We start from the raw sequence: 72,089 nt of genomic DNA, 5'->3' as shown, positions 1-72,089 counted from the left end.
ATCTCCGGAGCGGAGGAAAAGCTAACCATAAGGAAAGGGTCATTATCCTTCGTGGGTGTGGTTCGGAGAATAGGGTGAGCCTTCGTGGCGCGGGGAATCCTTCGTGGGACCTCCACTCCTCCAAACGTGACGTACCTTCTTGCAAAGGAAGGGAACACGGGAATACATCCTCGTCTCCGCGTGCCTCGGTTATTTCTATACCCGAGCTCTCTTTCCTTGTGATAGCCATCGTGCTTGAAGTACATATATCTTGCTATCACTTGTGCTACATATATCTTGTGCCTATCTTGCTTAGCTCTAGTTGCTATTGTTACACTTAGTTGAGCTTAGAATATTTAGGGTTTGTGCTTGTAAACTAAACGATAGTTTAATTCCGCATTATTACAAGACAAATCCATAAGAGTTTTTAATTGCCTATTCACCCCCACTCTAGGCGACATTGATGTCTACGGGTGCTTCTATTCTTGTAGACAGTGTTGGGCCTCCAAGAGCAGAGGTTTGTAGAACAGCAGCAAGTTTCCCTTAAGTGGATCACCCAAGGTTTATCGAACTCAGGGAGGAAGAGGTCAAAGATATCCCTCTCATGCAACCCTGCAACCACAAAGCAAGAAGTCTCTTGTGTCCCCAACACACCTAATACACTTGTCAGATGTATAGGTGCACTAGTTCGGCGAAGAGATAGTGAAATACAGGTGGTATGAATATATATGAGCAGTAGTAACGGCACCAGAAAATAGCTTGATGATACAACTGGCGTGTGATTGATGGTGGTAATATTGCAGGCAGTACAAATGCAGTAGAACAGTAAACAAGCAGCGATTTCAGTATTTGGGAACAAGGCCTAGGGATTATACTTTTGCTAGTGGACACTCTCAACATTGATCACATAATAAAACTACTCTACACTCTGTTGTTGGATGATGAACACCACTAATTGTGTAGGATTACACGAACCCTCAATGCCGGAGTTAACAAGCTCCACAATATTCGATATTCATGTTTAAATAACCTTAGAGTGCACGCTAGATCATTGCAATTACACCAAGTACTAACATAGCATGCACACTGTCACCATCACACTATGAAGGAGGCATAGATCACATCAATATTATCATAGCAATAATTAACTTCATAATCTACAAGAGATTACAATCATAACCTACGCCAAGTACTACACGATGCACACACTGTCACCATTACACCGTGCAGGAGGAATAGAGTACTTTAATAACATCACTAGAGTAGCACATAGAATAGTAGTGATACAAAGCACATTGCAATCATAAAGGGATATAAATAAGCACTTCACTATGCTATCCATAACAGTGAATAAGTATTCTGTGAAATATAGCCTAAGAGACCCACACGGTGCACACACTGTCACCTTTACACACGTGGGACAAGGAGTCTCCGGAGATCACATAAGTAAAATCCACTTGACTAGCATAATGACATCTAGATTACAAGCATCATCATATGAATCTCAATCATGTAAGGCAGCTCATGAGATTATTGTATTGAAGTACATAGGGAGAGAGATTAACCACATAGCTACCGGTACATCCCTTAGCCTCGATGGAGAACTACTCCCTCCTCATGGGAGACAGCAGCGTTGATGAAGATGGCGGTGGAGATGGCAGCGGTGTCGATGGAGAAGCCTTCCGGGGGCACTTCCCCGTCCCGGCGGCGTGCCGGAACAGAGAGTTCTGTCCCCCAGATCTTGGCTTCGCGATGGCGGCGGCTCTGGAAGGTTTCTCGTACCGTGGCTTTTCCGTATCGAAGATTTAGGTCAGGGACCTTTATATAGGCGAAGAGGCGGAGTCGGAGGGCTGACGAGGCGATGACACAATAGGGGGGCGCGGCCCACCCCCTGGCCGCGCCGGCCTGTCATCTGGGGCCCACAGGGCCCTCCTCTGGTGGCTCTCGGGTGTTCTGGAAGCTTCATGCAATTCTAAGATGTTGGGCGTTGATTTCGTCCAATTCCGAGAATATTTCCTTACTTGGATTTCTGAAACCAAAAACAGCAGAAAACAGGAACTGGCACTTTGGCATCTCGTCAATAGGTTAGTTCCGGAAAACGCATAAAATTATCATAAAGTGTGTATAAAACATGTAGGTATTGTCATAAAACAAGCATGGAACATAAGAAATTATCGATACGTTGGAGACGTATCAGCATCCCCAAGCTTAGTTCCTACTCATCCCCGAGTAGGTAAACGATAACAAAGATAATTTCTGAAGTGACATGCTACCAACATGATCTTAATCTTACTATTGTAAAGCATATGAGATGAATGCAGCGATTCAAGACAATGGTAAAGACAATGGTTAAACAATTGAATCATATAGCAAAGACTTTTCATGAATAGTACTTTCAAGACAAGCATCAATAAGTCTTGCATAAGAGTTAACTCATAAAGCAATAGATTCTAAATAAAGGTATTGAAGCAACACAAGGGAAGATTAAGTTTCAGCGGTTGCTTTCAACTTGTAACATGTATATCTCATGGATATTGTCAACATAAAGTAATATAATAAGTGCAATAAGAAATTATGTAGGAATCAATGCACAGTTCACACAAGTGTTTGCTTCTTGAGATGGAGAGAAATAGGTGAACTGACTCAACATAAAAGTAAAAGAAAGGCCCTTCGCAGAGGGAAGCATTGATTGCTATATTTGTGCTAGAGCTTTGATTTTGAAAACATAAAGAGAGTATAAAAGTAAAGTTTTGAGAGGTGTTTGTTGTTGTCAACGAATGGTAGTGGGCACTCTAACCCCCTTGCCAGGAAAACCTTCAAAGAGCGGCTCCCATGAAACATTTTTATTTTTGGGTGGCACTCCTTCCAACCTTTACTTTCACAAACCATGGCTAACTGAATCCTCGGGTGCCTGCCAGCAATCTCATACCATGAAGGAGTGCCTTTTTATTTTAATTTTATTTAGATGACACTCCTCCCCACCTTTGCTTTTTCAAGCCATGGCTAACCGAATCCTCGGGTGCCGTCCAACAATCACATACCATGGAGGAGTGTCTATTTTTGTAACATTATGAAGGTTAATTAATTTGGGACTGGGAATCCCATTGCCAGCTCTTTTTGCAAAATTATTGGATAAGCGGATGAAGCCACTAGTCCATTGGTGAAAGTTGCCCAACAAGATTGAAAGATAAACACCACATACTTCCTCATGAGCTATAAAACATTGACACAAATAAGAGGTAATAACTTTTGAAGTGTTTAAAGATAGCACTCAAGCAATTTACTTTGGAATGGCGGAGAAATACCATGTAGTAGGTAGGTATGGTGGACACAAATGGCATAGTTTTTGGCTCAAGGATTTTGGATGCATGAGAAGTATTCCCTCTCAATACAAGGCTTAGGCTAGCAAGGTTGTTTGAAGCAAACACAAGTATGAACTAGTACAGCAAAACTCACATAAAAACATATTGCAAGCATTATAATACTCTACATTGTCTTCCTTGTTGTTCAAACCCTTAGTAGAAAATATCTAGACCTTAGAGAGACCAATCATGCAAACCAAATGTCAACAAGCTCTACAGTATTTCTTCACTAATAGGTGCAAAGTATATGATGCAAGAGCTTAAACATGACCTATTTGAGCACAACAATTGCCAATTATCAAGTTATTCAAGACATCATACCAATTACTACATGTAGCATTTCCCGTTTCCAACCATATAACAATTAACGAAGCAGTTTTAACCTTCGCCATGAAAATTAAAAGCTAAGAACACATGTGTTCATATGAACCAGCGGAGCGTGTCTCTCTCCCACACAAGCATGAATTTATTCAAACAAAACAAAACAAAAACAAACAGACGCTCCAAGCAAAGTACATAAGATGTGATGGAATAAAAATATAGTTTCACTAGAGGAACCTGATATTTTGTCGATGAAGAAGGGGATGCCTTGGGCATCCCCAAGCTTAGACGCTTGAGTCTTCTTGAAATATGCAGGGGTGAACCACCGGGGCATTCCCAAGCTTAGAGCTTTCACTCTTCTTGATCATATTGTATCATCCTCCTCTATTGACCCTTGAAAACTTCCTCCACACCAAACTCGAAACAAACTCATTAGAGGGTTAGTGCATAATCAAAAATTCACATGTTCAGAGGTGACACAATCATTCTTAACACTTCTGGACATTGCTCAAAGCTACTGAAAGTTAATGGAACAAAGAAATCCATCCAACACAGCAAAAGAGGCAATGCGAAATAAAAGGCAGAATCTGTCAAAAACAGAACAGTCTGTAAAGACGAATTTCTAAGAGGCACCAGACTTGCTCAAATGAAAATTCTCAGATTGAATGAAAGTTGCGTACATATCTGAGGATCACTCACGTAAATTGGCATAATTTTCTGAGTTACCTACAGAGAATTAGGCCCAAATTCGTGACAGCAAGAAATCTGTTTCTGCGCAGTAATCCAAATCTAGTATGAACCTTACTATCAAAGACTTTACTTGGCACAACAACGCAATAAAGTAAGATAAGGAGAGGTTGCTACAGTAGTAACAACTTCCAAAACACAAATATAAAACAAAATTACTGTACCAAAATAAACACATGGGTTATCTCCCAAGAAGTTTTTTTCTTTATAGCCATTAAGATGGGCTCAGCAGTTTTGATGATGCACTCGCAAGAAATAGTATTTGAAGCAAAAGAGAGCATCAAGAGGCAAATTCAAAACAAATTTAAGCCTAACATGCTTCCTATGAAAAAGAATCTTGTAAATAAATAAGTTATGTAGGCATAATGCAATAAGCATAGGAAAACTAGACAAGCTCAACTTCAAAATTTTAAGCATATAGAGAGGTGTTTTAGTAACAAGAAAATTTCTACAACCATATTTTCCTTTCTCATAATAATGTCCAGTAGCATCATGTGCAAACTCAACAATATAACTATCACATAAAGCATTCTTATCATGAGTCTAATGCATAAAATTATTACTCTCCACATAAGCATAGTCAATTTTATTAGTAATAGTGGGAGCGAATTCAACAAAGTAGCTATCATTATTATTCTCATTATCAAATATAGGAGGCATATTTTAATCATAATCAAATTTATCCTCCATAACAGGCGGCACCAAAAGACCACTATCATTATAATCATCATAAATAGGAGGCAAAGTATCATCAAAGTAAACTTTCTCCTCAATGCTTGGGGGACTAAAAAGATCATGCTCATCAAAACCAGCTTCCCCAAGCTTAGAATTTTCCATATCATTAGCAACAATGGTGTTCAAAGTGTTCATACTAATATGTTCCATGGGTTTTTTAATTTTCGCATCAAACCATCCATGTCTTAACTCAGGAAAAAGAATAAAAAGCTCCATGTTGCTTTCCATTATGCCAAACTAGTGTAAAACAAGAAACAAAAAGATGCAATTGCGGGATCTAAAGGAAATAGCTTCGAGCACTTACAACGGCGCCGGAAAATAGCTTAGTTGCCGAGATCCGGAGTGTGAGTGCCTTTTACCTTTCCTCCCCGGCAACGGCGCCAGAAAAGTGCTTGATGTCTACGGGTGCTTCTATTCTTGTAGACAGTGTTGGGCCTCCAAGAGCAGAGGTTTGTAGAACAGCAGCAAGTTTCCCTTAAGTGGATCACCCAAGGTTTATCGAACTCGGGGAGGAAGAGGTCAAAGATATCCCTCTCATGCAACCCTGCAACCACAAAGCAAGAAGTCTCTTGTGTCCCCAACACACCTAATACACTTGTCAGATGTATAGGTGCACTAGTTCGGCGAAGATATAGTGAAATACAGGTGGTATGAATATATATGAGCAGTAGTAACGGCACCAGAAAATAGCTTGATGCTACAACTGGCGTGTGATTGATGGTGGTAATATTGCAGGCAGTACAAATGCAGTAGAACAGTAAACAAGCAGTGATTTCAGTATTTGGGAACAAGGCCTAGGGATTATACTTTCGCTAGTGGACACTCTCAACATTGATCACATAATAAAACCACTCTACACTCTGTTGTTGGATGATGAACACCACTAATTGTGTAGGATTACACGAACCCTCAATGCCGGAGTTAACAAGCTCCACAATATTCGATATTCATGTTTAAATAACCTTAGAGTGCACGATAGATCATTGCAATTACACCAAGTACTAACATAGCATGCACACTGTCACCATCACACTATGAAGGAGGCATAGATCACATCAATACTATCATAGCAATAATTAACTTCATAATCTACAAGAGATTACAATCATAACCTACGCCAAGTACTACACGATGCACACACTGTCACCATTACACCGTGCAGGAGGAATAGAGTACTTTAATAACATCACTAGAGTAGCACATAGAATAGTAGTCATACAAAGCACATTGCAATCATAAAGGGATATAAATAAGCACTTCACTATGCTATCCATAATAGTGAATAAGTATTCTGTGAAATATAGCCTAAGAGACCCACACAGTGCACACACTGTCAACTTTACACACGTGGGACAAGGAGTCTCCGGAGATCACATAAGTAAAATCCACTTGACTAGCATTAATGACATCTAGATTACAAGCATCATCATATGAATCTCAATCATGTAAGGCAGCTCATGAGATTATTGTATTGAAGTACATAGGGAGAGAGATTAACCACATAGCTACCGGTACAACCCTTAGCCTCGATGGAGAACTACTCCCTCCTCATGGGAGACAGCAGCGTTGATGAAGATGGCGGTGGAGATGGCAGCGGTGTCGATGGAGAAGCCTTCCGGGGGCACTTCCCCGTCCCGGCGGCGTGCCGGAACAGAGAGTTCTGTCCCCCAGATCTTGACTTCGCGATGGCGGCAGCTCTGGAAGGTTTCTCGTACCGTGGCTTTTCCGTATCGAAGATTTAGGTCAGGGACCTTTATATAGGCGAAGAGGCGGAGTCGGAGGGCTGACGAGGCGACGACACAATAGGGGGGCGCGGCCCACCCCCTGGCCGCGCCGGCCTGTCATCTGGGGCCCACAGGGCCCTCCTCTGGTGGCTCTCGGGTGTTCTGAAAGCTTCATGCAATTCTAAGATGCTGAGCGTTGATTTCGTCCAATTCCGAGAATATTTCCTTACTAGGATTTCTGAAACCAAAAACAGCAGAAAACAGGAACTGGCACTTCGGCATCTCGTCAATAGGTTAGTTCCGGAAAATGCATAAAATTATCATAAAGTGTGTATAAAACATGTAGGTATTGTCATAAAACAAGCATGGAACATAAGAAATTATCGATACGTTGGAGACGTATCAGACATCTCGATCTTTCACCTACGCTAGGCACCACGTGCCTGGAATGCGTAGCTGAACGCACAGCTCGGCTTCACCAACTCTCCTTCAGAGCACGCCATGTACGCGCGTGGACAAGGGCGTGCACGACTCCTGGTTGGCGTGTATGTAGACGATCTGATCGTCACCAGCGCCGATGCGAAGGAGATCGGGAGATTCAAGAAGGAGATGATGGAGCAGTTCTGGATAAGCGACCTCGGACTCCTGCACTTCTACCTCGGCATTGAGGTGCGTCAGGACGAGAACGGCATCATGCTCTCTCAATCCGCGTATGCTACCAAGCTGTTGGAGCGCGCAGGCATGGCGCACTCGAGCCCATGGAGCCACGCCTCAAATTGAGCAAGGACAGCAAGACGCGCCGCCCACCGACGCAACGTTCTACCGCAGCATCGTCGGGTGCTTGCGCTATCTAGTGCACACCCGCCCCGACATCTCCTTCGCCGTCGGCTATGTGAGCCGGTTCATGGAGTCCCCAACGACGGAGCATCTGGCTGCCGTCAAGCACCTACTGCGCTACATCGCAGGCACGCGCAACCTCGGCTACAGGTACGAGCGTGGTGGGGATCGTCACCTGACTGGGTTCAGCGACTCCGACTGGGCGGGTGATGTCGACGACCGCAAAAGCACCTCAGGTGTCTTCTTCAGGCTGGGGGGCAGCCCGATCACCTGGAAATCGTCAAAGCATAGAGTCGTCGCTCTCTCGACGTGCGAGGCGGAGTACATTGCCGCTGCCATGGCGGCCTGCCAAGCTATCTGGCTTCACCGTCTCCTTGCAGACATGACTGGCAAGGAAGGGGGGCCAACGACAATCTTCATCGATAACAAATCGGCCATCCAACTGTGCAAGAATCCGGTGTTTCACAATCGGAGTAAGCACATTGAGGTGCGATACCATTTCATCCGTGAGTGTGTTGAAGCTGGGAAGATCTGTGCAGAGCACATCAGCACCGGCAACCAACTCGCTGACATCTTCACCAAGCCCCTCGCGCGTGTTCGTTTCCAGGAGCTTCGCAGTCGCCTGGGCATGGTGAACATCGAGTAAGATCACATCTAGCTTAGGGGGAGTGTTGGAAAATAAACTAGATGTGTTTAGGTTTTACATTCTTCAGTTTAACACTTGACAGTTTCGTCAGAGTTTCAGACTTAGCCGTTTCGTTTGGCTCGGTCTTTAGGTGGACAGAGTCATGCCTTTACGCTCTGATCCGAAGAAGTAGGATCGCCGTGCGTGGGTTCCAGGTCGTGGGATGGCACGATCTAGTCGGGGACTTAGCGATCTCCACGGAATGCTTTGTAATCGTTGAATAAATGGCAATGAGAAACAGAAAAGCGGCAGGCAGTACACCGCACAAAAACTCTCGTGTGTTCATCTCTGCTCTCTCTCTAGTGTTCTTCCAGATTCGCGTGTGTGTGATCGATCCAGGGTTTAGGGGCAACAGACAACACACCGACTGACAAAGATCAGCCAACAAAGATGGCGCCAAATCCGGCGTACAGAACCTTGCTTTCTCGGGACCAAATTTTCATGTCCTACCTCCTTCAATCGCTCTCTCGAGAAACTCTCCCTCATGTTCATCGCATTGAGCACATAGTTGGAGTTTGGCATGCGATTGAAGAGATGTTTGCTGCCCAAACCTAGGCAAAAGTTACAAACATGTTGATTGCCCTCGCCAACACCAAAAAGCTTCAGGTGTCTACCTCCGAGTTGCTCGCCAAGATACAGGGGTTTGCTGACGAGCTCATCACTGATGGACACCCTCTGCAAGACCGAAAACTTGCGTCCTACATCCTTGCTGGCCTCGACGATGGCCATAATTCTTTGGTTGCAGCGGTCGGTGTGTCCACCACGCCCATTTCCCTGAGGATGCTCTATTAACATCTGCACATGTATGATCAACGCCAAGAGATGCTGCTCGGGAGCTCCAATGTTGAGTTTGATTCCTATGCCAATGCTGCCTCACGCTAGTTTCATTCCCGGCCCTCCACTTATTGGAACTACAACACCATCCAGCCACACGGTGACCGTGGTGATCGCTAGGAAGACCGTCGAGAAGATCGACGAGATGACCTGGTCCTATCAAGGTCGTGGTCGTGGGCCTCTAGGAGCGGCCGTGGCCGTGGTTGTCATTTTACTACCCTTGGGTCAACGTCACGTGATAAATTTGTTAAAGGGAGGGACACTATGCTAAGGACTGTTGGTTTCGATACGCCGAGGATGATGACTATGGTAGTGAAAAGGAGGTTCTCGTGGCCTACGGTTTGGACACAAATTGGTACCAGGATTCTGGCGGATTCTGGCGCTACGCACCACATTACTAGCAAGCTCAATAATCTGACATTCGGGGACACATATAAGGGCTACGACAAGGTTAACACTTCCAAAGGACATGGTATGTGTATTTCTCATGTTGGCCATTCAATAGTTTGCAACCCTACTCAAAACTTTTATCTTTGCAATGTCTTGCATGTCCCGAAGGCTTCCAAATATTTACTCTATGTTCATCATTTCACATATGATAATCACATATTCATCGAGTTTCATCCTTTCTTTTTTCTCATAAAGGATTAGGTCACCAGGAGAATAATTCATAGAGGGTGGTATGTTGGTCTTATTTACCCTCTTATTGCGACCTTGGAGTCACCGAGATACCCTAAGCATGCTTTTGTTGCCCCCAAGCCGTCCTAGTCCTAGTAACATAGTCACCTTGGCCATCCCTCTTTTGTCATTGTTAGCAAGAATAAACTTCTATATCCACCATTGTATCTACAGTTTCCCTTCAAAAAAAAATCTCTGGTGTATGGGATCCTTCACCTACATCTATGAGTCCTCGAAATTACTATGTAAGCTTTATCGACGATTATAGTAAATTTACATGGATATATTTGCTTAATCGCAAGTCTAACGTCTTAGCAGCTTTTCAAATTTAAAAAAAGCTTGTTGAACATAAGTTTGATAGTAAAATCCTTACAGTACAATCTCATTAGGGGGTGAGTATATGTACTAAACTCCCTTTCCCAAACACGGGGGGATCACCCATCATATCTCATGTCCTCATGCTCATCGGCAGAATGGCTCTGCCGAGAGAAAGCATCACCACATTATTGAGGTTGGCCTTGCACTTCTTGCTCATACCGATACTTCTTCCTCACTGCCACATATCTCATAAATATGCTTCCTAGTAACAATGGCACACCAGTCCATCACCTTCTTGGTACACTCCCAAATTATTCCTCTCTTCGTGTCGATGGTTTTGCATGTTGGTCCAATCTTGACGCATACAATAAACGCAAGCTTGATCTTCACTCTAAACAATGTGTGTTTCTAGCCTATGGTCTCCAGCACAAAGGGGTTAAGTCTCTCAAAGTGCCTACCGGTCAAGTACACAACTCTTATGACGTTGGATTTGATGAGATTATCTTTCCTTTCAAGAATTTACATCCTAATGTTGGTGTGTTTCGTATGAAAAAATCCTACTTCTTGATCCTTCACTTCAGAAGTTTGAGAACGGGACAAAACTATTGATGACTTGCATATGAAACATACTCATACTACTAATCCTACTACTAGTCATGTTTTTACTGTTCCATCGGATACGGCTCGCAGAATAGAGCATCAGGAGAAAATTTCAGCCAAAATGGTGCTTCCAGCAGTTCAAATGGTTAATTTTAGTTTTTCACGAGAAAACAACAGCAACTCGAGATTGTAGGGTGATTATCTGGGCAGATCTCCTTTGAGATGGATTGCGATCTCCTTGGATTAGGCGCCAACAACGTCATCTGGTGTGTCATCAGCGCATAGGGACCCGAGTTCTACCGTATCAGGAGCACGCACGGTCAGCCCCACTGCATCTCCCCCGCGTCGCCCCCCTCCCGCATGGATCTTCTATGCCTACTTCACCTGTCACATAGTCGCTCTCCACTTCTTCGGCCACACCGATGGCTGCAAGATCGACATCGGATCAGGATGTGTCCCCGAGCGCATCCATGGGAAAATCTTTGCGATGCCATGCCCGGATTTTCTGCATCACGATCAGCTGTTCTCCAACCCGTGGCTTCTCCTATGTCCTTCTACACGTGGTTCTTAAGGGGTTATAAAACCTCGTCTCTACACCGATGGCACCATTAGATGGTGCATGTCCTCTACATCGGAGGAACCAGCTGATCTCCAGTATGCCTTGAGTGATCAAATATGGAGGGGGGATATGAATGAGGAGTTTGATGGCGTCATGAAGAATAATACATGGACATTGGTTTCACCATGAGAAGGGAAAAATGTTATTGATTGTCGATGGATATATAAAGTCAAGTGTAACTCTGATATCTTTGTTGATTGATACAAGGCTAGATTGTTACCCAAAGGTTACAAACAACAGTATGCGATTGATTATAAGGATACTTTTAGTCATTTTGTCAAAATTGGAATTGTTCATCTTGTCTTGGCATTGTGTTCAGGGGATGGAGTTTGCGACAGTTAGATGTCAAAAATGTGTTTCTTCATGGTGTTCTGAACGAGGGTGTCTATATGATACAACCACCCGAGTATAAAGAGAAGACAAAAGCAACTTATATTTGCAAACTTAACAAGTCATTATATGGACTAAAATAAGCACCTGGAGCATGGTATTATCATTTGATCTCCAAACTAGTTGATGTTGGCTTCATTGCTTCGAAGTCTGATACATCACTATTCATCTATCATAAGTCCAATATCACAATTTTTATGCTCATTTATGTGGATGATATAATTGTTGCTAGCTCCTCTCAAGATGTAATAGATGCCTTGTTGAAGGATTTGAGTCATCAGTTTGCATTGAAGGATCTTGGTAATCTTAGTTTCTTCTTGGGCATTGCAGTAAAGTAGGTTAATAATGAAATAGTTCTGACTTAGGAAAAGTATGCTCATGATATTTTGGCACGAGTTGGTATGTTAAACTGCAATATCGTGCCTACACCATTATCTTCTTCATAGAAAATTATTGCACAACAGGGAGATTTGTTGGATCCTCAAGATAGCACCAAATACGGAAGCATGGTAGGTGTGCTTTATGTTTTCTTACTCTTACCATGCCTAATATTTCCTATGCAGTTAATAAAGTGTGTGTCAATACCTGCATGCTTCCACTACTATTCACTAGACTGCTGCTAAGTGTATTAGGTGGTATGTTAAGCATACTATGACAGTTGGATTGATATTTATGAAGTCCACTTCTACACTTGTTAGTGCCTTTTCGGATGCAAATTAGCTAGGTTGTGTAGATGATCGTTGGTCCATAGGATCCTTTGATGTGTTCTTTGGACCTAACCTAATTTTTTGGAGAGCTAAAAAGCAAGCTAGAGTTTCCAAGTCTATCAGTGAAGCAAATCTGTAGCAAACGCATGTACATAAATGATATGGATACAGTTTTTACTTGATGAACTAGGAGTAAAGTTGACACAAACTCCTTATCTATGGTGTGATAATTTGGAGCAACATACTTATGTACAAATCTCTTCTTTCATGTAAGAGCCAAATACATTCATATTGACTTTCACTTATTAGAGAACTAGTGTTGAATAAGCAACTGGAGTTCAGATTATTCCTTCGAAAGATCAAGTTTTTGATGGCTTTACGAAGCAACTTCTACATCGATCCTTCGATTCAAACATAATCTCAATTTCTCCAAGTTATAATTAAGGGAGGATGTTAGAAAGGTAGGATGATTCACTGAATAATACATGTCGGTATAGAGTTGTAGTCCTATACGTTATGTAACATTGCTAGCACCACAAAGTGCATCCTATAAATACACTCGAACCAAGGCTCGGTGATTATCCGAGTAGTGAAAATCTATCTGATTGCTAGTTTTACAGCGCAGATGGCCACCAACCTGGTGGTCGCCTACCTCACGATGGTGCCGGCCATTAGCGACAGCGAGGCAGCCTCAACAAAGGTGATGGCTGAGGTGGCCGCAACAATAGCGTAGCCACCGTGGCGCCGCCAACCGTCGGTGTTCTGCACGGAAGTGGAAGAGCTGTACTCCCCTGCAGCGATGGTGCACACGCCAGCTAACAGAGCGGCGAGGCCGCTGGGGAGCATCATAGAAGGCGTGGAGGCTAGCGTGAGCATGAACCTGGCCGCGGTCATGGACCGTGGATGCCGCCGCTTAGTGCTGCCCGCACGCGACTCCCGCGGACAACAATGTTGATAACCAGAGCCATGATCACACAGTGGAAATTAAGGCTCTGGTGTGGTATATTCTTCCCCCACTTTCACTCACTGCAAGTTACTTACTCTCATTTCAAGTGAAAAGTTGGGCCCCCCCCCCCCCCCCCGTCATACACATAGCTCCGCCCTTCGTAACGTGTCTCCTTCATTTCGATGTAGTATATATAGACAATTAAAAGCAGTCGTATATGATCCTGAGATCACAATCTTTACGATTCTTCTGAGTTTCATAAATGGAGATCACAATCTTTATGATTCTTCTGACTTTCATAAATGAGAACATCATTTATAAATGTCAGCCTAACAACACCTAAACCTCTCAAAGTTAAATACTTAAATATACATGGAGTGGAGTATCTATCCGCGTGTGCAGCTAACTGTGTTGGTTTTCGTGGTGAGGGCTATCTCTACCATTATGCCAACCATCAGGTTTCAGATATATCCACCTCGAACTTTCACGATCAACTAAGGGTGTGATTAGTTGATCGTAGCTCTTTTATGGCTCCCAAGGAACAAGCGCTGGGAGCCATGATCACAGCATGCGATCCGAAAAATATGTGGTGCATTTTATTCGGTTGCCCACATGAAGTTGGTTGTATTTTTCGGAGTAACGTTGGCCTTTTTTTAATTGGTTGCCTCTCTATTTAAGTTGAATCTCACTATTTGGTCAAGTGGTGAGTTTGCTTCACACCACCAAACTTGGACTGAGTAACGGCACTGGGAGTAGCTTCAGATGCATGAGCTCCACCAGCTAGCTCACCGTGAGCACGCGAAACTCGATGGAGTGGAACTTACCGTGAGCTGTGTCAGCATGCTCGCTGCCTTTAGTTGCGCCCGCCACACCTCGTTGGCAGGGTCCGAGCTCTACAAGCTATACCTGATGCATGTAAATACTTTTTTAGTGGTACATGTGAGCTTTATAAGGCCAATATTAATGCATCATGTTAGACTAAGCCAATTGCATCAGGCAGAGGCATAATTTCAACTATAAAGGCTGCACACTTAAACACGCATCAGGGAAAGTTGTCTTCTAGCTCCGCCCCTACTCGTCGGTGACGGCGAATTGGTATTGAAAAGGTGCTTAAGGTTTGTGCAGGTTGGCGGTGAGCACGCGGTGCGGGTCGGAAGGAAGCATGGTGACCACTTGCCACGACGGGAGGCCCAGCGAGCGCCGCTGGCGCAGCGAGTGGACAACCATGAAGATGGACACATCCATGAGCACCTCCACCACCTTCTGTAACTCTGGGAGCATGGTACTCTGACTACGTGCAAGACAACACACTACCATAACCAACACTACCCCAGCGCGCGGAAAGACCACCATGCCGTTGTCGCTGATGGTGGCCAAGGCAGTTATGCTGCCTACATGTAAGACACCTCTCACAACCACAACCAGCATCACGCCGCTGTCTACGAAGCCGAGCACAAGACCTACCACGACGGTGCGCAGAAAGACCACCATTCCACCGCTGCCCACATACGCACAAGTTACATTACAGTTGCAAGTTGTAGACATATTCATCTACGTCCGTCGAAACAAAAAATTTACGACACGAGAAGTGTGTGAAACGGTGATATGAAGCTACTCGTTAAAGGAATTTGAAACATCGAACCGCGTGTGATAAACTTGATGAAATTTGGTAAAAAAAATGCTTCAAACAAGAATACAAAATTGGAGATTTACAGCAAACAAAACTCAAAACGTATAGTTGGAATGGAATCACCTCTTGTATAGCTTATTTTAATTTGACGTATATTTTTGTTGATTAGAAGTGAGTAAAAGTGAGAAAGATTAAGGATGGTTAAAGGAAGCAAGAGCACGTGAAAGGTTGTATCTGGAAAGCGACTCGATTGCAACAACCTGCATCCAAAGAAACGGTCGATTTGAGCGTACCTACCGGATCTAGCAAAACGCTGCTTTGACGTATGTGCCAGCCACTACGCACGAGGAGTTCAGTCATCCAATCAGCCTATTTCTACTCCTCATAACCTATTCTAAGATAGTGCAACCTACCACTCGCGTTCTAAGATTTCACACTTTCTGGCGATCGGCGCCCAACTCCACGCTGCGGCACCTGGCATGGCTTGTCGATAAGTGGCCAGCAACGTAGATGCCACGAGACGTAATACACGACATGCAAAAACCGTCCATGCGGGCCTGGCATGGTAGACGAAACGACGCAATATTGCAGTACTTTCATCACCGACACTAGTACAGATCGGGCGGTCACACACGGCTGAAATGGCATGCCGCACACAATAAACCTACCCATCACTATACAAGGGCAGATGACATGCCAAAAGAGCGCATATGGCTTATTTAACCGCGTGCGATAACCGTCCTTTTGCCTTGTTTTTATCCAACCGCGTGTGAATATGACGGCCTTCGCAAATGACTTTTCTTTTGTAAGCGTGTGTTTCTTCTGGTCGCAAATGTCTCGTGTTTCTAGTCGTATGTGTTCATCTTATTTCGCGCACGAACTAGTAGTACACGCAATGGATGTGTGTTCAGCTTAACACTCATGAAAGTATGGTACCAAATCTCAATTATATTCCAGTACAAGCCTGATACATCATGTATACAGATAACATTACAAATAGTAGAGATAGATACAAAAAAACAAAAGAATATGTGGCTTTTCTTGGTTACGTCTTCGTCTCCGTGATGACGATGTACCTTGCAAGGATATCTGATGTAACTTGTAAGGATATCGGTAGCATCACCATCGACTTGGGGCACATTGAAGGGTCCAATCCATTCATGACACTGCTTCTCCCAAAGGTAGAAGCTGCAAGCTGTAAATATTGCTCAAAGGATTTGAAAATACAATTTAAAATGTTCTTCATTGGAGAATGTTATACAGAAATAGAAATGATTATCACATGTGCCAATTAAAACTACTAGTCACTTACATGCAACTGCAGATGGCATAGTACGAGGCAGCAGAAAGGTTGTGAGCTTCACCCTCTCTATTTTCTTACAGCCAAGGTGTTTGCCAAGACGGCATGACCAAGCTGTGCATGTTTCTATACATAATTATCATGAATGCAAGAAAGCTATTCTATAAATTTTTGTCTTGTAATGTGCAGTCATATGGTTAGGGAACATATCGGCATAACACGGAGCTGTAAAAAGAACAGGGAGAAACAATACGACGTAGCGTGCATCCCCTTACCTTGTTCTTATGCAGTGTTACCGAAACTAGATTTAAATGTGCGCCTTGGCGCACGATCCCGTAGAGTACGCGCCGGTTTATTTTTTATATAACAACGATAAAAAAAATGAAGTGCTTAATACGTTTTTTAGGTTCTACAAAAGTGAAGGTTTCTCAAAAGGAATAAAGCATAAGAAATCACTATCAGAATAGCAAACACCTATTACAATCAGTAAAATGGGGAAATATATTAAAGTAACTAAGATTCTTGGTGTATCAAGAGCAACCGAAGGAAGGTCATCAGCGGAGTTTCAGGTGGGATGGGCATGGGACGTCCGCCTCCCACTGTCCCCACGTCCCTCCTATCCCGTTGTCCCACGTCCCTCTTATCCCATCAAGATATAAACTAATCGGACTTGTTTGGGATGTCCCACTGGTCCCGATAAAGAAAGCGTGCAGACTGCAGAGGCATAAGAACTTGCCGCCATGAGCGCAGGAGAGGCGAGCGCTGCGGAGGCGAGGCAGAAGGCGCGCGCGGCCCGGTCGAGGGATGGGTTTGTGGCCGAGGCCGCCCACCACCTGCGCTGTGCCGCTGATGCCGCGGGCTCCCGGGCACGGCGCCGGCACTCTGCGCGACGCGGCCCGAGCCGCTCCGGCTCGTTCTCACCATCTCCCTGCCCCCGCCAGATCTCCCATCCCCTCGGTCCGCCAAATCGGCCCGCTTCGCCGGAGCGGAATCGCGCGGAGGAGGCCGCGCCGGGTCTCGCGCGGAGGCGAGGCGGAATCACGCGGGCGTGGCGAGGGGGAGATACTGTGGCACTCTCGTCGCGCGCATAGTATCTGGGGTTTGACTCTGGTGAGCTGTATAAAGCGTGCTCACGGCGGCACGGCGCCGGGCGCGGCGAGGGGGAGGCGGTTGCTGGCGCGCGTGCGGTGTCAGGAGAGCACCAGGTGCTCCAGGTGCAGGACGCCATGGCGCAGACCATGTTCACCTTCAAGTTCTCTTGCTGCAGCAACAGCGACGTGGGGATCTGACTCTGATAAGGATCGCTGACGGTAGGGACACGTGGGCTGCCCATGGCCTGGTTGGGCTTGTCCCACTTGGCCCGTACGGGATTAGTGAATTACCTTAGAGGGATGAGCGGGATTAGGGGGATGGGATGGGAGGCGGGACTGATGGGAAATCCCATCCCACATGAAATTCTAGTCATCAGAGGCCACAACACACAAGTCGACACCACTACAAACGAAAGGTAAATGAACTACCAATCAAATGTGAGCCAAATCAAATACACAGTAAGAAGCAGCCCTGGCCTTTGGCATTAATCAATGTTTTGTATGACATATATACTAAGCTAAGAAAGAAAGAGAGCACCATAAACATAATTAGTACAAACATATCATTGTAACCTAATCACATAAGGGGTGATAACACATTGCGTGTCAAAAGCTATTCAAAAGGAACAAAATAGCTGAACTGAAAAGGCTATAAACAACCTTACACAATAACACAACATGAGTACAAATCAATTTTATAGATGCAACCTTAGTTCTAATTTTAGGAACAGTAGCTCGTCCTCATTTTCTCCAGACGTTTCTCCAAACGGTCGCATGCAGGAGATTAAATTTGATCAATTCAGCGAGGAATTTCCTCTATCGCTTACCGGTGACGCAGTGCATATTGATAGCCAACAAAGATTCTACGATGGGCTCAATTTAGTAGACCACTGAAAGAAGATAAAAAAAATCTGTCAACATCACTCAATATTAGAGCATCGACAAACCAGGACAAAATGTTATACCTAGCAGTAAAGGCAATTATATCTGCATGTTTATATTGATGTACCATCTACATGCTTTCCCGCTGGCTAGACCCCTTTTACCTTAACACAGAAATGATACCATGTCAGCATGTCTAATGAAATAAAGAACAGGTACAGGAATAATCTCGGACAGTGGTGCCAACAACGATGGCAACTGACTCGATTTGTCCAAGGAACCTCAACGTGTTTCCACAAAAGCACTATCACAGATCAAATTTTAGCACCTGGCCGTTGCGGTCAGTGCAATAGTCAGACCATAAATAGAATGAACATGGAGTATGGACATAGAAAGGAAGCACATGAGAAACAAAGACAACACTATCTTCTTTTCTTTAGCTAACCTATGAACGTGACCTCTTCTGCCACCTTTTTATCCATGCTAAATCATATTTAATATAGTGCGATACAACCACAGGTGTTTTCACATAGGATGCAACCAGAGCTGACCTGTTTGTTGGTTTAGTGCTCCGTCTTAATGACACAAGACGATGTAAATGGGTACTAATAAGCTAGTGTTTGACTAATGTTCGCACGAACGCTGAAACCTCACTTACATGTCCATTATTATTTACTGACAGAATGCTGGAAGAATCTCCCTAGCAAAAATGATTCTCAAGGAATCTCACATACATGTGTGTTCATTTTATAGGTAGAAGCAATTTACTCCAAGAAAACCAAACATTAGCTGTGACTCGGAAACATATATGCAAGAATATACAGTAAGATACCAAGAATACAGATACTTGCAAGTATATATGCAAGAATTTACTTAAATAACCCATGTATCCTTATTTCCCTAGAATTACTTGTAGGACATGTGACATTTTGAGAATCTGAAAATGGTCACACAATTTTATCTCTTAATCCCAGTGAGCATGGATATATTCTAGGACAAATAAAACAATCGATGGAAGATAATTGGCTGAGACAAGTCAAAGATCTGTACATACAATGCAAAATCACACCCATTAGCAGGAAAGGTCAGCATAGCTAGCTGATTTATTTAAATAGAACCAGTCAACAATACCGCAAAGTCCCTAAATGAAACATGGACCTAAATGGTGAACTTTTTTTGGCTAGGTCGCTTGTTCATTTAGCCATCTATGATAAAATCCATTTAACTAATAGATGCATACAAATAGGTGGCTACAGACAAGTGAAAGTCGTAGGAAACAGAGCTCTTATATTTGTCTCAAAGCTGTCAAACAATACAATGAGTTATATAAATTTTTTTCTTCCAACCGAAGGAAAGTAAGAGCACATTGACAACAAGAACCAACTGTCAGCTAAGGCTAATTTCTTTTTTTTGAGCGTTTGTACCAATTGTAAATATTTTGTGAAAGGTCAACAATAGGCAAATAGTGTACTGTGCAAATATATATTAATAAAATAAGCTATGTAAAGATGCAGAAAAATAAAGAGAAAGATCTACCTGACGGAAAGACAAACGTAGATACATCCTTCGGCCGCAACACCCCCTGAAATAAACAAAAGCGAATTCGCTAAGCTGACTTTATAACACAAATATACATGAGGACATGGCAAGAGAAACTACCGCCTAGGGGAATAGAGCACATGCTAACCATAGGAAATAAAAAATATTCCAAGTTATATTATTCAAAACAAGTATCATCCAGGCCAAGGAAAATGTATGTAGAAGAAATAGATTTAAATGTGCGCCTTGGCGCATGATCCCGTGGAGCTCATGCCAATGTTTATTTCGTATAACGGTGATAAAATAGTGAGACTTGTAAGTTTCATGATGCACACGGAACATATACTATTCCAACTTATCAGTTAGTAGATAAAAGAATTATAGCTCTTGTGAGTTTTCAGGACCCACACATATCATATATAGCCTACCAATTAGATAGCACTAAGCTAGAAAACTAAGCCACAACAATGGACCGATGGTCCATAAGAATGATAAAATTCTGGAAAGAGCGAAGAAAAGGCAAAGGCCATTTGTATTGCGTACACTTGAACCCAGAATAACATGATGTTAGAAAAAGACTCTATAACAAAATCATATGCAAATCTGAAGGGAACAGGTTAGATCACATTAAGCCACAACTGCTAAGGTCTGCAATCGAATCTCCCATGTCTCCCTTTCACACCAATGTCCATCTCATTCGGAATGTTCACCTCAAGGTCGAAATGGTTGCTTGATCCCTCGCTATTTATAGAACTGCAAACAAACAAGACATGGCGTATCAACACTTTCACATTTCAAGAAGGGCAGTACCATTTTATTCTAAGGATAAAACCGACTTCACAAAATGCCAGTAGTCCAAACCTTGGTTAAAATCAAGATGGTTCTTGGACTGGATGTAGAAATCAAAATTTGTAACAGTTCACCTGGCTCACATGACCAAAGGGCAAGAGAAAAAATGTATACTGCCAAAACAGACTTCCATGAGATGGTGTTCGGACAAGATAGCATGCTAGCAGGTGTACCTAGCAGAGAAGCTCCTAAAGCTTGACGAAGCTTGCAGGTTCCAGCGCCATTGTGGTGCGTGCTGCAGTGAGCCTCAATTATATTGCAGGTTGTCATCCTTCACAGCTGGTGAGCAGGCCCTGCTGGTGAGTGATGCAGAGGTAGCTCCGCCCAAAAATCTAGAGGCCGCGCGCATAGGGGTGTAAAGCCAGCCTGCTGGAGAGGGCAACAACATCGTTTAGAAACCAAGGAGAGCGGAGGGCTGTGGCCGAGCAGAAGAAAAAAAATCGATTTCAGTACGTTCCTCTTTCCTCTGCCGAATTAAGCACGGTAATTTTTTTCTACAGCCGGCAACTTTTTCTGAACTGAACCGAACACTTGTAGAGCCAACAGTTTTACGTTCGCCTAGATTATCATGCCCATCCTTGGTCTCTATACAACTTTAATAGGCTGAAATTAAAATAGCAATCTCAGAACTGGATACACGGAAGGCCTAGGTTGTACTAAATTAGCTGATTACAACAGATATCAGAGAAAACAGGCGAAGCAAAAGATAGCTTTTAGCAACTGTACTATAGGCTTGTTAATAAACAAAAAACACGCGAATTTTTTTTAAATAATACGAATTTTTTATATAATTCCAGGAATAGCGCGCGATTTCAAAAAATTCCAAAAGTGTGACCCAGTCGGTTAGCTACTGACCGATCGGTCAGTAGCCGGCCGATTACAAGTCGGCTGCTCAGCCCCTGGCAGGCCCAAAAGTAATTGGTCGATAGCTGACCAATTGGTCAGCTACTGACCAATTGGTCAGCTACAGACCAATTGGCCAGCCACCCCTACATGGATTTATTATAAACGAGGGATATCTGCTGGCACTTCTCCCCATTATTTTCCCGCCATATCTTCTCCCGCTCCCGTTCACACCGCTGTATTTCCCTCCCGCCAAATTTATCCCGCCACCCTTCCCGCCACTTCTTCCCGCCACCATCTCCCGCCAAATTTATCCCGCCACCCTTCCCGCCACTTCTTCCCGCCACCATCTCCCGCCAAATTTATCCCGCCACCATCTCCCGCCAAATTTATCCCGCCACCATCTCTCGCTATATTTTCCCGCCACGCTCTCGGATTTTTCCCTATAAAAGCAGGCATCGACACTCATCGCTGCACAAGTGCTTCTATCTCTCTATTTTTTCTGTTGGCTCACCCTTAGCCATCATGAGTGTGCCGTGCTCTGACCAGGAGTTAAGGCCGGTGAAGGCGAAGGCTGCAAGTTTGCCCCCGGGTGTGACTGCGGAGCGGTGTTGGTGCGGCCGTCTTGCTAAGGTTAAGCAGGTGGAGGATTTCTCCGATTCGTTCGGCATGAAATTTTTCATGTGTGCGAGCTATGAGCATGATCCACCCTGTAGTTCAGCTTCGTCGTCCACCAGGCCGCCGGGAAGATGTGAGCGGGAAAAATTAGGCGGGAAAAAGTGGCGGCAGATTTGGGCGGGAATAAATGGCGGGAAGATTGAGCGGGAAAAATTGGGCGGGAAAAATTGGCGGGAAACAAACGAGCCAAAATTTCTGACACAACATTTTTGCGGCAAATTCATTTCACATTAGTACTAAAACTGAAATTAAGATACATTGCAGCTGAATTTAAAATACGGCTTATCACTACAACAGAATTTAAGATACAACGACAAACTATAACTGAAATTAAGATACATAGCCAGTAGGTCACATCACTCTACTTTCCCTGCGTCCACCGTGGCCATTTTCCAGACTTGTCGCCGCGTTCTTCTGCCACTTGCGCCTCAGCAGCTCTTTCCCTTAGTCTCTTTCTCTCCGCTTCACGAGCCTCCTTACGCACATCTTCCTCTGCAAACCTACGTGCAGCCTCATCATCCATCCTCTTCTGATTCACCTCGCGATTACGAGCTTGTTCCGCCCTTAGTTTCTGTATCTGCCTCTCTCGCTCTGCCTTTTCATTTGCACGAACCTTTTCTCTACGCTCCTCCTCAAAGAACGTTGCCCACGCACGCCGGTGTTTCTCCTCAACCTCCTGGCGCGCCCAATCTGGCTGCTCCGTGTCTATCCAGTGAAACCATTTGCATAGGGGCGGGGGAGACTGCAACACAAATAGTAACATTAAATCACATTCATAAATAAATTTATGCCTACATAAAATTATGTCGAAACATACCGGCGGCCTGGTGGACGACGAAGCTGAACTACGGGGTGGATCATGCTCATAGCTCGCACACATAAAAAATTTCATGCCGAACTGGTCGGAGAAATCCTCCACCTGCTTAACCTTAGCAAGACGGCCGCACCAACACCGCTCCGCAGTCACATCCGGGGGCAAACTTGCAGCCTTCGCCTTCACCGGCCTAAACTCCTGGTCAGAGCACGGCACACTCATGACGGCCAAGGGTGAGCCAACAGAAAAAAAAGAGAGATAGTAGCACTTCTGCTGCTATGAGTGTCGATGCCTGCTTTTATAGGAAAAAATCCGAGAGCGTGGCGAGAAAATATAGCGGGAGATGGTGGCGGGAGATGGTGGCGGGAAGGAATGGCGGGAAGAAGTGGCGGGAAGGGTGGCGACAAGGGCAGGAGGGAAACACGGCGGTGTGAACGGGAGAGGGAGAAGATATGGCCAGAAAATAATGGGGGAGAAGTGCCAATAATAAACCTAAAAATCCATGCAGTGGTCGGTCGGTAGCTGACCAATTGGTCGGTAGCTGACCAATTGGTCAGCTATCGACCAACTACTTCTGCCCTCTGACAAGCAGCAGCAGCCGACTGCCAGTCGGACTACTAGTGACCGATCGGTCAGCTGCTGACCGACCGGGTCACACTTTTGGAATTTTTTGAAATCGCGCGCTATTTCTGGAATTATATAAAAAATTCGTATTATTTAAAAAAAATTCGCCAAAAAACACAACACGCTAACTGCTGCACTGCCGTCCTCAAACACTTGGTTTCAGACGTGTTCTCTTCTTTTATCCAGTCCTAAGTCCTGACAGGTACTTAAACATTGAACACAACAGTTATTTTCTGCAGATAGCCTAAACACCGATCAAAGTAGCTATATTTTGCAAATGTACAAAGCTACCTATTTTAATGCCATCTTAGCCCTGCATTCACAGCAGTGATTAAGTGAAACACCAAGTGATGACCAAACTCAACTTCCACACGCCATTACTGATAAAATGTAGTGCATCAAACAGTTCGCATAAATTTACCGTAGCATAAACTAAACAGGTAGCTTTCCATCCAAAATGGTCCTGGTATGTATAGATATGTTGAGTGGTGAACATTTGCAGCCAATGTCCAGGGAAAGCTGTGTTACAGATAAATTCAGAAGGTACAATTTTCAGTTGGCCAAGTATCTATACACATGCACGACATATACACATTGGGCTAAGCCAGCGGATATCATTTCCAAATATTATGTCGTTTTGAAGTGATATGAGTAGATAATATTATAGGATATAAACAGGCAGTATTGCACATACTTTTGCAGTAGAGATCTCATCTGGTTTTGTTCCTTGAGCCAATCCAACCGGAATTTGCTAGAGGATATGGCTGTCTGAAACACTGAAAGGGGCGGAGAAGGACCAACCGGTCACTGTCAGCATGCAGTTTCAGAGGGCAGAAACCACTTTTGCTGGCATGCTGCAAGTAAGTTTATGGTCTGTACTGCATAGAAAATAGTTCAGCGTCAGTATCCTTGACCATATTGATACATAGCTCATTTGTGTGGAGATTATTTAAAAAATTGACCTGGCAAAAGGATAGCTCTGTACTTCGAAGGGAACAACAATATGAACAATGTTAAAACTAAACCATTTCTTTATCTTACCCTCTAAATTTGAGGTCAGCTTGCCAAACCTTTATCAAGACACTTTAATGTTGCTCTCGAAGTTGTGAGGCCCATTTTTTAACTGATTCCAACTAAATCGTCCTTGTCTCCTGTTTTCTGAAAAAATGTGAAATATTATGCACTTATTCAGACTAACTGCAAGATCAACCCTTCATCCAGGATGCTAATTTGCAAACAAGGGGATTAGTATCCTAAAAACATGTATTCTATGCATCATTTAACTAAAGAGATCTTCCTACTACTAATTATTGCTTGCTTTTTATGTTGACATGTCCAACATGATTACAGTAGTATACAGCTGCAACCATCACCTCTAAGCAGTAAGATATTGCTAAGAATTCAAAAAAAAAAGCTTTTCATGACTTAGTGGCTTAAATACAACAAAACCAGATTTGTACTTTCTGCTATTATCTTATTTTATCTTTATATGAAAGTATCTTTAATTCCACTTTCTTCTATTATATATTTCTATCCAGCAAGTAATCGGAAGAAATAAAATAAGAACAAACTACTGGAATCATAGCAAGTCTATTTTGTTTACACCTGAAATTATCTTATAAGAATATGTGCTCTAGTGGATTTTAAATTGGTAAAGTGGCAACCACTGTTTTGTACATGACTAATAATAACTAAGTGATTATTCACTTCAGTGTGTGTGCATGTTATGCTACCTCTGAACCTTGATGTCATTGATCGAAAAGAAGGCCAGCATACCCTGAGGTAAAACATTATTATCAAGAAGCCGCCTTCACACATAACTGGCACAGTGTAAAATTGGTTAGCCAGAACATTCGAGATTGTGGGGCAAACTAACAAATCTAATACTCAATCGATTGTCTAGTATTCACCTTCTCTTCTGGCAGCGGTCCTTGAAGATTGTGAGACAAACAACAACAGCTCGGACGAAGGAGCAAAATGGAGAAACAAAACTGAATCATAGAAAGGTCACTTGAAGATGGAGAAACAAAAAAGATGCTCTCCTGAATATTGGGACTACCTCACCAAGAGACATGCCATCTCATTTGCAGGGCCATACCTCCTCCACTATGTTGCCAGCCCTTCCCTAGAACCATAACATCCTGCTGCACGGGTGCACCTTTAATAGCCTAGTGAAAGCACATAGATCAAAATCAGTGTCTTTAATTTTCTCCAACACGAAAACAAACTCTAACTGCAACCATAAGGCGGAAAGCAATCACACAAAGTCATAACAAAGCTGATCATGTACAACTTTTGAATCAATCTTGTCATCTTTTATAGTCAAGCAACCAATCTCTGCTTTAATTACCTGAGGACCATATGTAGATTGAATTTAGACCATGTCACTGATTTGGTGCATACTGTAAACATGTAATGCTCACCTGACAGCAATCGATTTGCATGATAACCACAAATCTTTGTGTCAATTTGACTCAATAAATACGAGCATAAAATGGAAAATAGTAGTAAGCAACCTGCATAACCGAGCGAAGATATACATATAAAATTCGTAAGAAAAATAATAGTTTCCACATACACAGTGATATTTTAAGCCATTACCTGCTACAGCTAGTTTTTAGCCACTACCCGCTTCTTGAAATATGAAAAGCATAAAACTAAACATGGGTCTAAACATGGTTTCGATGGGGTTTGATGTAAACCAACAAATAAATATGCACCTGCGGGGGCTCTCCCAAAGAATGCATTTTTTGTACTCAAGCCACACTTTTGTAGTAGCACCTTCAGGCTACAAAATAAAACTTCAAAGTTGCATATAAGCACACAGATTACCGAGTCAAATATGCATCATATCTGAGCTCAATATTGCAAGGTAGAAGTGACTCTTCTTGTCGGTTGTCATCTTTAAAACTACCTATTTAAAAGATTGCCATGTGGGACAGATCTAGAATTCCAAAATACACGTCTAGAAATATTCAGCTTCATCTTCTCACAATACCACATAAATTTATTTGAAAAATTATATACAGTATCATAATTAGAAATTTGATGGACAGAAAATCAACAAATTGTAGTTCCAATAACAAATAAACAGTTTATGAACCAAGATCTCTATGATTAATGGAGGCAAGAAAAAATGTTCATGGAATTGTGACAGGAAATCTCAACCAACTTCCATATAGCAACAACCTAAAGTGCGAAAGGATAAAATTCACGGTAGCTCATGTAGAATGAGATCTGAGTTATAACTTGATTTCAGAGATGAACCTAGATAAATGTCACAATCTGCACAATCCCGCACAAGAATAAATTTCTCACCCAATGTAAAGTACATGTTCTCTACAGTGCCTGCTTCTCTCAAAGATGCTTCTCAATGGCACCAGCTTCTCTCAAAGATATTGATGGCCCTCCTCTATCTGAGGAAGAATCAGAGCAACCAACATGCATTATAAAATGTGCGATCAATTAAACAGAAAAGACGACAGTACAACACTAAAAAGGTAGATATCTTGTACCTGCAGCCTGCTTATACATTTCCTCAAACAGTACATATGCAGCCTGCTTAGACATTTCCTCAAACAGTTCATATGCATAGATACAAAACATATCTGCACAAAACCAAAACAAAAACATAAATTATGGGACTGGAAGAGAGAGGGGATGAGGCAAATCAAGAGGAAGAGAGGAGTGAGTACCTCGAATCAGCAAAGGGGAGGTGGAGAGATGGGCCACAGGAAGATGAACCTGGCTGGCCGCAGCTCCATGTAGAGGGGCCAGGGATGGAGGTTGCAGAGCATGTCCTTCTCTCCCCTCAGCAGGCTCTGGATGAGACAGGGCTGGCCAGCCAAGAGAAGAAGGAAGCGGGGGACCTTGTCTGGTCGTGGTTGGGGAGGATGAGGACGACCTTGGTGGCCTCAGACAAGAGGATGATGGAGAGGAGCTCAACCACGGACTCCACACCAAGCAGCTCAGAAGAGGCACGAAGTCCCCCGCTGCTCCAAACCTCGCCGTTGTCTCCAATGCCGACGGAGGGCGGGGAGGAGGAGCAGCGGCGGCCTTGGCGGCGGCAAGCTCGACGGGGAGGACCAGGGATGGGCGAGCTGGCGTTGAGCACGGGAGGAGGCAGAGCGGGGGCGGCGGCGCAGAGGAGGAGGCAGGGGCGCCGGCGCCGGCGCAGAAGAGGAGCCAGGGCACGGGCGGCGGCGGGATGCGGAGGGTGGTGCGTGAGGAGAGAGGAGGACGAATGGGTAGGGTTTGTTGTGGGATTCTCTGGTTTTGTCTCAGACTGGGAGGAGGAAAACCCAAAATTGCCCCTGGTGGAGATCTTTTCCACTGGCTAATGCCACGCCTGACCAAACCAACTCCCAGCCGCAGCGACCGACGAGTGGACCCGGCCAAAGGTGGGACCCACGAGTAGTCTCAGGCGGGTAACACATGGCTGTTGCATGGCTTTATCTAGCAGGAGGACCAACCAGCACCTTTGCTCACAGCTTAGAACGAACGGACGGGATGTGCCTGATGGAAAGATCCGACGGTCCACATGCTTAAATCGCTGTGAGAGCCCATGAGGGTGCAACAATTATACCTTTAGATAAGATCCCTAGTATAATACAAATATATATAAAAAAATATCATAGATGGTAATACACAGTCGACCTAATTCATATGTAGATCTAACACAACCATACAAGATTATACAAGTTCATTATTATGCAAGTTCAGTTAACAAAAAATCTATAGATGTGAAGTAATTAGAAATACAATATTTAGTAAATATAGTGGATAGCCAGATCCAAAATATAAAACTATCATAATAGTAAACTAAATAACAAATCAACCGTGCATATAGATAGATCTAACAAGTCAACTAAATAACAAATAAACTGTGCATACATAGATCTAACAAGTTAATTCAATAACAAATTAACCATGCATAGATAGATCTAACAAGCTAACTAAATAACAAGTTATCAAATATTCTTTGCGATGGAACAGCGGAGGCGCCGGTACCTACTGGGTCGGGAGGCCGTGCATTTCCACTCGCATCGATTAACAAGACGTGATGATGCAGATGCAGCGCATCGCCGACGTGGATGTGCGATGCAACACCTCGCCGGCATTAGCTCTAACCATATGCACCTTTTGGCATAGCTAGCTGAAGGAGATATGCCCTAGAGACAATAATAAAGTGGTTATTATTTATATCTTTATGTTTATGATAAATGTTTATATATCATGCTATAATTGTATTAACCGAAACATTAGTACATGTGTGATATGTAGACAAACAAGAAGTCCCTAGTATGCCTCTTAAACTAGCTTGTTGATTAATGGATGATTAGTTTCATAATCATGAACATTGGATGTTATTAATAACAAGGTTATATCATTATATGAATGATGTAATGGACACACCCAATTAAGCGTAGCATAAGATCTCGTCATTAAGTTATTTGCTATAAGCTTTCGATACATAGTTACCTAGTCCTTATGACCATGAGATCATGTAAATCACTTATACCGGAAAGGTACTTTGATTACACCAAACACCACTGCGTAAATGGGTGGTTATAAAGGTGGGATTAAGTATCCGGAAAGTATGAGTTGAAGCATATGGATCAACAGTGGGATTTGTCCATCCCGATGACGGATAGATATACTCTGGGCCCTCTCGGTGGAATGTCGTCTAATGTCTTGCAAGCATATGAATAAGTTCATAAGAGACCACATACCACGGTACGAGTAAAGAGTACTTGTCAGGAGACGAGGTTGAACAAGGTATAGAGTGATACCAAAGATCAAACCTCGGACAAGTAAAATATCGCGAGACAAAGGGAATTGGTAATGTATGTGAATGGTTCATTCGATCACTAAAGTCATCGTTGAATATGTGGGAGCCATTATGGATCTCCAGATCCCGCTATTGGTTATTGGTCGGAGTGAGTACTCAACCATGTCCGCATAGTTCACGAACCGTAGGGTGACACACTTAAAGTTGGATGTTGAAATGGTAGTACTTGAATATGGAATGAAGTTCGAATATTTGTTCGGAGTCCCGGATGAGATCCCGGACATCACGAGGAGTTCCGGAATGGTCCGGAGAATAAGATTCATATATAGGATGTCATTTTATGTGAATTAAAATGTCGCGGAAGGTTCTATGGAAGGTTCTAGAAGGTTCTAGAAAAGTCCAGAAGAAACCACCAAGGAAGGTGGAGTCCACATGGGACTCCACCTCCATGGCCGGCCAGCCCTAGGTGGGGAGGAGTCCCCAGTGGACTCCCTCTTAGGGGGCCGGCCACCCCCCCACATGGGAGGTGGAAATCCCACTTTTGGTGGGAGTCCTAGTTGGGCAAGGTTTCCCTCTCTTATGGAAGGTTTTGGGTTCGGGTCTTATTCGAAGACTTGGACACCAACACTTGGGGATCCACCTATATAATGAGGGGCCAAGGGAGGGGGCCGGCCAACCCCAAGACGACAAGCTGGCCGCCCCCCTTGAGTGGCCGGCCACCCCCTCCCAAACCCTAGCCGCCCCCTTCTCCTCCATATCTCCCGCGTAGCTTAGCGAAGCTCCGCCGGACTTCTTCACCGCCACCGACACCACGCCGTCGTGCTGTCGGATTCAAGAGGAGCTACTACTTCCGCTGCCCGCTGGAACGGGGAGGTGGACGTCGTCTTCATCAACAACCGAACGTGTGACCGAGTACGGAGGTGCTGCCCGTTCGTGGCGCCGGAACCGATCGTGATCAAGATCTTCTACGCGCTTTTGCAAGCGGCAAGTGATCGTCTACCGCAGCAACAAGAGCCTCATCTTGTAGGCTTTGGAATCTCTTCAAGGGTGAGACTCGATACCCCCTCGTTGCTACCGTCTTCTAGATTGCATCTTGGCTTGGATTGCGTGTTCGCCGTAGGAAATTTTTTTTGTTTTCTATGCAACGTTATCCTACAGTGGTATCAGAGCCGTGTCTATGCATAGATGGTTGCACGAGTAGAACACAATGGTTTTGTGGGCGTTGATGCTCTTGTTATCTTTAGTTTGAGTACTTTGCATCTTTGTGGCATAGTGGGATGAAGCGGCTCGGACTAACTTTACATGACCGCGTTCATGAGACTTGTTCCTCGTTCGACATGCAACTTGTATTGCATAAGAGGCTTTGCGGGTGTCTGTCTCTCCTACTATAGTGAAGATTCAACTTACTCTTCTATTGAAAACATTAGTATCACCGTTGTGGTTCATATTCGTAGGTAGATTAGATCTCTCTCGAAAACCCTAAACCACGTAAAATATGCAAACCAAATTAGAGACGTCTAACTTGTTTTTGCAGGGTTTGGTGATGTGATATGGCCATAATATGATGATGAATATGTATGAGATGATCATTATTGTATTATGGCAACCGGCAGGAGCCTTATGGTTGTCTTTAATTTTCATGTTGAGTAGTATTTCAAAGTAGTTGTAATAGTTGCTACATGAGGTGAACAACCATGAAGACGGCGCCATGAACCTTGACGCTATGCCGACAATGATGGAGATCATGCTCGTTGATGATGGAGAACATGTCCGTGCTTTGGAGATGAAGATCGAAGGCGCAAAGACAAAAGGGCCATATCATATCACATATGAACTGCATGTGATGTTAATCCTTTTATGCATCTTATTTTGCTTAGATCGCGACGGTAGCATTATAAGATGATCCCTCACATTAATATCAAGATAATAAAGTGTTCTTCCCTCGTATGCACCGTTGTAACAGTTCGTCGTTTCGAAGCATCTCGTGATGATCGGATGTGATAGATTCAACGATTCACATACAACGGGTGTAAGCCATGTTGCACACGCGGAATACTTGGGTTTGCTTGACGAGCCTAGCATGTACAGACATGGCCTCGGGACAACGGAAACCGAAAGGTTGAACACGAGTCATATGGATGATATGATCAACACGTTGATGTTCACCATTGAAGCTACATCATCTCACGTGATGATCGGTTTTTGGTGTAGTGAATTTGGATCGTGTACCACTTAACAACTATGAGGGATGTTGTATTAAGTGGGAGTTCATTAGTAATTAGATTAAAACATGAACTAATTATCATAAACATAGTCTGAGTAGTATTTTGAATTAATTTTGTAGTATTGGCATCCGTTTTCTACCATGCGCTAGTCTTGTAATTGAGATAGAAATACTGTTAAAATCTGACAAGAAACTTTACGGATTGGTACCGTATTGTTAAAGAATCAAGAATTGATTAAGTCCTATTGCAAACTTTTAGTAAACCTCACATTGTTGATTCAAAGAGCTATGGTTTCAATTAGTACCTAAAGTTATCTTGTCTCCGTGAAACTTGAAGTTCAAATCTGTTTGAAAAGTAAGGAGCTGAAAATTTAGTTTTCAGAAATAATCAAGGTATGAGATATATGTGATATCTAAGACCTTATTGCAAGATGATAGAATAAAGTTTGGTGAGACTACATAAACTCATAAGTTTTATGGGAATGTACGAAGGTTGAAGACGCAAGGCGTCACAATCCTCCAACTATTGGGGCACTAACGATATTCGCATATCCATGAAGTGACCATCCTTAAATATGCACCGTTACTAAGACTCGTCGTTTTGAAGCATCACGTGATGATCGGGTGTGATAGATTCTACGTGTGCATAAAACGGGTGCAAGCTAGATTTGCATATGCAAATACCAAGGTTAAAACTTTACGAGCCTAGCATGTACAGACATGGTCTCGGAAAGTCGTCATGATATGATGGATAAAATTATGAGTGAAACTGTTCATCATATTACAAAGTTACTAATAGTGAAATCTGGAACACTTGTCATATGATGATCAACTTCAAAGTAAGAACCTCAAGGTTATTGGTATTTGACCAACAAACCTAGAAGTTAATGATGTTGATATGTTTTTCTGAATAATGAGGAAAGCTAAAAGAGAAACTACAAAAGATTATTGGCAGAAAGAAAGAAAAGACTAGAATGTCTAGCTCAGGTGTATATAAATGATATACATGTTATGGTTGTATTCCTAGTTAGGTCTCACAATGAAATTCTTGGGTATTTGTACCATATTGGTTGGTATGAAGTGTCATACAAAACAACGCAATACAAGAATACAATGGCCTAAGTGATCGACAAGGAATATGAATAGGAATGCACGTCAGAACAAAAATAAAGTGTTATTATGTTCGTCATTGGCATTCTATCTAGCCCTTAGAATTTATAATAAAGAGCTTAATAAATTGTTATTTTGCTCTGGTCAAATAAAAACAATGAGTTGTTTAAATTATGACATTACTCCATGTACGATGGATAAGTTATTATAAATCTTAATGGTGAGACACACATACATAACACTGACGCTAAAATGCCATAAGGCAAATGATTTGAATTCCACTTATTTGTGGAACCGCCATTTAGGTCATGTTAGAAAGGAACACATGAAGAAACTCCATGCAAATGGATTTCTGGAGTCATTTGATTTTTTGAATCATTTGGTGCTTGCAAATCTTTTCTAAAGAGAATGATTAAAATACCGTTCATAGGCCAAGAGTTGAATGGGCAACTAACTTAGTGAAAAATACATGATGATGTATATGGTTCATCGGGCATAGTTGTGTGTGCGGAAGATTCTTCTACTTCATGAAAACTTTCAAACAATGAATTGAGTATATATGTGCATATATTCAATACGGAAAAGTTTGAAACATTTGAATAGGATTCAAATAAATTTCAGCATGAAGTGGAAATCATCGTAATAGAAAAATCAAATATCTATGATTGGATCATGGTGGAAATATTTGAATTACGAGTTTTAGCGAACATCTAAGAAAGTTATGAAATTGTTCTACAACTCACATTTCTTGGAGTATCATAATGATGATATAGTATCCGAGATATGTATCCAAACCTTGTTGGATTAATGATGAGATAAAATATTATGACGCCATTATATTTTTGTGAATTATGCTTTAGTGACTACCGCTTTTACACTGAATAGAGCATCATCATGATCCGTTGAAATGACACCATACGAGTTATGGCATGGGTATAAACCTTAATAGTCCTTTCTTTAAATTTTGGTCTAAGAGTTTTCAACCAAAATCGGATGAATGTCTTTGTTGGTTATCCCAGAGATTTAATTGGGAATTCTTCCCACGAGACAAAGACAAAAGTGTTTGACAATGTTTCTTATTTCCAAGAAATTGTTTCTAGTGAAGTTTTTGAGTGGGAGGACAATATAATTTGATAAGGTTTATGAACCTGAGCATAATGATCAGAGTAGCGCAGCATCGGAATTGGTTTCGGAAGCGGCTACGACGATCATGGCTCCCATGACTACAAAGTGTTTTAGCCATGGAGATCAAAGTACATATTGAACCTTGTAGGTATGGTTTACTTTGTGATCAAATAAAAGATTTGTGGACAAAGGATTGATTTTGAACAATAATAAACCAACTACAAACAAAGAAGTTATGATGGGCCCTGACTCCGTTAAAATGGCTATACGCCATGAAATCCAAGATAGATGAATACTTTTTGAAAGTAAATGGATCTATGAAATTGATGGACTTGGATGAAATATCCTTGAAGAAGCTCAACTTGTCGAAAAGTTGTTTACGACAAAGTTCAAAGAGCTGACTACGATAAGATTAAATCTTCCGTAGCAATGCTTATAGTCTATGTGGATTATTCTAGTAATCACTACATATTTCTTTTATGAGATATGTTAGTAGAGTGGCAAAATACACTACTTAACAGAAGTGTGTATTAAAGGTGTATACAAGATACAACCAAGAGTTTTGCTGGTCCGTGGAATACTAGATAGGTATACGAACTTCAATTGGATGAAGTAAGTATCGCGGAGTTAGAATCTTCACCAGATGAAATAGTCAAAGAGTTTTTGATTTCATCAGAAACGATGAAGAGGCTTGCATTTGCAAGAAATTAAGTGGGAGCGCTAAGACATATTTATAATACTTTATGTAGATGACATATAGTTGGTTATAAATGATGTAATTATATACTTGATTAAAAGGTTTCATTGAAAATTAAACTTCAATGAAAGGATATGGACTGAAACAAATTTAGTGTCAAGATCTATGAAGATAGATTGAAACACAAAATAAGTTTAAGTCAAAGTACATAGAATGGATATTGAAATAGTTCAATATAGAAATATTAAGAAGATGTTCTTATCATGTGAAGTTTTAACAAGACTTGAGTGTATATGACACTCAATGAGTAAAAACACATGAGTGACTTTAGATCACGAATAATATGTACACAATCAGATATCTTGTGCTCTAAAATGTTATGAGCATATACCAGAATGATTCATGAGATGATCATTGAAAAACAGTAAGAATATTCTTGAAGTACTTAAGAAGAACCAAGAATATATATATATATAGTTTTGTATGGAGAAATGACAAACAAATCGCTGTAAGATGTTGCACCGATATTTGTTTTGTCACATATGAAAATAAAATTTCAATCTCAAATTAGACTAAGTGTTGTTTTAAAAGGTAGCACAATGAGCTAGAAGTTGTCTATGCTAGATTTAGAATAGTTCTAAATATTGTGACGGATTCTACAAAAGAAGGAAGAGTATGTCATTGTTTTGACAATGACAAAGGATGTTAAGTCAAGAGGTTCTTTGAGAACTTGGTGTAGTTCCGACAGAGTCAGAATTTTGAAGCTATATTGTGTGTGACAATATAAAGTGACATATTTCAGACAGCGGAATTAAGGTTCCACCAGAAGATCAAACATATATAATGCCAACTCGTTTGGAAATGAGTGATGCGTTGAGACGCAAATGAATTACAAAATACATACGTTTCTGAGCGTGTCAGATCCGATGACTAAAAACCTCTCCCGTGAGCAATACATGATAAAGCACCAGAAGGCCAAGGTGTTATATCTTTACAAATGTAAACTAGATTATTGACTCTAGTGCAAGTGGGAGACTGAAGGAGATATGCCCTAGAGACAATAATAAAGTGGTTATTATTTATATCTTTATGTTTATGATAAATGTTTATATATCATGCTATAATTGTATTAACCGAAACATTAGTACATGTGTGATATGTAGACAAACAAGAAGTCCCTAGTATGCCTCTTAAACTAGCTTGTTGATTAATGGATGATTAGTTTCATAATCATGAACATTGGATGTTATTAATAACAAGGTTATATCATTATATGAATGATGTAATGGACACACCCAATTAAGCGTAGCATAAGATCTCGTCATTAAGTTATTTGCTATAAGCTTTCGATACATAGTTACCTAGTCCTTATGACCATGAGATCATGTAAATCACTTATACCGGAAAGGTACTTTGATTACACCAAACACCACTGCGTAAATGGGTGGTTATAAAGGTGGGATTAAGTATCCGGAAAGTATGAGTTGAAGCATATGGATCAACAGTGGGATTTGTCCATCCCGATGACGGATAGATATACTCTGGGCCCTCTCGGTGGAATGTCGTCTAATGTCTTGCAAGCATATGAATAAGTTCATAAGAGACCACATACCACCGTACGAGTAAAGAGTACTTGTCAGAAGACGGGGTTGAACAAGGTATAGAGTGATACCAAAGATCAAACCTCGGACAAGTAAAATATCGCGAGACAAAGGGAATTGGTAATGTATGTGAATGGTTCATTCGATCACTAAAGTCATCGTTGAATATGTGGGAGCCATTATGGATCTCCAGATCCCGCTATTGGTTATTGGTCGGAGTGAGTACTCAACCATGTCCGCATAGTTCACGAACCGTAGGGTGACACACTTAAAGTTGGATGTTGAAATGGTAGTACTTGAATATGGAATGAAGTTCGAATATTTGTTCGGAGTCCCGGATGAGATCCCGGACATCACGAGGAGTTCCGGAATGGTCCGGAGAATAAGATTCATATATAGGATGTCATTTTATGTGAATTAAAATGTCGCGGAAGGTTCTATGGAAGGTTCTAGAAGGTTCTAGAAAAGTCTGGAAGAAACCACCAAGGAAGGTGGAGTCCACATGGGACTCCACCTCCATGGCCGGCCAGCCCTAGGTGGGGAGGAGTCCCAAGTGGACTCCCTCTTAGGGGGCCGGCCACCCCCCCACATGGGAGGTGGAAATCCCACTTTTGGTGGGAGTCCTAGTTGGGCAAGGTTTCCCTCTCTTATGGAAGGTTTTGGGTTCGGGTCTTATTCGAAGACTTGGACACCAACACTTGGGGATCCACCTATACAATGAGGGGCCAAGGGAGGGGGCCGGCCAACCCCAAGATGACAAGCTGGCCGCCCCCCTTGAGTGGCCGGCCACCCCCTCCCAAACCCTAGCCGCCCCCTTCTCCTCCATATCTCCCGCGTAGCTTAGCGAAGCTCCGCCGGACTTCTTCACCGCCACCGACACCATGCCGTCGTGCTGTCGGATTCAAGAGGAGCTACTACTTCCGCTGCCCGCTGGAACGGGGAGGTGGACGTCGTCTTCATCAACAACCGAACGTGTGACCGAGTACGGAGGTGCTGCCCGTTCGTGGCGCCGGAACCGATCGTGATCAAGATCTTCTACGCGCTTTTGCAAGCGGCAAGTGATCGTCTACCGCAGCAACAAGAGCCTCATCTTGTAGGCTTTGGAATCTCTTCAAGGGTGAGACTCGATACCCCCTCGTTGCTACCGTCTTCTAGATTGCATCTTGGCTTGGATTGCGTGTTCGCCGTAGGAAATTTTTTTTTGTTTTCTATGCAACGTTATCCTACACTAGCAAGCACAAAAGAGGATGTGGCCACTGTTGTGGTAGTGTTGTATGGTCTAGAGATGGCTAGTCCCCTTTTATTAGATACAGTTCCGCTAAATGGGCTCTAACGGGACCTGAACATCGCAAACAGGAATATGGGAGAAAATCATGTGCAACATTCACAAACGGCCGGTACCAAAGAAACTGTTTGCAACACTTTCGCACACATTCTGATTAGTGGAAAGCGTGTGCGATGTGATAATTTTTGCAAACGGTAAATAACAGGAAAACCCCATGAGAAAAGTACGCACACAATTGGGATGTTCTTCTAAATATATATAAATTTACAAACTATAAAGCACCAAAAGAACATATCATACATTTGCGTATATATTTAGATCCTAAATCTACTCGTCGTCGTCGGGGATGACGATGATATTGGCAGCGGTGGCTATCTCCGCGCGGTCTCTGTCTTCCTCGCGTTTGTACGCGAAGGATGCCAGGAGCACCTCATGCTCCTCGAGAAACTCATTCTCCTCCTCCTCGGGCCATGGCTCTAACACCTTCCGCCATAGTAGCTGCGGCGACTCATCTTCGTCACTCGCAGTCGCTATGTCTTCGTCGTCCTCAAGATTTCTTTCGCCTTCATCATCGAGGACCAGCCAAAGTGCTCATCCTCCACCACCGGAGGCGCCTGCTCCGCCACCGGAGCCTCCTTCTCTACACGGTGGCGCTTCGCATGCGGGTACTACGCGACGTAGGAAAGCTGAGCGGTCTTCTTGGTGCGAACCATGATGGAGTGAAGTGCTTGTCTACCATAATGCTAGTGTGTGCCAGCACTACAGTAGTGGGTGCCTTTATGTTGGCCGCCGAGGAAGCCGACTCGTTGCCGTAATGGGAGGGGGCAACCTCGTGAAAGATCTACACATGACTCTGTCATGACCAACCGTTTGTGATAGGGAGAAGAAAAGAGAAGAGCCAGAACAAAGGCTCTTCGCAAAGTAGCCGCACACTATTCTCCTTTCATGACCTGTTTGCGAAAAACTAGTATACACTAACGATTTTTTCGAATCCTCCCTGTGCTAACTTTTTGTTACGTCACACGCACTTTTTCCGTGTCTGTTGTGTCCGCCCATGGGACTGTCTGGAGCCCGCGCACACGCTTTGTGTTTTCGAGCATCAGTGTTGGTCCTTGATGACCCAAAAGTATAGGGGATCGCAACAGTCTTCGAGGGAAGTAAAACCCAAATTGTTGATTCGACACAAGGGGAGCCAAAGAATACTTATAAGGCTTGACAGCGGAGATGTCAATTCAGCTGCACCTGGAAAAGCACTAGCAACAGGGTGATGTGAAAGAAGTGGTAATATGATGCGGCGCCAGAAAATAGTTGGTACTACTTTGATGGCGTGTTGACAGGGAAATGTGATGCAACAGTAATATGAGAGCAATAGTAACACAGCAGTAGCAGTAACACAGAGGAGATGGCACTGGAAAATATCCCAGCGCGCAGTTGATTGAAAAGCAATGATGATGAAATAAAAGATCGGGGTTCCCGACGATCTACACTAGTGGCAACTCTCCAGATAACAAGTGTTGGGTGAACAAATTACAGCTGGGCAATTTACAGAATTGAATTTAGCATTAAGACAAAATATCCAGTCTATTAATATCGTAGGCATGTTTTCCATATATAGTCATATGTGCTCGCAATGAGAAACTTGCATAACATCTTTTGTCCTACCAACTCGTTTGTAGCGGGGCCTCAAGGGAAACTAATGGTAATTAAGGTACTCCTTTTAATAGAGCACCGGAGCAAAGCATTAACACTTGGTGAAAACATCTGATCCTCATATCAAAGTCATCCCCTCCGATTATCCCAATTCAAGATCACTTTGGGGCCTCGGGTTCTTAACAAAGACATGTGCATACAATTTGTAGATACAATCTAAGCAACAATTATAGAGCCTAGATCTAATATCATGCCACTCGTGCACTAGCGACAAACATTAAACATAACAATATTACGGCAACAAATACTTCACAAACTTATAAGATATACTGAACATAATGATCAATCCATCGGATCCCATCAAACACAACATCGATTACATCATATGGATCTCAATCATGTAAGGCAGTGATGTCTACTCACACTTCTTTTCCTGTAGACAGTGTTGGGCCTCCAAGAGCAGAGGTTTGTAGAACAGCAGCAAGTTTCCCGTAAGTGAATCACCCAAGGTTTATCGAACTCAGGGAGGAAGAGGTCAAAGATATCCCTATCAAGCAACCCTGCAATCACGATACAAGAAGTCTCTTGTGTCCCCAACACACCTAATACACTTGTCAGATGTATAGGTGCACTAGTTCGGCGAAGAGATAGTGAAATACAAGTGGTATGAATGAATATGAGCAGTAGTAACGGCACCAGAAAATAGCTTGCTGGCGTGCAGTTGATGGTAGTAATATTGCAGGAAGTACAGATGCAGTAGAACAGTAAATAAGCGATGATTGCAGTATTTGGAAACAAGGTCTAGGGATCATACTTTCACTAGTGGACACTCTCAACATTGATCACATAATAAAACCACTCTACACTCTCTTGTTGGATGATGCACACCATTAATTGTGTAGGGCTACAAGAGCACCTCAACGCCGGAGTTAACAAGCTCCACAACATTCGATGTTCATATTTAAATAACCTTAGAGTGCATGATAGACCAACGCAATTATACCAAGTACTAACATAGCATGCACACTATCACCATCATACTATGAAAGGAGGAATAGATCACATCAATACCATCATAGTAATACTTAACTTCATAATCTACAAGAGATCACAATCATAAACTACGCCAAGTACTACATGATGCACACACTGTCACCATTACATCATGGAGGAGGAATAGAGTACTTTAATAACATCACTAGAGTAGCACATAGATTAATAGTGATACAAAGCTCATATGAATCTCAATCATGTAAGGCAGCTCATGAGATCATTGTATTGAAGTACATGGAAGAGAGATTAACCACATAGCTACCGGTACAGCCCTTAGCCTTGATGGAGAACTACTCCCTCCTCATGAGAGATAGCAGCGGTGATGAAGATGGCGGTGGTGTTGATGGAGATGCCTTCCGGGGGCACTTCCCCGTCCCGGCGGCGTGCCGGAACAGAGACTCCTGTCCCCCAGATCTTGGCTTCACGATGGCGGCGGCTCTGGAAGGTTTCTCGTACCGTGGCTTATTCGTGTCGATGTTTTAGGTCAGGGAGCTTTAAATAGGCGAAGAGGCGGAGTCGGAAGGGTTACGGGGGCGCCACACAATAGGGGGGCGTCCCCCCTTGGGCCGCGCCGCCCACACGTGTGGTGGCCCTGTGGCTCTCCTCTGGTCCCTCTCGGGTGTTCTGGAAGCTTCGTGGAATTATAAGATGCTGGGCGTTGATTTCGTCCAATTCCGAGAATATTTCCTTACTAGGATTTCTGAAACCAAAAACAGCAGAAAACAGGAACTGGCACTTCGGCATCTCGTCAATAGGTTAGTTCCGGAAAACGCATAAAATCATCATAAAGTGTGAACAAAACATGTAGGTATTGTCATAAAACAAGCATGGAACATCAGAAATTATAGATACGTTGGAGACGTATCAGCATCCCCAAGCTTAGTTCCTACTCGTCCTCGAGTAGGTAAACGATAACAAAGATAATTTCTGAGGTGACATGCTACTTACATAATCTTGATCATACTATTGTAAAGCATATGAGATGAATGAAGTGATTCAAAGCAATGGTAAAGACAATGATTAAACAACTGAATCATATAGCAAATACTTTTCATGAATAGTACTTTCAAGACAAGCATCAATAAGTCTTGCATAAGAGTTAACTCATAAAGCAATAAATTCAAAGTAAAGGTATTGAAGCAACACAAAGGAAGGTTTAAGTTTCAGCGGTTGCTTTCAACTTTCAACATGTATATCTCATGGATAGTTGTCAATGCAAAGTAATATGATGAATGCAAACATGCAAGTATGTAAGAATCAATGCACAGTTGACACAAGTGTCTGCTTCTAAGATGGAAGGAAGTGGGTAAACTGACTCAACATAAAAGTAAAAGAATGGCCCTTCGAAGTGGGAAGCATGGATTGCTATATTTGTGCTAGAGCTTTTATTTTGAAAACAAGAAACAATTTTGTCAACGGTAGTAATAAAGCATATGTATTATGTATAAGACGTCCTACAAGTTGCAAGCCTCATGCATAGTATACCAATAGTGCCCGCACCTTGTCCTAATTAGCTCGGATTACCTGGATTATCATTGCAATATATATGTTTTAACCAAGTATCACAAAGGGGTACCTCTATGCCGCCTGTACAAAGGTCTAAGGAGAAAGCTCGCGTTGGATTTCTCGATTTTGATTATTCTCAACTTAGACATCCATACCGGGACAACATAGACAACAGATAATGGACTCCTCTTTAATGCATAAGCATTCAACAACAGATAATATTCTCATAAGAGATTGAGGATTGTTGTCCAAACTGAAACTTCCACCATGGATCATGGCTTTAGTTAGCGGCCCAATGTTCTTCTCTAACAATATGCATGCTCAAACCATTCAACTCATGGTAAATTGCCCTTACTTCAGACAAGACGAACATGCATAGCAACTCACATGATATTCAACAAAGGGTAGTTGATGGCGTCCCCAGGAACATGGTTATCGCTCAACAAGCAACTTATAAGAAATAAGATACATAAGTACATATTCAATACCACAATAGTTTTTAGGCTATTTTTCCCATGAGCTATATATTGCAAAGACAAAGAACGGAATTTTAAAGGTAGCACTCAAGCAATTTACTTTGGAATGGCAGAAAATACCATGTAGTAGGTAGGTATGGTGGACACAAATGGCATAGTTTTTGGCTCAAGGATTTGGATGCACGAGAAGTATTCCCTCTCAATACAAGGCTTAGGCTAGCAAGGTTGTTTGAAGCAAACACAAGTATGAACCGGTACAGCAAAACTTACATAAGAACATATTGCAAGCATTATAAGACTCTACACTGTCTTCCTTGTTGCTCAAACACTTTTACCAGAAAATATCTAGACCTTAGAGAGACCAATCATGCAAACCAAATGTCAACAAGCTCTACAGTATTTCTTCACTAATAGGTGCAAAGTATATGATGCAAGAGCTTAAACATGAGCACAACAATTGCCAAGTATCAAATTATTCAAGACCATATACCATTTACCACATGCAGCATTTTCTGTTTCCAACCATATAACAATGAACGAAGCAGTTTCAACCTTCGCCATGAACATTGAAAGCTAAGAACACATGTGTTCATATGAACCAGCGGAGCGTGTGTCTCTCCCACACAAGCATGAATTTATTCAAATAAAACAAAAATAAAAACAAACAGACGCTCCAAGTAAAGTACATAAGATGTGACGGAATAAAAATATAGTTTCAATAGAAGAAACCTGATAAATTGTTGATGAAGAAGGGGATGCCTTGGGCATCCCCAAGCTTAGATGCTTGAGTATTCTTGAAATATGCAGGGATAAACCGCGGGGACATCCCCAAGCTTAGACTTTTCACTCTTCTTAATCATATATCATCCTCCTCTCTTGACCCTTGAAAACTTCCTCCACACCAAACTCAAAACAAACTCATTAGAGGGTTAGTGCATAATCAAAAATTCACATGTTCAGAGGTGACACAATCATTCTTAACACTTCTGGAGATTGCACAAAGCTACTGGAAGTTAATGGAACAAAGAAATCCATCCAACACAGCAAAAGAGGCAATGCGAAATAAAAGGCAGAATCTGTCAAAACAGAACAGTCCGTAAAGACTAATTTTTTAGAGGCACTGGACTTGCTCAGATGAAAAAACTCAAAACTAACGAAAGTTGCGTACATATCTGAGGATCACTCACGTAAATTGGCAGATTTTTCTGAGTTACCTACAGAGAACCCTGCTCAAATTCGTGACAGCAAGAAATCTGTTTCTGTGCAGAAATCCAAATCTAGTATCAACCTTCTATTAGAGACTTCACTTGGCACAACAATGCAACAAAATAAAGATAAGGAGAGGTTGCTACAGTAGTAACAACTTCCAAGACTCAAATATAAAACAAAAGTTGATGTAGTAAAATAAACACATGGGTTATCTCCCAAGAAGTGCTTTCTTTATAGCCATTAAGATGGGCTCAGCAATTTTAATGATGCACTCGCAAGAAATAAGAGTTGAAGCAAAAGAGAGCATCAAGAAGCAAATTCAAAACAAATTTAAGCCTAACCCACTTCCTATGAAAAGGAATCTTGTAAATAAACAAGTTCGTGAAGAGCAAAGTGACAAGCATAGGAAGATACAACAAGTGCAACTTCAACATTCTCAACATAAAGAGGGGAAACTTAGTATTATTAAGATGCATATAACCATGTTTCCCTCTCTCATAATAACTTTCAGTAACATCATGAACAAACTCAACAATATAACTATCACATGAAGCATTCTTATCATGAGTGTCATGCATAAAATTATAACTACTCCCAACATAAGCATAGTCATTCTTATTAATTGTAGTGGGAGCAAATTCAACAAAGTAGCTATCATTATTATTCTCATCAAGTGTAGGAGGCATAGTATAATCATAATAAAATTTACTCTCCATAGTTGGTGGCACCAAAAGACCACTATCATTATAATCATCATAAATAGGAGGCAAAGTATCATCAAAGAAAATTTTCTCCTCCATGCTTGGGGGACTAAAAATATCATGCTCATCAAAACCAGCTTCCCCAAGCTTAGAATTTTCCATATCATTAGCAACAATGGTGTTCAAAGCGTTCATACTAATATGTTCCATATGTTTTTTAATTTTCGCATCAAACCATCCATGTCTTAACTCAGGAAATAGATTAAAAAGCTCCATGTTGCTTTCCATTATGCCTAACTAGTGAAATAAAAACAAGAAACAAAAAGATGCAATTGGAAGATCTAAAGGAAATAGCTTCGAGCACTTACAACGGCACCAGAAAATAACTTAGTTACCTGGGACCGGAGTGTGAGTGCCTTTTACCTTTCCTCCCCGGCAACGGCGCCAGAAAATAGCTTGATGTCTACTCACACTTCTTTTCCTGTAGACAGTGTTGGGCCTCCAAGAGCAGAGGTTTGTAGAACAGCAGCAAGTTTCCCTTAAGTGAATCACCCAAGGTTTATCGAACTCAGGGAGGAAGAGGTCAACCCTGCAATCACGATACAAGAAGTCTCTTGTGTCCCCAACACACCTAATACACTTGTCAGATGTATAGGTGCACTAGTTCGGCGAAGAGATAGTGAAATACAAGTGGTATGAATGAATATGAGCAGTAGTAACGGCACCAGAAAATAGCTTGCTGGCGTGCAGTTGATGGTAGTAATATTGCAGGAAGTACAGATGCAGTAGAACAGTAAATAAGCGATGATTGCAGTATTTGGAAACAAGGCCTAGTGTTGGGGGGATGAACCCCGGTATGCCAAAGGCATGCCAAACCGGATGGTTTGAGCCATCAAGATACCGGTTTAATATTCTTACCGGAGCACAGAGATAAAAGTTTGGCTAAGTCAAGCTAAGCCGGTATCCCCAAGAGGGGTATACCGGAACCGGATAAAGAAGATACCGGAAAGAAGGGCCTGTCGGCAAGACTGGTCAAAGATTCTCTTCAGAGCTAGAAGACAAGGATGAGCTAAGCAAAGTGACTTTAATCGGAGCCCTGGCGCCAAAGAGAGGGGTGACGCTGAAAGAAGCCGGAGGACGTCAGCGTCCCTGATTAAAGAAGACCCCGGCATCATCCATGATTAAAGTAGCTTTGTAAAGTAGTTTGTCCAGTCAAAGATGCCATTAGGGTTTCTTGTTCTGTAAGCCACCCTCTCCCCTATATAAGGAGAGGTGGCACAGCCTCTTACAGGCGCATGCAGATAGAGGAGATTAGACGATAGACCTTGTATCCAAGAGCATGTAACCATGTTGAGATCAATGAAGCTAGCGATCTAGAGCAGAGTTCTTCCTCTTGTCTCTCTTCTTGCATACCGGCCTTTGGTTGTGTTCTTGAGGAAAGCATCCGGAAGTTCATCCCATCTAGTCGCAAACCCTCCCCCGAATCCTCTAGCGCCCATTCGGCCCCAACTCAAGCCATCCCATGGCATCTGCTCGTTCGCCACGACGACAGTTGGCGACCACCATGGGGCATGAAGTGGCGCTTGCTGGAGTTCACATTCGGGCGGGCATCCTCGACGTCGCCAGCCAGCGCACGGTCTCCGCGTTGGTGCAGCGCATCTATGCCATGGACTTCATCAACGACAACGCGGGCTGCTTCGCCAACGGCGGCATCTTCCCCAAGAACGGCCGCATCATCGAGTTCGGCAGCCACCGCATCTACTTCGGCACCGTCCCTGTGCGCCAGTGCCTCTCGCCGGTACTGGTGGCGCCAGATCCGCCAAGGTGGCTACATGCAGGCCGCGCTCCTGGCAGTGTGGAGGTGATGATGGCAGGCGCGGTCGACGCCGGCAAAGAAGCTGCGGAAGAAGGTGCTGGGCGTGCGGTTTCGACCCGTGCGGCCAAGCCACCGCTGGAACGCGGCGCAGGCGCAGCGGGAGCATCGTTCGCACCACCGGAAATGCCACTCTAAGCGGCGATGAACGTCCTCGCCACCCCCATCGCGCAGAACATCGACCCGGCAGCGGCTCAGGCGGAGCTGGAGGCGTAGCGCCAGAAGATGCTCGAGAGCCGCAAAGACATCGTCAGGGCGCACAGCGAGCTGAACCTAACCGTACGTGAGTATAACGCTGCCCATGGCTTTGCTTCTGTTAGCGCTCATGCCGCTAGGATACCGGAAAACCGGCTTAAGGCTCGCAATCTAGACCAGGATTTGCGCAAAGAAATTGCTGCCGGCAAAAGCACATCTGCATCTGTGAGCATTGTAGAGAAACCTAAGTACAGTAGCCCGGATAAAACAATAAAAGCTGCTAAAGCTGCTGTAGCGCTATGTGACTCTCTTTCCGGGGACGCTCTGGCGAAACAACAAGAGCGTGTCCGGGAACTTCTTGAGACTATCGAGCAGCAAAATGCTGAACAGCTTGATAAGCTGAACAAGGCTGTGGCTTCAAAATCCGCGCGTTCGACAAGGAATGCCGGTAGCAAGTCCCATGGGCAGGCTTCGTCCCCCCATCCGGACAGAAGAAGAGAAAAAGAGGTGAATGCGCACCAGATGACTGTGTATGATCCGGTTCTTGCCGGAAAACAACAAGCCGGGCAATTTGATGCCGGCAGAAAAGGCCAAGGGGCAAGCAGAGGCTATGCCAGAGAGGGCTATGCCGGAAACAATCATGCCGGTAGACAAGAAACCGGGCAAAATTATCGAGCTGCAAGGGCGGCGTATGATGAGGAAGAAATAGATCCCCCAAGGTACCGGCAGGCAAGGGCCGCGGTACCGGAATGTTATGATGAGGCTGATTCCGCAAGACCGGCAGCATACCGGAACCCATTGGGAGAACGCTTGGGAGAAAGATACCTACCGGAACAGGATGCGAGGCACCGTCTGGATAGAGTATACTTGTCAGAAATGATCGAGGAAGAAGGTCCCCCGGGCCCAAAGTGTTTTGGTCCAAGGATCATGAAAGAAAAGCCACCAGTTCGCAACTTTATGTTACCTCGTGACACAAAAACATATGACGGCACCACGAAGCCGGAAGACTGGCTCGCGGACTACGTGACCGCGGTATACGTCGCAGGCGGCGGAGGAACCGTAGCTGGAGGAGGAAACCGGTGATGGGCCGTGAGAATCATACCGTCGTTTTTGGTTGGACCGGCAAGAATCTGGCTAAATAACTTGCCGGCAGGAAGCATAAATGGCTGGTTGGACTTTGAGGAAGCTTTCGTGAGCAACTTCAGCAGCACCTATCAAAGGCCAAACAGGCCGCAGCAGCTTGCTCTTTGCATACAGCGCCAGAACGAAACAGACCGGGATTATCTGGCCCGGTGGAACACTACAAGGAACTCCTGTGAAGGGGTAATCGAGGCACAAGCCATTGCTTGGTTTAGCAGTGGGTGCAGGAGAGGTTCACTGTTGTGGCAAAAGCTGCAGCGGAGCATGCCAACAACGTTGGCAGAGATGATACGTGTGGCGGATAGCTATGCGTTGGGAGACCCAACGCAGCCGGCAGTGCAACCTGAGCCGGAACAGCAGCGCCAAGAGCAACACCGGGATAACCGGAATAACAAAAGAAGGGAAGATTTCCCGGATCGAAGGTACGGTCCGCAGCAAGTTGCTGCAGTGCAAGAAAACTCTGAGGCCAGCGGCAGTCAGAGGCAGAGAACCGGATCGCAGCCATGGGCGGGTCCTAAAAAACAGTGGGTAGAAAAGAAGCCTTGGGTTCAGAAAAAGAACTGGCAAGAACCCGCGAAGTACACCATGGAAGCTGCCATGGACCAACCTTGTCGGTGGCACACACCGAATCTGGCACACCCGTCAAACCATCTGACGAAGGATTGTACCTGGACCAAGTACTTGATGCAAAAGGGAACGGTAAAAGATGCACAACTGCCGCAAGACATGCCGCGGCAACAACAGCTACCACCACCACCACCGCTTACCGGGGCAAACGCCTTACCGGTGCAGCCAAACCGGCAACAATACCAGCAAGTTAACCAAGTGGGAGAAGGCAATGGCCAACCACCTCCACCGGCGCCTTTGGGCCGGAATGTTTACAAAGATCCAGATATGTGCTGCGTTGTGTTCGTAACTGAGCCAACCGACAGACAGAGCCTATATCGCCGTTCTATGGAAGTGAACGCGGTGATGCCGGCAGTACCAAAATACATGCTGTGGTCTGATCAAGAGATCTCGTGGTCGTTCAAGGATCACCCCAAGATCATGCCTAACCCGGGTGGATATGCGCTTGTCTTGGACCCAATCATGCAAGGGCCAAACGCTCGGGTCAAGTTCAGCAAGGTGCTGATAGACAATGGGAGCAGCATAAACATCATGTACCGGCACACCATGAACATGCTGGGCATAACAGAAAACATGCTTCAGCCAACGCGCACAACCTTCCATGGAATTGTTCCGGGGCTGTCCTGCGCACCGGTTGGAAAAGTCCGGGTGGATGTGTCGTTTGGAGGACGTGACAATTGCCGGGTTGAAAACCTTGAGTTTGAGGTGGTGGACTTAGATAGTCCTTACCATGCTTTGCTGGGGAGACTGATACGTCCAATTTGCATCACTATTTTATATCATAATTTGCTGTTATTCATTGATATATTTCATATTGGGACACATTACTTATGTTATTTCATCTATTTTGCATGTTTCATCGTTATTGGAGGATCGAACACCGGAGCCAGGATTCTGCTGGAAAAAGCACCGTCAGAACGCAATATTTCGGAAGATCAACTCTGGAAGGAAATTATACCAAAAATCCTATTTTTCAAGATGACGAAGGAAGCTAGAAGGAGGAGCCAGGAGCAGCCAGGGTGGGCCCACACCCTAGGGCGGCGCGGCCCAGGCCCTGGCCGCGCCGGCCTGTGGTGTGGAGGGCCCACGACCCCTTTCGCCTCCTTTTCTTCGCCAAACCCTTCGTCCCGAAGACCTAAGCCACAGAGGGTACCTCGCGAAGAGTTACAGCCGCCTCTGCGGGGCGGAGAACACCAGAGAGAAAGAGCTCTCCGGCGGGCTGGAATCCGCCGGGGAAATTCCCTCCGGGAGGGGGAAATCGACGCCATCGTCACCGTCATCGAGCTGGACATCATCGCCATCACCATCATCATCATCTCCACCATCAACATCGCCGTCATCACCGCTGGACACCGTCACCGCCATAGCAATTTGGGTTTGATCTTGATTGTTTGATAGGGGAAACTCTTCCGGTATCGATTTCTACTTGTTGTTGATGCTATTGAGTGAAACCATTGAACCAAGTTTATGTTCAGATTGTTATTCATCATCATATCACCTCTGATCATGTTCCATATGATGTCTCGTGAGTAGTTCGTTTAGTTCTTGAGGACATGGGTGAAGTCTAAATGTTAGTAGTGAATTATGGTTGAGTAATATTCAATGGTGTGATATTTAAGTTGTGGTGTTATTCTTCTAGTGGTGTCATGTGAACGTCGACTACATGACACTTCACCATTTATGGGCCTAGGGGAATGCATCTTGTACTCGTTTGCTAATTGCGGGGTTGCCGGAGTGACAGAAACCTAAACCCCCGTTGGTATATCGATGCAGGAGGGATCGCAGGATCTCAGAGTTTAAGGCTGTGGTTAGATTTATTCTTAATTACTTTCTTGTAGTTGCGGATGCTTGCAAGGGGTATAATCACAAGTATGTATTAGTCCTAGGAAGGGCGGTACATTAGCATAGGTTCACCCACACAACACTTATCACAACAATGAAGATTATTTAGCCGTATGTAGCGAAAGCACTAGACTAAAATCCCGTGTGTCCTCAAGAACGTTTGGTCATTATAAGTAAACAAACCGGCTTGTCCTTTGTGCTAAAAAGGATTGGGCCACTCGCTGCAATTATTACTCTCGCACTTTACATACTCGTACATTATTCAACTGTTACATCAAACCCCCCCCTGATTACTTGTCTGTGAGCATTTACGGTGAATCCTTCATCGAAACTGCTTGTCAACACCTTCTGCTCCTCGTTGGGATCGACATTCTTACTTATCGAAGATACTACGATACACCCCCTATACTTGTGGGTCATCAAGACTATTTTCTGGCGCCGTTGCCGGGGAGTGAAGCGCTATTGGTAAGTGGAATTGGTAAGGAAAACCTTTACTGTTGTGCTGATTTTATTTCAGCATGCTGCTATAAGTCATTATGGAGAGATCTTCTCTTCAATTTCTATTTGGGAAATCTACTACTACTGCAACGGTAGTGGATGAAGCGCCAGGTGAGGAAGTAATACCATATAAAATACCTATGAAAATTATTGAACGTGTTATGGATAACCGCTATGAAGGGGATGGAACTGTCCACCCCGGTGATCATTTACTGTTTTTGCATGAATTATGCGGGTTATTCAAATGTGCAGGTATTGCTATGGATGAAGTGAGGAAGAAACTATTCTCTTTGTCGCTGTCCGGTAAAGCGGCGCATTGGTATAAATTATTGGATAATGGGGATTCTCTTGAATGGAATGATATTGTGCCCCGGTTTTATTCTAAGTTCTATCCTCCAAGTGAAATTCATAAGGATCGGAATCGCATATATAATTTTTGGCCTCATGATGGAGAGAGCATCGCCCAAGCTTGGGGGAGATTGAAGTCTTTAATGCTCAAATGCCCCATTCATGAGCTTCCTGGTAATGTTATTATTGATAATTTCTATGCAAGACTTTCTTTTCAAGACAAGACCTTGCTGGATACTTCTTGTTCTGGATCATTTACACGCAACAAAGAAGAGTTTAAAAGGGACCTTCTTGATCGAATCCAAGAAAATACTGAAGGATGGGAGAACGACAAAGATCGAGAATCAGGTATAATTTATGATTATAAATGCATTGAAGCTTTTATGGATACTGATAAATTTCGTAATATGAGTGCTACATATGGTCTTGATTCTCAAGTTGCTGTAAATCTTTTGCCTCTCATTATGAATTGCCAAAGAAGAACTTTGATAAGTATCATGAACCATATAAAGATAAAATTGATTCATCTATTAATAAATGTGTTGTAGTTGAAACTGCTGATCATGTTATTCCTGAGGTTTATATTGAAAAAACTCCTTTCCTGCTAAAATGAAGGAGTACTGTTATAAATAGTGCGGTTCATAAAAGTGAAAAGAAACCTGTAGAACCTGAAGAACAAATAAAAGTTGAACCTGCTGTTGCAATAGTTAAAGATCTTGTGACCGAAAATGTGGAGGATGGTCATATTATTTTCTGTGAAGATGCTTCTAATATTGTTTCACATCCTAATAAACCCAAACAAGCTAGTGTTCCTATGCTATCTGTTAGAATTGGTGATCATTGTTATTATGGATTATGTGATATTGGTGCAAGTGTTAGTGCTATTCCGTATGAGCTTTACACGGAGATTATGCACGAAATTGATTCTTGTGAACTTGAAGATATTGATGTGGTTATTCAGCTGGCTAATAGAGAAACTATTTCTCCAATTGGTATTGTTCGAGATGTGGAAGTTTTATGCGGTAAGATTAAATATCCTGCTGACTTTTTGGTACCTGGTTCTGCTGCTAGTGATTATTGTCCTATTATTTTTGGTAGACCTTTTCTAAATACTTGTGGAGCTATTATAGATTGCAAGAAAGAGAAAATTTTGACTAAATTCGCTGGTGAATCTTATGAGTTTAACTTCTCTAAATTTACTAAAACTCCTTATAAAGCTGATTTGCCTAGTAATGATTTTAAAATGGAGCAATGTGCATCTATTGTTCTTGTTCCTAATAATCCTTTGCAGCAACATTTGGAGGATAGCGAGAGCGAAATTTTTAGGAAAGAAAGAGATGAGCTTGAGGAAATTTTTCTTCGCCAACCTATTCTCAAGCATGATTTACCGGTGGAAGATTTGGGTACAACACCGCCACCAAAGGAAGATCCTGTTTTTGATTTAAAGCCTTTACCTGATAATCTTAAATATGCTCATATTGATGATAAGAAAATATATCCTGTTATTATTAGTTCTAAGCTTTCAGAGATTGAGGAAGAAAGGTTATTGGAAATATTGAAGAAGCATCGAGGCGCTATTGGCTACACTCTTGATGATTTGAAGGGGATTTCTCCTTCTATTTGCCAACATGCTATTAATATGGAAGATGATGCAAAGCCTGTTGTTGAACCTCGCGTCGTCTAATTCCAAAGATGAAGGAAGTGGTAAGGAATGAGGTACTACGACTCCTTGAAGCTGGTATTATATATCCTATTGCTGATAGTAGATGGGTTAGTCCTGTGCACTGTGTTCCCAAGAAAGGAGGTATGACTGTTGTGCCTAATGATAATGATGAGCTCATTCCTCAAAGAGTAGTTGTAGGGTATAGAATGTGCATTGATTTTCGAAAAGTTAATAAAGTTACTAAAAAGATCATTACCCTTTACCCTTTATTGATCAAATGCTAGAAAGATTATCTAAAAATACTCATTTTTGCTTTCTTGATGGTTATTCTGGGTTTTCACAAATTGCTGTTAAAGCTAAAGATCAAGAGAAAACCACTTTTACCTGTCCCTATGGAACTTATGCTTATAGACGCATGCCTTTTGGTTTATGTAATGCTCCTGCTACTTTTCAAAGATGCATGTCTGCTATTTTTCATGGTTTTTGTGAAAGTATTGTAGAGGTATTCATGGATGATTTTTCCGTCTATGGGAATTCTTTTGATAGCTGCTTGCGAAACCTTGATAAAGTTTTGCGAGAGATGTGAAGAAACTAACCTTGTTCTTAATTGGGAGAAATGCCACTTTATGGTTAATGAAGGAATTGTATTGGGACATAAAATTTCTGAGAGAGGTATTGAAGTTGATAGAGCTAAAGTTGAAGCAATCGAGAAGATGCCTTATCCGAGGGATGTTAAAGGTATTCGTAGTGTTCTTGGTCATCTTTGGGTTTTATAGGAGATTTATTAAAGATTTCTCTAAGATTTCAAAGCCTCTTACTAATCTTCTTCAAAAAGATGTACCATTTGTTTTTGATGATGATTGTAAGGAAGCGTTTGAAACTCTTAAGAAAGCCTTAACAACCGCTCCTATAGTTGAACCCTGATTGGAATTTACCCTTTGAAATTATGTGTGATGCTAGTGATTTTGCTGTAGGCGCTGTCCTTGGACAGTGAGTAGATAAAAAACTGAATGTTATTCATTATGCTAGTAAAACTCTTGATGCTGCTCAAAGAAATTATGCTACAACTGAAAAGGAATTATTAGCTGTAGTCTTTGCTTGCGATAAATTTAGATCTTATATTGTTGATTCAAAAGTTACTATTCATACTGATCATGCTGCAATTAGATACCTTATGACAAAGAAAGATGCTAAGCCGAGGCTTATTAGATGGGTACTTCTGTTGCAAGAATTTGACTTACATATTGTAGATAGGAAAGGTGCTGATAATCCTGTTGCTGATAATTTGTCTAGATTGGAAAATATTGCTTATGATCCTGTTCCTGTTAATGATAGTTTTCCAAATGAACAATTGGCTGTAATAAAGGTGAGCTCGCGAGACAGTCCTTGGTATGCTGATTATGCTAACTTTATTGTTTCCAAGTACTTGCCTCCAACCTTTTCAGCTCAGCAAAGGAGGAAATTCTTTTATGACTTGAGGTATTATTTCTGGGATGACCCACACTTATATAAAGAAGGAGTGGATGGTATTATGCGAAGATGTGTCCCTGAATATGAACAACAGGAGATATTGAGTAAATGTCATGGTAGTGCTTATGGAGGACATCACGCCGGAGAAAGAACCGCGCAAAAGGTTCTACAATCAGGTTTTTATTGGCCAACTCTCTTCAAGGATGCGAGAAAGTTTATTTTATCTTGTGATGAATGCCAAAGGGTTGGTAATATCTCCAGCGTAATGAAATGCCAATGAATTATACTCTTGTTATTGAACCGTTTGATTGTTGGGGATTTGACTTTATGGGACCTTTTCCGTCTTCAGAAGGTAACACTCATATACTCGTTGCTGTTGATTATGTTACTAAATGGGTGGAAGCTATACCTACAAAAAGTGCTGATGGTGAGACCTCTTTAAGAATGCTTTTAGATATTATTTTTCCTAGATTCGGAGTACCTAGATATATTATGACTGATGGAGGTTCTCATTTTATTCATGGAGGTTTTAGAAAAACTCTTGCTAGGTATGGTATTAATCATAGAATTGCTTCTGCTTATCATCCTCAAACTAGTGGTCAAGTAGAGTTATCAAATAGAGAGATTAAATCTATTTTGGGAAAGACCGTTAATAAAACTAGAAAGAATTGGGCTAGTAAATTGAAGGATGCACTTTGGGCTTATAGAACTGCTTATAAAAATCCCATGGGAATTTCACCTTATAAAATGGTTTATGGGAAAGCTTGTCATTTACCTCTAGAACTAGAGCACAAAGCTTATTGGGCTGTTAGAGAATTAAATAAAGATCCTAAACTTGCCGGTGATAAGAGGTTGTTGCAATTGAGTTCTCTAGATGAATGGAGGAATGAAGCTTATGAAAATGCTAAGCTCTTTAAAGAGAAAGTTAAAAAATGGCATGATAGGAGGATTATCAAAAGAGAATTTAATATTGGGGATAAAGTCCTATTGTATCGGTCTCGTCTCGATTCTTTGCAGGGAAATTACTCTCGAAATGGGAAGGACCATATGTTGTCGAGGAGGTGTATCGTTCAGAGCAATCAAAATTAGCTCTCTCCAAGGCAATGCTACGCAAGTGGTGAATGGACAAAGACTCAAGCATTATATCTCGGGTGATTCTTATAATGTTGATGTTGATATTATTCAAGTGGAAACACCGGAGGCCTACATCAAAGGGCAAATTGACAATCCGCGAACTCGATTTTGAATAGGTAACAAGATCGTAATGAAAAGTACGCAATTTACTTTCCGAACAATATTTTCGCTGTTTTTGGAAAATAAGAGAAATTACGAGTTCGAAACGGAGTGGAAAGGACGCACGAGGGTGCCACCATAGGGCGGGGCGGCCTGTGCTGGGCGCGCGCCGGGCTTTGGGTTGGCCGCCTCGTCGCCCCTTTCCGACTACGGTTCGATCTGGTGCTTTCCTTTTGTCGAGAAAATTTTTGCTATATAATCCCCGGACCCCTGGAGGTCCGTATATCGTTTTCTCGACGTGTTTTGTTTCGAGCTGTTTACGCAGATCTGTTTTCGGTTTAGAAGCACCATGGTCTCCAAGAACAAGGACGTCAAGGAAGAAGATGAAGAAGAGGTGGAGGAAGACTCGCGCGCACGCCCGCGTGCTACCATCGCAAGCATCAAGGTGGTGGACAACCCTTTTAGTGCAAACAAGAGCGCAAGAATTCGCACGGGAGGAGCGGTCCCACGTCATTACCTAGCTCCGAAAACATCTCCATCGTGCACTCATCACCCCTTCCACAATCTAATTTTCAATAATCAAATTGAAGGGACTCCCAAGGCAGCATTGCCTAGCCGGTGGGATATAGATCGTTCTAACACTGCAGGGAGAGAAGGAGCCCGAGGCTGAAGAGTGGGGAAATAACTCCAAGAGCTGGGACTCGCCATCGACAGAGACTCTTTAACCGCGTCGAGCACAACTCGTAGATGATTCGCAACCTCATATACAGGATTGACGAGCTTCAGGAGCTTATTGAGAAGCTTGTCGGGAATTCATCACCATCATCGCCGCGGGAGTAATTCATCATCGGTATTGGCATCCCCTTGGTTTGTTCCAAGCTTGGGGAGTGCCGCGATATCACATTATCACTACCTTTTACTTTTATTGTCAAGTAGTGTCATATCATGAGTAGGGAAGTTATCATATAAGATGGGTTGCGTTTGGAAGTATTTCTCCTTTGGTTGGTTGTCTATGTATCCCTTGGTGTGAGTTATCGTTATGGAATATTAATGGGAAGTCTTATCATTTACATATTGCACATCTTATTTTAGTTTGCAATCTCTACTATATGATTCACCTTGTTGTTAGTATTGGTATCACTTTGGGAGCATTGAATAAATCTATTTGGTTTTGGCAAACTTAGCATTGGTCAATAGCAACAACACTTTGAAGTTTAAATAGAAAAGAGAAATACATGTAGTTGTTTCATTGTCTTTCTTGTTAGCTCATAGCTTATTATTCTGAAGTTAAAATTGTTTGTGTTTGCAAGGAAGATGCATGATTGTTTCTATCATATGTATATTTGTTTGTTTCCTTCGACTCTTATGCTTGCTAATTAACCTTGCTAGCCAAAGACCAGACTGAGAGGGAATACTTCTCGTGCATCCAAACGTTAACCCAAACCTATGTCATTTGTGTCCACCATACCTACCTACTACATGGTATTTTCTGCCATTCCAAGTAAATACTTCATGTGCTACCTTTAAACAATTCAAAACTTAGTATCTCTTATTTGTGTCAATGTTTCATAGCTCATGAGGAAGTATGTGGTGTTTTATCTTTCAATCTTGTTGGGCAACTTCCACCAATGGACTAGTGGCTTCATCCGCTTATCCAATAATTTTGCAAAAAGAGTGGCAATGGGATTCCCAGTCCCAAATTGATTAAACTAAATAGACACTCCTCCATGGTATGTGATTGATGGACGGCACCCGAAGGATTCGGTTTGCCATGGCTTGAGTAAGCAAAGGTTGGGGGGGTGTCATCATCATAATTAAGCTAAAATAAAAAGGCACTCCTTCATGGTATGAGATTGTTGGCAGGCACCCGAGGATTCGGTTAGCCATGGTTTGTGAAAGAAAGGTTGGAAGGAGTGCCACACAAAATGGAAATAATATGGGAGCTGCTCTTAGGAGGTTGTCTGGCAAGGGGGTTAGAGTACCCGCTACCAGTCGTTGACAACAACAAACACCTCTCAAAATGTTACTTTTATTACCTCTATATGATTGCAAAACTGAAAAAGCTCTAGCACATGATTTAATCCCTGCTTCCCTCTCGCGAAGGGCCTGTCTTTTACTTTATGTTGAGTCGGTAAACCTATTTCCCTCCATCTCAAGCAAGCATTTGAGTAGTTGTGATCAAACCATTATATTGTGATTTGCTACATCATGTCTTTTATTCTTCCTTGTTTAGTACAAGTTTTATCTGAATGAATATAGCTTTGCAAGTTATCAATGATTATGAGAAGACCATTACGATTGAGTATGCAAGTTGTGCCTTATAAACTTTAACATGAGAGCGCTGCTCAATGAGATAAATATAATCTGTTAATTGTTCTCTCGACCAAGAACGAAGTTTGCCATCACCAATCATGATTTCTCATGCACCTTTACTTGTGATTACCTTATACTTGTTTCAATATGAGTTATAAGAGGTTGTTTACTATAATGTCCTGTGTGAATGAATATGATGCTTCTTGTCCGTATTTTATTTATCGACTCTTCACTCCATAAACATGTGGTCATGTCTATCGAGTTCAGTTTCGCTTGGGGACAAGCGAAGTCTAAGCTTGGGGGGAGTTGATACGTCCAATTTGCATCACTATTTTATATCATAATTTGCTGTTATTCATTGATATATTTCATATTGGGACACATTACTTATGTTATTTCATCTATTTTGCATGTTTCATCGTTATTGGATGCTCGAACACCGGAGCCGGGATTACGCTGGAAAAAGCACCGTCGAACGCAATATTTCGGAAGATCAACTACGAAGGAAATTATACCAAAAATCCTATTTTTCAAGATGACGAAGGAAGCCGAAGGAGGAGCCGGGAGCAGCCGGGGTGGGCCCACACCCTAGGGCGGCGCGGCCAGGCCCTGGCCGCGCCGGCCTGTGGTGTGGAGGGCCCACGACCCCTTTCGCCTCCTTTTCTTCGCCAAACCCTTCGTCCCGAAGACCTAAGCCACAGAGGGTACCTCGCGAAGAGTTACAGCCGCCTCTGCGGGGCGGAGAACACCAGAGAGAAAAGAGCTCTCCGGCGGGCAGGAATCCGCCGGGGCAAATCCCACCGGGAGGGTGAAATCGACGCCATCGTCACCGTCATCGAGCTGGACATCATCGCCATCACCATCATCATCATCTCCACCATCAACATCGCCGTCATCACCGCTGGACACCGTCACCGCCGTAGCAATTTGGGTTTGATCTTGATTGTTTGATAGGGGAAACTCTTCCGGTATCGATTTCTACTTGTTGTTGATGCTATTGAGTGAAACCATTGAACCAAGTTTATGTTCAGATTGTTATTCATCATCATATCACCTCTGATCATGTTCCATATGATGTCTCGTGAGTAGTTCGTTTAGTTCTTGAGGACATGGGTGAAGTCTAAATGTTAGTAGTGAATTATGGTTGAGTAATATTCAATGGTGTGATATTTAAGTTGTGGTGTTATTCTTCTAGTGGTGTCATGTGAACGTCGACTACATGACACTTCACCATTTATGGGCCTAGGGGAATGCATCTTGTACTCGTTTGCTAATTGCGGGGTTGCCGGAGTGACAGAAACCTAAACCCCCGTTGGTATATCGATGCAGGAGGGATCGCGAGGATCTCGTAGTTTAAGGCTGTGGTTAGATTTATTCTTAATTACTTTCTTGTAGTTGCGGATGCTTGCAAGGGGTATAATCACAAGTATGTATTAGTCCTAGGAAGGGCGGTACATTAGCATAGGTTCACCCACACAACACTTATCACAACAATGAAGATTATTTAGCCGTATGTAGCGAAAGCACTAGACTAAAATCCCGTGTGTCCTCAAGAACGTTTGGTCATTATAAGTAAACAAACCGGCTTGTCCTTTGTGCTAAAAAGGATTGGGCCACTCGCTGCAATTATTACTCTCGCACTTTACATACTCGTACATTATTCAACTGTTACATCAAACCCCCCTGATTACTTGTCTGTGAGCATTTACAGTGAATCCTTCATCGAAACTGCTTGTCAACACCTTCTGCTCCTCGTTGGGATCGACATTCTTACTTATCGAAGATACTACGATACACCCCCTATACTTGTGGGTCATCAGAGACCAGCGTTGGCTGCTTTCATGGCCTCAACTCACACGGCGTATCTCAAGATGAAGATGCCGGCACCTCGTGGACCCTTGACTGTGGTGGGAAACTACAAAGTCTCACTGGAAACAGCTTCCGCCGGATCAAACCTGGCAGAATCGCTGGTGATTGCTGAAGAAAAGAGGAGGATGCAAACCGCGGTTGCGCTGGCTCAGTCCTCACAGCTGAGCTTAGCGGCAATGAGTGCAAACCTGGGCACATCGGCATTCAAGCCGACAAAAGAAACAAAGGACATTGTGCTGGATCCGGCTTACCCTGAGCGCACCGTTCGTATCGGTGCCGGTATGAATGAAGCATAGGAAAGCGCGCTCGTATGCTTCCTCCGTGAGAATTAGAATATCTTTGCCTGGTCTACTGATGACTTGGTAGGTGTTCCGAGGGAGCTGGCTGAGCACTCATTAAATGTCCGGAAAGATGCAAAGCCTGTAAGGCAGCCGCTACGCCGGTTTGCTGAAGACAGGAGAAAGATCATTGGAGAAGAGGTGACAATGTTGCTGGTTGCCGGTTTTATTGTGGAAGTACTACACACTGAGTGGCTAGCCAATCCGGTGCTGGTCGAGAAGAAAAAAGAAGAGAACATGGAAGCAAAAGCTCCAAAGGTGTGGCGCATGTGCATCGACTACACCAACTTGAACAAAGCTTGCCCGAAAGACCCTTTTCCTTTACCTAGGATCGATCAAGTGATTGATTCCACTGTAGGATGTGAGCTATTGTCTTTCTTGGATGCTTATTCCGGTTTCCACCAAATCCCCTTGAAAAAGGAAGATCAAATAAAAACTGCGTTCATTACCCCGCACGGGGCTTATTGCTATGTCACTATGCCTTTTGGTTTGCGCAACGCTGGTGCAACGTACCAGCGCTGTATGCAAAAATGCTTGTTTGATCAAATTGGAAAAAATGTGCAAGTCTATGTGGATGATGTCGTGGTAAAAACCAAGGTAAAAGAAACCTTAATCGATGACCTCCGGCAAACATTTGATAACTTGAGAAGATTCCGGATGAAACTCAATCCGGCAAAATGTACCTTTGGTGTCCCTGCCGGTAAGTTGCTTGGCTTTCTCGTATCAAGCCGGGGCATTGAGGTCAATTCGGTAAAAATCCGGGCAATTGAAAGAATGACCATACCGCGCGATCTAAAAGACGTGCAGAAGTTTACCGGAAGCTTGGCATCGCTAAGCCGGTTCATAAGCAGGCTGGGAGAAAAAGCTCTGCCGCTCTATGCTCTCATGAAAAAATCTGACACGTTCGTCTGGACCCCTCAGGCAGACGCTGCGTTTAAAGAGCTGAAAACAATGTTGGCCACAGCGTCTATACTGGCTTCACCTCTAGAAAGGGAGCCTATGCTATTATACATAGCAGCAACAAACCGGGTTGTAAGCGTAGTGGTTGTAGTTGAAAGAGAAGAGGAAGGAAAAACCATCCAGAGGCCGGTATACTACCTGAGCGAGGTGCTCTCCCTCTCAAAACAAAACTACCCTCACTTCCAAAAGATGACTTATGGCGTGTACATGGCCGCCACCAAGCTCAAGCACTACTTTGAAGAGCATCCCATGAAAGTGGTGAGCGAGGCACCCATTTCCGATATCATGTGCAACAAGGATGCTAGCGGAAGGATTGCAAAGTGGGCAATCCAGATATCACCATATGTACCGGTGTACGAAAGGAGAGATGCCATAAAGTCACAAGCTTTGGCTGATTTCCTCGTTGATTGGGCGGAAATGCAATACAAGCCGCCAGATCAAAGAATAGAGTACTGGAAGATGCATTTCGACGGATCCAAACTAAAAGAGGGTCTAGGTGCTGGTGTGGTGCTTACCTCACCTAAGGGAGATCATCTCCGGTATGTTCTGCAAGTGCATTTCAGGGCATCGAATAATGTCGCTGAGTATGAGGCTCTGATCCATGGGCTCAAGGTAGCAAAAGAAATCGGTGTGCACCGGATCATTTGCTATGGAGATTCAGATCTTGTGGTGCAGCAATGTTCCGGAGATTGGGACGCAAAGGATGCCAACATGGCTCTGTACCGGTTTCACGTGCAAAAGATTGCCGGCTTCTTTGAGGGCTGTGAGTTTCACCATGTACCGCGAGCGGAAAACGAAGCCGCGAATGCTTTGTCCAAACTGGGCTCATCTAGGCAGGAAATTCCTCCCGGAATAGCCTTGGAACACTTAAGAGTACCATCAATCAAACCAAGCCCGGAATCAGAATCAATTTTCGTACCGGAATCGCACATAGTACCCATGGACATCGATGAAGGAAACCCGGGGACTGCTCCGGTAAACTCGGGGACTGCTCCGGCAAGCTCGGGGACTGTTGCAGTTGTACCGGAAGAAACAATGCTGGTGGATAACATGGAGATAGATGCACCGGTGTTTCTAGTTCGAGAGACACCGTCGTGGGCTAAACCTATTAAGGAATTCCTGATCAACGGCACCTTGCCGGATGACGAAAATGAATCAAGAAGAATCCAAAGAAGGTCCAAGGCATACACATTCATCAATGGTGAGGTGTACAAAAGAAGCGTCACCGGTGTCCTTCAAAGATGTGTGGAGCCGGAAGAAGGAAAAGAAATGCTTGAGGAGATTCACCAAGGAGAATGTGGGCACCACGCTTCATCAAGGGCGCTGGTAGCAAAAGTATTCCGGCATGGCTTCTACTGGCCTACAACTTTGGAAAACGCTGAGGATTTGGTAAGAAAATGCAATGGGTGCCAGAGGTACGCCAAGCAAAATCATACCCCAGCGTCCGGTTTAAAAACAATACCACTAACCTGGCCATTTGTTGTTTGGTGCCTTGATATGGTTGGCCCATTCAAAACTGCAAGGAGCAGCATGACTCACATCTTGGTCATGGTGGATAAATTCACCAAGTGGCTAGAAGTGAAACCTATCGCAAAGTGTGATGGGCACACAGCGGTAAAGTTCTTAAAGGATGTCATTTTGCGGTATGGATACCCGCATAGCATCATCACTGACAATGGAACCAACTTTGCTCAAGGTGAGTTCAAAAGGTTTTGTGAGGACAACAACATCCGGTTGGATTTGTGCTCGGTGGCACACCCGCAAGGCAATGGCCAAGTGGAAAGAATGAATGCTTTGGTACTTTCCGGTATCAAACCAAGGCTCATCGAAGCAGTAGAAAAGTCATCAGGGTGTTGGCTTGATGAGCTACCATCAGTATTGTGGAGCATAAGAACAACTCCAAACCGGTCCACCGGATACACTCCATTCTTCATGGTATACGGAGCAGAAGCGGTCATACCAACCGACATCATTCATGATTCACCAAGGGTACAGCTCTATACTGAGCAAGAGGTCAAAGAGGCCAGTGAAAATGATGTGGACTTGCTAGAAGAAGCAAGAGAGTTGGCTTTGGCAAGAACAACCTTTTACCAGCAAAACCTCAGACGCTATCATAGCCGGAAGGTTAACCCGAGAGTATTCCGGGAAGGAGATCTGGTGCTACGCCTAGTGCAGCGCACTGAAGGCCGGCACAAGCTTTCACCACCATGGGAAGGTCCCTTCATTGTGAGCAAAGCTCTTCACAATGACTCCTATTACTTGATCGATGCACAGGAGTGGAAAAAAGGAAAGGCGGACAAATCCGGAGAGGAGAGCAAGCGTCCATGGAACGTAGCTCTGTTGCGTCCTTTCTACTCTTGAAGTTGTGGAGTAAGAAGTTCCTTTTTTGTACCTTATATGCTATGAATAAAAAGATGTCGGAACCTCGAATGAATCTCGGGGACTACCCCTAAGGTTGCATGCAATATGTTTATTTTTTTAGTTCACCGGTTGCTTAGTGAACATTTTTTCTTTCCGGTTTAGTAGCGTGCTAAACCTACCGGAGTCTTCGACTCTGCTGCTGTCCGCAAACCGGCTTCATGGCAAGCAAGATAAACCGGTAGCAACTAAGCACGCGAACTGCAAAAAGAGAGAGTGGGAACAAGCAATCCAGAAAAATTTAACTAACCCCGGTTAAACCGGTTTTTTGCAAAATTTCGAAATTAGTTCTAAGTTCAAGAAAATGCTTGTTTGGTGAAAGAACCTTGTGCTCATACGCCAAAGAACGCCCAGAGAAGGCAGGCAGAGCCAAGGCAAAAGAACCAAGTGTGCATCGAATTGGATGCGGAAACAATTTGGAAATCTTTGCAGTACAGGATAAAGCAAAACCATGAGCAAATATGCTAAGGCAAACATAAGATAATTAACACCGGTATAACATACCGGCATAAATTGTTGTGCCACAACCAAAAGCAAACTTAAAGTTTTACATCATAAACCCCGGCATACCGGGGTAGAATTTAACGGGCATTGTTTTGAGACAACCAGGACAAACGAACATATCACAGGCAAACACTTAATAGAAGATCATCAGGCAACAGGGGCTTCCGGAGGAGCATCGCCAGCACCAGCATCGTCCAGAGGCTCCTCATCGGCTTCATCCTCCTCCTCGTCGAGATAGTCCTTGACGTCAGGAGGGGGAGGGATGAAGGTGCGCATATCGGCGTACTCCGTGATGTGGTACGCGCGATCTTGCCGCTTGGCGGTGAGGATCGGGTCCAGATCAGTTTCCGCGCCTTCGCGCACTCCGGTGAGGGCGTCCAGGTTCAGCTCCGGATACCAAGAGCAGGCGACGTGGAGTGCGGAGTCTGCCCCAGTGCGGGCAGCGGAGCACTGCCATTCGCGGATCCTCCTGCCGGCACCCTTGAGGCGGTCGCTGATCAAGGTGAAGGTATCTGGCACCACTTCGCCAGGCCACAGAGTCCTGAAGAGCTGGGTGGCTACATCAGGAATATCAGAGAGATTCCGATCAATGACGCGCATGTGAGACACCCGCGTGTTCAGCGCAACCAGATGGTCATAGGGGGTCCATGGCACGCCAAGGTTCTCCTGGGCCTGGCCAACGCGATGCTCCTCAACACTCTTTATGGCAAACGCCTGGGAGTCCGGGAAGAGGCCTGGGCAAAGAAAGAAAGAGGCTAAGAAAAAGCAGCCGGAAGAAAATGCAACCGGAAGGAAAGACAACCGAAAGAAAATGCAACCGGAAGAAAAAAGCTTATAAGCAGAAACCGGAAAAGGGAAAAGAAAGAAACTTACGGAAGGCATGCGCGTCAGTTTGCGTGATTAGCCGGTCATATTCCTTCCGCTCCGCCTCCAGCCGCGCGGCCTTATCCTCGACAGCTTTCAGCGCTTTGGCGGCCTCCTCCAGCTCGGCCTGCAACACCATATTGGAGTTGCCGGCATCCTCAAGAGCTTCATGCATCTTGGCCGCTGCGTCGGCTTTAGCAGCCTTTAGCGCATTGGCATGGTCAAGGCCCAGCTGGATGAGCTGAGCCTTGAGCTCCTGATAGCTGGTCTTCTGGGCGCCCAGCTCCTCCTGGTGCTGCCGGATAAGCTGCTCCTTCTCCCCTGAAACCCGGAAAAGAAGATGTTAACAAAGTTGTACTGTTAAGATGAAAAGAAAAGCAAGCCAACCGGAGAACAGGAAAGTCGTACGTTGGGCGGCGGCGAGCTGCTCCTTGAGGGCTTCAATGGAAGCTTCCGGGATCACTGTTGAACAAAAATCATAAGTGTTAGAAGAAAGAAAGGTTTCCGGTAAAAAGATGCCGGTGGTACAAAAACTTACCTTGGCACTTATCATGTGCCTCAACAAGATCCCGGTGCTCCCATAGAAGCTCCTCAAAGAGGACCTTCCGAGCGTCAGCCGTGAGCTGTTCAAGAAAATGAGATTAGTTAAAGTTTTGCGCTAAGAACAAGGTTCTTAACCCGAAGCTCGGGGACTGGCAGTGCTAGTTTCGCGCGTTTTTAGTTAAAGTTTTGCGCTAAGAACAAGGTTCTTAACCCGAAACTCGGGGACTGGCGGTGCTAGTTTCGCGCGTTTTTAGTTAAAGTTTTGCGGTAAGAACAAGGTTCTTAACCCGAAACTCGGGGACTGGCAGTGCTAGTTTCGCGCGTTTCTAGACAAGTTTTGCGCTAAGAACAAAGTTCTTAACCCGAAGCTCGGGGACTGGCAGTGCTAGTTTCGCGCGTTTTTAGTTAAAGTTTTGCGCTAAGAACAAGGTTCTTAACCCGAAACTCGGGGACTGGCAGTGCTAGTTTCGCGCATTTTTAGTTAAAGTTTTGCGCTAAGAACAAGGTTCTTAACCCAAAACTCGGGGACTGGCAGTGCTAGTTTCGCGCGTTTCTAGACAAGTTTTGCGCAAAGAACAAAGTTCTTAACCCGAAACTCGGGGACTGGCAATGCCGGTTTCGTGCGTTTTTAAGTTAAGTTTCGTGCTAAGAGCTACGCTCTCAACACAAAACTCGGGGACTGGGAAGATAGACAAGAGAGAAACCGGCATGAAACTAAAGAAAAGATAGAAAAAATCTGGAAGCAAGGAAATCGGTAAAAGTTGAAAAGAGTTGGTAAAACGTACCATCAAGTCGTTCGTGGCATCATACCACGCGCTGTCGAGCTCCTTCACGGCGCAGCGAAGCCGCATGAAGTGCTCCTCGGAAGACCGGTCCCCAACAGGATCAGGTGCCGGCATCCTGTCCTTGCCGATGCCGCAGGTTGCCGGGGTCATATCCGCGGCGTTCCACTTCTCTGCGTAGGGCAGAAGATGCCCCAGCTCCCTGCCCTCGCGCTGAAACTTGGTGATCCGGCCGAGCAGGCTGGTGGCCTTCTTGCTAGCAGCACTGGCGGCCTTGGAGATGTGCAGCACCAAGGGCTGCTGACCGCCAGAAGGGGCGTTGGAGGCCGTCGCCTTCCCCTTGATGAGCTTGGAGGTCTTGGGCGGCGGTGCAGTTGGAGCAGCCCCGGATGGCTTGGGGTGAGGAGCATCCGGCGGTGGTGTTGGAGCAGTTCGTGGAGAAGGGGGAGCGCTAGGCGCGTCACCCCGGTTGGAACTTTCCGGCGCGGAAGTTCCCGGCGCGGAAGTTTTCTTCTTTTCAAGGACGGGAGGAACCAAAGGTTCCGCCCGCCCGGTAGCTTCTTCCTCGGAGCCGATGTTGCTGGCGCCGGTATCTTGGGTCTCTGGAGGGGAGACAAAGTCCTCCTCCGTGCGGTGTTCTGGCGGTGTAGGGGCCGCACGCCCCGAACTTGTAGTGCCCCCCAGAGGGGAGGCAGAGATGTTGCCGGCACCAGAAGGTGCCGGGCTTGAGTGAGGAGGAGAGGTTGAGGTCCTTGCGAAACCCTCAGAGCCCGCTGGCCTTGAGCCAAGCTTCAGCGCAGGGCTAAACAAGAGAAAAAGCAAAGAGTTAGAAAAAGCAACCGGCAAAAGAACTTGGTAAGAAGAAACAAGAAAAGGGAAAAGGAAGAAGCTTACCCAGCGGCGGTCGGCATCTGCTTGCGCTTGTAGCGTCGCATGCCCACTTCCTTCTCCCCCAGAGGCTCCGTCCGGAAGCGCTTAGAGGGAGGGGCCTGGCTGGAACCGGCATCAGATGCCGGCGCCTTGTTCTTCTGGCCCTGGGCCATGAGCTTGTCCACAAACTCATGACCGGCCTCAGCTCGCAAGGGCGGCGCGTGCTCGTGGATCTACGAGTTCAAGAGAGTAGAGAAAAGATCCGCAAAAGAACAATAATGAAAGAAGTAAAAGAAACCGGAAAAGAAAGGTACCTCGAGCAAGGTCAGGTCATCGGAAGAACCGGTTGGTTTCGGCACGGATCTGCCGAGGCGCGAGGCTTGGGTCTTGCCCATCTTCAGATCCTTCCAACGGGTGTATGGATCCGGATCGACAGAATCAAGCGCACGCTTCACGCAAGGGCCTCGCCGCTCTGCGTGAATGGTGGGGAAGCGATCCTTGGCCTGAAACGAGAAAAAAGAAGGTTAATAACAGCAAAAGTTACCGGTAAACCGACCTGAATTGCGTAATCTCTTACTTCTTGGGTCGGAGGGTTAGTAGTGCTGAGAGGAAGGAGGCCCCATTCCCAGTCAACCGGCATGGCAGTCTGGCAGATCTGCCTAGCCTTGCGGACGACGTCCTTCTTGGAGAGGGGAAGGCCGGTGATTTTGGTGGGATCACCAGGACCATACATCTCGCTCATCCTATGCTGCCGGCGCTTAAGAGGAAGCACCCGGCGCGAGATAAAAGTGCGGATAATATCATCCGAGTAGATGTTAGTCTCCTTCATGAGGTTCGCCATGAAGCGTACCACCCGGTTGGCTTCGACGTGATCCGTCTTCGGGTTGTAGCTCCAGTTGGCTCTGCTGGGTGGCGCCGCGTTGAAGGGCGGCAGATCGATGAGGTTCGCGGGGCCGTTGTTCTTCACGTAGAAGAAGGTCGCTTGCCATAAGCGGCAGGACTCGAGGCCGGAGAATTTGAAGAAAGTGCTCCCTTGGCGGGAGCCGATGATGCAGGACCCGCACTGCACGGGGGGTTTGGGCTTAGGAATTTCCTTGCCCTGAACGGAATTGATCCGCAGAGCAAAGAAGCGGGCAAACGTCTCGTGAGTGGGACGAATGCCAATGTAAGCCTCCATGAAGGTGGCAAAGCAGGAAAGATAAAAGATGGCGTTGCCAGGGAGGTGATGAGGTTGAAGTTCATAGAAATCTAAGAACTTTCGGAAAAACGGCGAAGCCGGAAGGCCGAAGCCGCGCTCAAAATGAGCGAGGAAAACAACATGTTCACCGGGCTCAAGCACCGGTTCGATCTCGTCGCCAGGAAGCCGGCAGGTTACCCCTTCCGGAATCTTTCGCGACCGATAAAGCCAGTCAATCTCGTATTCAGTGACGTTAGAGCCCATCCAGGCTCCACGAGTGACAGGGGAAGGATTTATACCGGAAGCTTGGCTAGAGCTACCGGATTCTCCATGGCTACCGGAATCGGTATCCATCGAAGCGGAATTGGCGGATCTATCGGAAGATTGCCTACGACGGCTACCGAAAGAAGAGGCAGAGGAGGAGGCAGAGGAAGATTCCTCGCTAGACATTGGTTTAAAGGCAGAAAAACGAAAATCCCACAGTTGGCCCCCGCGCGAAGATCTACGAGTAAGAGGAAAATCAAAGGAAAAGGGGAAATAAAAACACTGTCGACCCAAGATCTAGAAAACGAGCAAAGGCCAAGCAAACTGAGATTGGACCTAACCTCAGGTGGCGCAGTGGTTGAAGAAGAAGTTTGACGGTGAAGGAGCGGGCCTACGGTCGCCGACGAGCACCGTCGACGGCGGAGCGGAGAAGGGCGCGAGGAAGCGTGAATGCAGCGGCCGCAACTGGAGCGCTGCGACGAATCTCTGCACGGTGAGGTCCGGCGGAGAGGCGGCACGAGTTCGCCGGGCGGCAGAGCTCGAGCGAATGGCAGCGAACGGAGAACGGCGGAGGCGCAGAGAGCGAAGAACACTGTGCGCGAAGAGCGGGGAATGCGAGAAGAGGAAGAAGAGGCGACGGTTCCACCTTATAAAGAAGGGAGAAGGTGGGCCGAAAACCGCTAGGCCGCAGCGGTTCGCACCGCGGGCCGCGACGGTTCGCACCACGGGCCGCCACGTGGCGAGGAGGTACACGCGAAAAAATGAAAAGACACACGGAGGCGCACACGGATCTGAAGCGGTGAGTGGGATCCGCTGAGGAGCATTTAATGTGCGCGCGGGAGTCGAAGCGAAGTGACCTCTGACACTAGCGCGCCAGTTAACAGTGCGCATGTCACTGACAGGCGCGGGGCCGAGAAATTCTCGACTTCGCCGAGGAGAGAGTAAATGCGGAAGATACCGGAGAAAAAGATGCCGGGAAATACCTCGCAGAGAAAGAAAGCGTAAGTCCGGGCAAAGATGCCGGATCCAAGCTCAACGCCGGAAAGATTAAACCGGTATCCTATAAAATAAGAACCTGGCATGGTCTGTAGGATAGAATCCGACAGACTATACCAGCTTCGGGGACTAATGTTGGGGGGATGACCCCCGGTATGCCAAAGGCATGCCAAACCGCATGGTTTGAGCCATCAAGATACCGGTTTAATATTCTTACCGGAGCACAGAGATAAAAGTTTGGCTAAGTCAAGCTAAGCCGGTATCCCCAAGAGGGGTATACCGGAACCGGATAAAGAAGATACCGGAAAGAAGGGCCTGTCGGCAAGACTGGTCAAAGATTCTCTTCAGAGCTAGAAGACAAGGATGAGCTAAGCAAAGTGACTTTAATCGGAGCCCTGGCGCCAAAGAGAGGGGTGACGCTGAAAGAAGCCGGAGGACGTCAGCGTCCCTGATTAAAGAAGACCCCGGCGTCATCCATGATTAAAGTAGCTTTGTAAAGTAGTTTGTCCAGTCAAAGATGCCATTAGGGTTTCTTGTTCTGTAAGCCACCCTCTCCCCTATATAAGGAGAGGGGGCACAACCTCTTACAGGCGCATGCAGATAGAGGAGATTAGACGATAGACCTTGTATCCAAGAACCTGTAACCATGTTGAGATCAATGAAGCTAGCGATCTAGAGCAGAGTTCTTCCTCTTGTCTCTCTTCTTGCATACCGGCCTTTGGTTGTGTTCTTGAGGAAAGCATCCGGAAGTTCATCCCATCTAGTCGCAAACCCTCCCCCGAATCCTCTAGCGCCCATTCGGCCCCAACTCAAGCCATCCCATGGCATCTGCTCGTTCGCCACGACGGCACCTAGGGATCATACTTTCACTAGTGGACACTCTCAACATTGATCACATAATAAAACCACTCTACACTCTCTTGTTGGATGATGAACACCATTAATTGTGTAGGGCTACAAGAGCACCTCAATGCCGGAGTTAACAAGCTCCACAACATTCGATGTTCATATTTAAATAACCTTAGAGTGCATGATAGACCAACGCAATTATACCAAGTACTAACATAGCATGCACATTGTCACCATCATACTATGAAAGGAGGAATAGATCACATCAATACCATCATAGTAATAGTTAACTTCATAAGCTACAAGAGATCACAGTCATAAACTACGCCAAGTACTACATGATGCACACACTGTCACCATTACATCATGGAGGAGGAAAAGAGTACTTTAATAACATCACTAGAGTAGCACATAGATTAATAGTGATAGAAAGCTCATATGAATCTCAATCATGTAAGGCAGCTCATGAGATAATTGTATGAAGTACATGGAAGAGAGATTAACCACATAGCTACCGGTACAGCCCTTAGCCTCGATGGAGAACTACTCCCTCCTCATGGGAGACAGCAGCGGTGATGAAGATGGCGGTGGTGTTGATGGAGATGCCTTCCGGGGGCACTTCCCCGTCCCGGCGGCGTGCCGGAACAGAGACTCCTGTCCCCCAGATCTTGGCTTCGCGATGGCGGCGGCTCTGGAAGGTTTCTTGTACCGTGGCTTATTCGTGTCAATGTTTTAGGTCAGGGAGCTTTAAATAGGCGAAGAGGCGGAGTCGGAAGGGTTATGGGGGCGCCACACAATAGGGGGGCGCCCCCCTTGGGCCGCGCCGCCCACACGTGTGGTGGCCCTGTGGCTCTCCTCTGGTCCCTCTCGGGTGTTCTGGAAGCTTCGTGGAATTATAAGATGCTGGGCGTTGATTTCGTCCAATTCCGAGAATATTTCCTTACTAGGATTTCTGAAACCAAAAACAGCAGAAAACAGGAACTGGCACTTCGGCATCTCGTCAATAGGTTAGTTCCGGAAAACGCATAAAATCATCATAAAGTGTGAACAAAACATGTAGGTATTGTCATAAAACAAGCATGGAACATCAGAAATTATAGATACGTTGGAGACGTATCAGGCAGCTCATGAGATCATTGTATTGAAGCACATGGGAGAGAGTACCATCTAGCTACAGCCAAGAACCCATAGTCCCTGCGGGAACTACTCACAAACCATCATGGAGTCGAAATGGAGGCGGTGGAGTCGATGACGATGGCTCCGGGGGCACTTCCCCGTCCCGGCAGGGTGCCGGAACAGAGACTTCTGTCCAACGAAACTTGGTTTCGGCGATGACGGTGGCTACGGAACTTTTCGTGGATGGAGGGTGATATCTTGCAGAGTTTTTAGGTCAAAGGGGTCTTATAGGCGAAGAGGCGACGCGAGGGGGTGCACGGGGTGCCCATACCACCCCCAGGCGCGGCCAGGCCTAGGCCCGCGCCTGGGTCTGGTATGGCTGCCCCGTGGCACATATCCGTCTCCCCTTCTGGCTCCCGGAGTCTTCTGGTATATTATAATTTCTGTGATTTTTCCGGATTTTTGCGAGCACTTTCAATTTTGGACATTTTCTGCAATAGACAGACATAATAAACAGAAACTGGCACTGTGGCACTTGTTAATAGGTTAGTCCAATAAATGTCATAAAATGATGCAAAGTGCACATAAAACATAGAGGAATTGGTGTAAAACAAGCATGGAGCATCAAAAATTATAGATACGTTTGCAATGTATCAATATCCCCAAGCTACTCCTGCTCGTCCTCGAGTAGGCAAGTGATAACAAAGAAATAATTTTTGAAGTGACATGCACCTTCAAATTTTAAAGGATGACTAAATACAAATAATTTAAGAATAAGTAATGACACATTCATGATTCAATCAATAATAATTTTGTGACCATGCACATAAAACTAAGAATGACAACTATGCTCTCTTAATGGTGCATGAACTTAGAAGATGAAGACTCAACATAAAAGTAAAAGAAAGGCACTTCGCAGAGGGAAGCAAGGATTACTCATGTGCTAGAGCTTTTTTATTTTGAAAGCATGGAAACAATTGTGTCAATGGTGGTAATAATTCATATGGGTTATGTATAAAACTTCCTATAAGTTGCAAGCCTCATGCATCGAATACTAATAGTGCATGTACCTTGTCCTAATTAGCTCGGATTTCCATGGATTGTCATAGCATTACATATGTTTCAACCAAGTGTCACAAAGGGGTACCTCTATGCCACCTGTACAAAGGTCCAAGGA

At 44.2% G+C, this 72,089-nt stretch overlaps 2 protein-coding genes and 1 long non-coding RNA gene across 4 annotated transcripts; all 3 read right to left on the bottom strand.

Moving 5' to 3' along the window:
- Positions 1-22,500: 22,500 nt before the first annotated feature.
- Positions 22,501-23,836, bottom strand: LOC127315087 (uncharacterized). Its single transcript, XM_051345617.2, has 2 exons — positions 23,112-23,836; positions 22,501-23,036 (listed from the first exon to the last, which is right to left on the bottom strand). The coding sequence occupies exons 1-2, from the start codon at positions 23,328-23,330 to the stop codon at positions 22,656-22,658; spliced, it is 600 nt and encodes a 199-aa protein (XP_051201577.1). The 5' UTR covers positions 23,331-23,836; the 3' UTR covers positions 22,501-22,655.
- Positions 23,837-24,343: 507 nt separating this feature from the next.
- On the bottom strand, positions 24,344-26,817 carry LOC139830147 (uncharacterized). 2 transcript variants are annotated; one of them, XR_011748500.1, is made up of 6 exons: positions 26,156-26,817; positions 25,996-26,082; positions 25,643-25,900; positions 25,466-25,552; positions 24,774-24,890; positions 24,344-24,610 (listed from the first exon to the last, which is right to left on the bottom strand). It is a non-coding gene; the product is annotated as an uncharacterized lncRNA (long non-coding RNA). The 2 variants fall into 2 exon arrangements; XR_011748499.1 differs by having other exon boundaries at positions 25,996-26,817.
- A 165-nt stretch (positions 26,818-26,982) lies between these two features.
- On the bottom strand, positions 26,983-67,243 carry LOC127315742 (uncharacterized). The gene is made up of 8 exons (XM_071824013.1): positions 67,175-67,243; positions 66,945-67,013; positions 65,740-65,913; positions 64,325-64,442; positions 63,849-64,008; positions 27,428-28,017; positions 27,248-27,340; positions 26,983-27,148 (listed from the first exon to the last, which is right to left on the bottom strand). Exons 1-8 carry the CDS (start codon positions 67,241-67,243, stop codon positions 27,090-27,092), a joined length of 1,332 nt encoding a protein of 443 aa, XP_071680114.1. The 3' UTR covers positions 26,983-27,089.
- Between the last annotated feature and the right edge of the window lie 4,846 nt (positions 67,244-72,089).

The sequence above is a fragment of the Lolium perenne genome, chromosome 7, assembly GCF_019359855.2.
Source record: "Lolium perenne isolate Kyuss_39 chromosome 7, Kyuss_2.0, whole genome shotgun sequence".
Lineage (NCBI taxonomy): Eukaryota > Viridiplantae > Streptophyta > Magnoliopsida > Poales > Poaceae > Lolium > Lolium perenne.
This window is presented reverse-complemented; position numbering and strand designations above follow the sequence as displayed.

Excerpts from the sequence above, each read along its gene's own strand:
- LOC127315087 (XM_051345617.2), bottom strand. The coding sequence starts at position 23,330 with ATGAGTGTGCCGTGCTCTGACCAGGAGTTTAGGCCGGTGAAGGCGAAG. Across the intron at positions 23,037-23,111 it reads CGTCGTCCACCAGGCCGCCG|TCTCCCCCGCCCCTATGCAA; the intron begins GTATGTTTCGAC and ends TTTGTGTTGCAG.
- LOC127315742 (XM_071824013.1), bottom strand. The coding sequence starts at position 67,243 with ATGTATGGTCCTGGTGATCCCACCAAAATCACCGGCCTTCCCCTCTCC. Across the intron at positions 27,341-27,427 it reads CTCCCCTTTGCTGATTCGAG|ATATGTTTTGTATCTATGCA; the intron begins GTACTCACTCCT and ends GGTTTTGTGCAG. Across the intron at positions 27,149-27,247 it reads AATGTATAAGCAGGCTGCAG|ATAGAGGAGGGCCATCAATA; the intron begins GTACAAGATATC and ends ATTCTTCCTCAG.